Source organism: Raphanus sativus, chromosome 4 (genome assembly GCF_000801105.2).
Source record: "Raphanus sativus cultivar WK10039 chromosome 4, ASM80110v3, whole genome shotgun sequence".
Classification (NCBI taxonomy): Eukaryota; Viridiplantae; Streptophyta; class Magnoliopsida; order Brassicales; family Brassicaceae; genus Raphanus; species Raphanus sativus.
The window spans coordinates 27,119,392-27,185,399 of NC_079514.1; the positions used below are offsets into that span (position 1 = coordinate 27,119,392).

The window sequence follows — 66,008 nt, forward strand, 5'->3', positions numbered from 1 at the left end:
GTCCTGCTTCATAAAGAAAGAAAAACCTTCGAAAGAACAGTTAACCCGTTTTCTTTTGTAAAATAAAATAACGGATATCAGTCGTAGATAATTTTGCTCCTGATTCCTGCTTTTACTACTCTCGGCTACGCGAAGCAGGAAATGACCCTGCAACCAAGTCCGCACATATTCTACGACGATCCTTTACCAACAACTTCCCTGGCTATATGGCTGCACCTAGCCTCCATGCCAATCCAAAACTACTGAGCGACCGCCGCTCCAACCGCTTAACGGCTAACGGCTAAACAACAATCCACGATTTGTCGTAAAACGCCAAGTGACTATTATGCAAGCAGTTTGTCGTATAACCCAGAATCGGAAATCATACGATGAATTCTTTTTATCGAAACTCAGTCCTAACAACCATATGGTTAACGGAAGATTTAAACTTATCATCAATCGATTAAGTTCTATACGCTCCATAAAACGCAGTATAAAAAGAAACACTCGTAACAAAGCTCCTAGAGCTATACGAGTCATTCTTAAAAATTCAAAAACAAGTTCTGGAAGGCCAACACTTCAAGAAACACGGTGAAGTTAGACGCTTCTCCCTGGTAAATTTACACGACCCTTCGGTCCAAAATCCTCAAAACAATTCGCCAACTACTAAACGACTATGACAACGGATTCAGTATCCACAAAATGATTATCACATCCAGACACATGTCTCCCATCGCTTACACCTAAAAACGCTTGCTAAAAAGTAGCATACGGGCAAAGCGACAAAATCAAAATCCGAAATGACTACTCGGATTCTACCATTTACACTTGACGAAAGTATAATCAAATCATAAGCCAAAGCCCATAATCCTCTTATGGCGTAAAGAAAAATAAAGTCGCAGCACTGCGAGACGTCGCTTCGTGCTCGAATAAACATTTTTCGACCAAAATTTCATACGCCTTCTAAACGGCATCATATCATTGTTGCTGATCACAACAAACGAACTCTAACGTCCTAAACAGACAAGCCACCTAAGGGTAGGCTCTCTTACATCCGACCAGGATACCATAGCGCGCTATACAAGAAAACCGAAATTTCGTTTGAGTGCTTCGTAAAGGAAGTAGCTCCGACTCGTACCCAGACAAACAGGCAAAACGAAAGCCGATTTGTCATCGCAAAGCCTCAGTCCGAAAGTAAACATAGGTCTTGCCCTAAACCCAACCTTGCTGGTACTTAACATCTCACAGACATAGTATCAACACCCGATACGAGATCCCAAAACTTGTCTCTTCACTTAAGTCTATCCGTTTCACGAACCTTCGCATAAATCAGTGAACCGCGAAAAATCTCGCTTTGTACAATCGATGGATACGGTGATCATCGGAGAGGCAGGAATGAGACGACAACTCACACCCTGTCCCTCTAACTTCGATAAACGGAAGTTCTCTCGATTTATAAAAACCACGATTTTATAGATTTGAGCAAAATATTTTTACAGGCCAAACTTGGCCAAAATAAACAGCCTCCGAGGCTACTCTTGCGGCCGACAAAGGTCCAATACGAAATACCATCGACAGCAACATGCTCGAAATAACTAAACGATAAAGTCTCACTGGAAAACAGGTCATAAGAATCTTAACTCCAAGACGAACTACGAATGGCTTGATCCCTTTTGACAAAGGGTACGTAGGCAGTTTTCATCAAGCACAGCCCCAATCTTATAAGATTCCACTCTTCTTAGAATGAACGTACAACTTTCAACACACATTTTCAACCGTTAATTCCGCCTAACTTGACTAACTTGTCTTAACGCACACTAGAACCTCGCATCTACAATACACGGTTCTAACGGGCTGGGAGGCTAACTGTTGGGGTCAAAAACGGTCACAGCGAAATTAACTTTCGAAAATATTCCTCGAAAAAGATAATTCTCGTAAAATTGCTTAAACTAATTTTTACGATAAAATTCTTGAATAGATCTGTCCGCAGCATCGAAACAAGCTCCAAAGGCTCATGTTGACGACGAAGTTAGTATCAAAACATTCGATAAAAATATACGTCTTAAGAATTTCTACGTTTTCAAGGAAAAACTTATACGAAAAACTTGCGGGAAAATCTTGTTTTAAAAAAAACAACGAGTTCTTAAATCAACGATTTAAGAAAATTAACGTTTTATTAAATCAACGATTTCTTAAAATCAGCGATTTCTTAAAATCAACGATTTCTTAAAAATCGTCTCCTTGCAAAAGGTTCCGCGACTAAACAAAGTTCTCGTTAAAACACGATCATCGGAGATAACGAAAGATCGTTAAACCACGAGGATGCGGCTTGGCAATCGCGGAACAACCAAGGGGTCATACGAAGCTCGGTCGCTATAGCGACCGAGCTCGGAAACAAGCTCGGTCGCTATAGCGACCGAGCTAGAGAACAAGCTCGGTCACTATAGCGACTGAGCTAGAGAACAAGCTCCCGAGCTTACCAGACCCGTCTCGGCGAGGGCTTCGATTTGATATCTTGATCGTTTTCTGGGTCCTCACGGTTTGAGAGAACGGCCTCTTTGAAGTTCCAAGGTAGATTCGTTAAAATCTTGTTTTAAGACAACGATTCTTTAAAACGACGATTTCCTAATCAACGATTTAAGAAATCAACGATTTCTTAAAAAACGAAGATTTCTTAATCAACGACTTAAGAAATCAACGATTTAAGAAAGTAACGATTTCTTAAAGTCAAACGGAACTTTGTTATCAAAGGACCAAACCTCCGCAAACAAGCATCCTAAGAGAATCGTAGCTTTGCGATAGGTTCAAACACTTGGATAATGGACCTCAGACCACGGCATAAACCCGATCGCGATGGCAATCAGGTCACGAACGAGAGCTCGGTTGCTATAGCGAACGGATCACGAAACCACGCTCGGTCGCTATAGCGACCGAGCCACGTACACGGCTCGGTCGCTATAGCGATCGAGCTCGGTCGCTATAGCGACCAAGCCACGAGCTCCGAACAGAGCTCGGTCGCTATAGCGGCCGAGCTGCGGATAGATCTCGGTCGCTATAGCGACCGAGCTGCGGACAAAGTTCGGTCGCTATTGCGATCGAGCGTTCGTACATTGATCATTCTCCGAAACGTCCGAAGTCTTCCAAAACGACGGTAGGACGTAAAGCTATGCATTCTCGACTATCCGTATAGCCGTTCTCCGCAACTCACGACTATTCGTTTCTTGATCTCTCGATCAAATAGAATCGTCCGTTTGGTTTACGATAAAACCGCGGAAACTTAACCTTATCGGAGAAATCGTAAAAACGTCTCAAATCAAAAATACGGCCCAAAGGGGTCCTAAACTTGATTCGAGGCCCACTTACGATTTCTTAAAAACCCATAAACGTTATGACGGTTTATGCTTGGAGGATAAGCATCAGTTTCCACGGAAAAAATGGAAACTTTCCGCAGATAATTATGAAGATCGGAAAAAATGGAATATTCCCATTTTTTCGACTATGACGGCTTAAGGACAAAAGGGGGAAGCGTAAACCGACCTTGGAGAGTATATAAGGAGTTCAAGGCGAGAGGCATAGAGGCATCACTTTTTCCAGAGCAAACTAGCACTTAGGGCATTTTAGGCAACTTTTCGTTTTTGTTTTCGAGCTGCGACTCAATTAGGTTTAGCCACCTTCGGGTATTAGAACTAGGATCTCGCCGACAGCTCTCGTAGCCGAAGCACGTTGTCCTGTTGTTGTCACGCTTATACGCAGATTCGGAATAAAACCCTTCTTACTCTCTTTTTACGTTTTATATTTTATTTTTCCGTTGTTATCGTGTTCTGATTGCTTGACGTGTGGTTTCTCAGAAATCCGGGACCTTCTGGGAAATTAGGGTTTTCCTACTTTCCTAAAATATATGAAATATTGACGGTGCGAATTTCGGTTCCCACAGCTGTTCGAAGATCGGCTCCTTACTCTACATATCAACCTGAAAAGGCAACACTTTCGAGACAAAACTCCTTATGTTCTATTAAGATCACCGTGAGCTTCTTGTCACAGGTTTTACTCAGAGAGAACGGACTAGGTATAGAACATGCTAACTTTTATGGTGGAGTTCAAAAGTGTTTAGGGTTTACCAAGAGCGGATGCAGGATATCGCACAAAATGGTTGTGAGAGGACGGCTCCATTGAGGTCCACAGTCCTTACTCATCTCTGCTGATCGGACTGCTCTCCGATAGATCGATCATAGGACTGCTCTGCGCGATTCAACTTCCCCTTCAGAACACTTCACTGAAACCACCATCACTTTCTCAACTTCCCCAGTGGTATGCATCATGGATTCTTCCCCTTCTCGTCACCAGTAAATCAAAGCAAAAGCAAAAACAAAAAAAAAACTTTTTCTTTTCTCTCTCTTTTTTTTTTAATATACTGAATACAAAATGCTGGGGTGACGAGTAAGGAGGTAACAAGTGATGTACATGATGCCACTGGTGATTCATCCCGGTTCGTTCTAGCCATTTACTCCCTTCATTGTTCTCTGTTGTACCGGAACAGGCACTCTGGTTGTTCTCTTGTCTGCACTGATTGTTCCGCCTTCTTCCACTGTGTGAGCATTGATGAGTATGAACTGCGTCGATCCTTTCCTCTCCGACCTTTTTGCACATATCTGCACATAAAGTACTAGAAAAGCAAATGCATTTGGGTGGAACAAAAGGTCAGGGTTCAAGGTGAGAACTAGCTAAAGATGAGCTAGCCACTCAGGAACAGCAAGAGGGATAAAATCGGATAAGAAGTCCTGAGTGTAGTTCTCATTCTACCCTGATCTAGTGCCCATGACAAGAAGAATTAAAGTCCAGATTAGGTTCAGATAAAGTGGAGTTAAGTCTGCCTAGTGTAACCTGATCGGTATAGAATTTCTGGAGTGTCAAATGAGATAAGTCAGGGTGTTCCAGGTCCATGTGTGGGTCTTTCATCACTGCTAAGGTCACTGAATAAGAAGGTTAAAGCACGAGGTGGTTAAAGAGCATCACAAAATAAGGTCCTGATTTCCACAATAGTTTTGACTGACTCGATCCTAAAAAACTGACTCGATAAAAACATGAAAATGACACAAGGACTGACTCAAAAAGCACACAAGCGAATATAGTACAACCGCTCCCCCAGACTTAGTTCACACCATCCCTGGTTGTGAAAATAAATCAGAGGAAGCTAAAAACACCAAACAGAAGCAAATAACATGAAAAATAAATAGTTCAGATGGATAAGACAAAGGGATAGAAATAGTCCTTTCCGAATCAGTCTGAATCGACGCTACCGGAGTGACCAGCTGTCCTCCTGTTCCTCGGCAGTCTCTCTGCTCCAGTGGATGTTCCGGCTTGCTCCTTGCCTGGGCGCCTTGTTCTCTGAGGTGTACGCTCCTCCTGTGCTCCAATGCAGCCGCCTGTGATCGCCCTGAGTATCCTCTTCATGAGGCTGTTGTTCTTCTTCTGGGACTCAACCATCCAGCGTCTGTAGGCGTGATCATCAGTCACATCGATGAAGTCCTCCAGGTCATACTCACCATCAGCCGGTGGAGGCACATGCTCCACATCATCCATGTCATCATCATCGTTCTGCACTGGCGCTCGCGGATCATCGCAGAGGTGCTCTTCACCGAGTGAGAACACAATGTTCTCTAGGGACAAGAAGTCTGTGAACCCATGCATAGGGAGCTTGCAGTACAGAGGGTTCCCTTCTTTGTTTTGGAACTTGTAGGTGTTCTCGTCGTGCAAGATGTGGCATGCGATCAGGTAAGGAGTATCAATGTACTCCATCTCAGAGGAAACCGTGTAGGAGCTGAGGTTGATGTTGAAGCGCTGGAACAAGGGAGTGAGCAGACTGCCGGAACGATCCTTCTTGTCATCAGTCCGAATCAAGGTGTCCTTGCGCTCAGCGAACATGGACATAAGATGGAACCCTTGGTTGGTCTTGACCTCCTGGATCGGGGTGATCTTCTCTCTGCGCATCTCGTCGTCAAGTCTCGTGTAGAGAACCTGGAGCTCTCCATTCGTGATCTTGGAGGTGTACTCCTTCGCGAACAGGACGTTGGAAACGATCTTGGCGATGATCCGCATAGCAGGGTTCCGGATCTGCGACTGGTAGGCCTTGCGAGAGGTGAACTTGTCGGCTGCAATGAGGTCCCAAAAGGTGTCTGTCGGCTTGAACTTCTTTTCCACTGAAACTCCCTTAGGTGTGTCTGCAATCTCAAGTAGCTCGTTCAGATCGTTGAGAGAGATTGAGCAGAACTTGCCATCAGCCATGAAGGAGAAGAAGCAGTTCTCGTATGTAGGCTCATTGGGGTTCAGATAAGTGATCTGGCACGTCGCGAGCACTTGCCTAACAAAATCCGGGTAGAGAACCTGGGCTTGGAAACAGAGAGGCATGAGTCCCATGGCCTGCATCGTGTCAAACACCTCAGTGTCAAGGCCGAGATCGGCTAAGATCTCCTGGTGCGCGAACGCGAACCGCGTGGGCAAGATCTCCGCTAGAAGGAGCCGATTGTATCTTGTCGCTGACTCCTTGTCCCATCCCTCAACATTGTAGTCAAGGAGCATCGAATCATTGAGGTCTATGGGCTCGCCCTCGGTCTTGTTCGGCCATGGGTAACCAGGTGGAGCTCTCACGGCTGGAGAAGTTGTGTTCTTGGCGGCCCTTGCGTTTCTCATCTTTGGAGGCATCTGCAAAACAAAAACAATAGCCCAATATCAGCACAGTTCGTCGGTTGTTCTAGAAACGATGGAACAATCCAATCTTCTTGTTTTACCCAAGTCCATCGATTGCTAGACAACCTACACAAGCCTCAATCTCAACAGTACAAATCGCTAAGACCAAGAATCACAATCAACAAATCGGTTCCTCTTCCGTTCAAAATCAATCATCAATTCAATCTTAGTAGCGAGTATACTATCAAGAGCTACAATCTAGGATGAAATAGCAAAGCATAAAGGAAAAAGAGGATCCAAAAAGTCATTCCCAATTCGCGATTTGCATGCGCAAAAGGGGGAGAGTTATTGGCCGATTACCTTGATTGGAGAGGTGATTCCTGCAAAACAAACCAATCTCTAGAGAACCCAAGAGGTGAGAACCAAAAATAGTGAAGATAGAATCAAAAAGGAGAGAGCTTTGCAATTTAGGGTTCTTGAGAGGGGTGGGTTGATTTGCGGCGAGAGAGAGAGATAGTGGGGAGTGGAATGTTTGGGCTTTAAAAAGGCCAACCAAAACCGCTTCCCCTTCCTTTTTATTTGGTTTTTTTTTTCAATTTTTTACCTTTTTTTTTGTTCGAGAACTTACCTGGGAACAATCGGCGGAACAACCGCTGGAGTGTTCTCCTGAAGTGATCTCGAATTTTCTTGATTTTTCAACCTGCAAGTTAATTCCTAGAATGATAAAGACAAAAAGAAATTAATATTTACACTCACCAGTGGGTTGCCTCCCACCAAGCGCTTGTTTTATGTCACTAGCTTGACTTCAATGAGCCAATTAGGCTTGAGGTGGATCGCTTAAGGGTATCTCTACACCTTCAGCGATTGTTGTGTCAGCAAGATATGGTTTGAGATGCTGACCATTGACAACAAATTCTCCACCTCTTGTGTCGAGCAACACAACAGCTCCATAGGGGCGAACCTCCTTGATGGTGAAAGGTCCAGACCATCTGGACTTAAGCTTTCCAGGGAACAGCTTAACCCGTGAATTGAAGAGTAAGACGTGATCGTTCGGCGCAAAGCTTCTGCTGATGATACGTGGGTCATGGAACGCCTTGGTCTTTTCCTTGTAGATCTTAGAGCTCTCATAGGCCATATGCCTGATCTCCTCCAACTCGTGGATCTGAATGGTTCGCCTCTCCTTGGCGGGTTTGATGTCGAAGTTGAGTAGTTTGATAGCCCAAGCAGCCTTGTATTCTAGCTCAACAGGTAGGTGGCACGCCTTGCCATAGACCAGATGATAGGGAGTGGTCCCTAAAGGGGTCTTGTAGGCTGTTCTGTACGCCCAGAGAGCATCGTCAAGCTTAAGGGACCAGTCCTTGCGGGTGGTGTTGACAGTCTTCTGCAGGATGCTCTTGATCTCTCTGTTGGAAACTTCCACTTGACCACTTGTTTGGGGATGATAGGCGGTTGCAACCTTGTGTTTCACACCATTCTTACTCAGCAATCCTTAGAACAACTTGTTGATAAAGTGAGTTCCACCATCGCTTATAACCACTCTAGGCACTCCAAATCTTGGAAAGATGATGGAGGTGAACATCTTGGTTACAACTCGCGCATCATTGGTTGGACTAGCAATCGCTTCTACCCATTTGGAGACATAGTCCACAGCAACTATGATGTACTCGTTCTTGTGAAAAACTGGGAAGGGTCCCATGAAATCGATCCCCCAGCAGTCGAACACTTCAACTTCCAAGATGTAGTTCTGAGGCATCTCGTTTCTCTTGCTTATACTCCCCATCCTTTGGCATGAATTGCATCGTGATATGAAAGCGTGAGCATCTTTGAACATAGTGGGCCACCAGAAACCGGCTTGGAGGATCTTAGAAACTGTCTTGAAGGTGGCAAAGTGACCAGCATAAGAAGAACCATGACAGTGGTGAAGGATCCCTGGAATATCAGCCTCAGGAACACACCTCCTGAAGATTCCATCTTTGCCTTGCCAATATAGATACGGCTCATCCCAGAAGTAGTGTCTTGCTTCCCTTAGAAATTTCCTCTTCTCATTCCCAGTGAACCTCAAAGGCTCCTTCTCAGCTGCCAAGAAGTTGGCAATCTCAGCAAACCATGGAAGGTTCGGGTACTGCTTCTGGATCACTGCAACGAAGGCTCCTTCTACGCGAGAACAGTCCTTGATGACAGGGGACGACTGTTCCAAGTTGCACAGACCAATCGCGTTGACGTATTCCATCGGTTGTTCCTCGTCAAGAACTGTCTCATCTGACACTTTCATCCTAGAGAGATGATCTGCCACTCTATTATCAACCTCCTTCTTGTCTCTTATCTCCAGATCAAATTCTTGGAGCAATAGAATCCATCTCAAGAGTCGCGGTTTAGCATCCTTCTTCGTGAGTAGGTACTTGAGAGCCGCGTGGTCCGTGTGCACAATCACCTTTGATCCAACCAGATAGGATCTGAACTTCTCAAACGCGAACACGATGGCAAGGAGCTCCTTCTCTGTGGTTGCGTATCGGCACTGAGCTTCATCTAAGGTCCTGCTTGCATAGTATATCACATGAAGCTTCTTGTTTTTACGCTGTCCAAGGACTGCTCTCACTGCAAAATCACTTGCATCTGTCATGATCTCAAAAGGAAGATCCCAGTCTGGAGGTTGGACAACTGGTGCACTGATTAGAGCTCCCTTGATCGTGTGAAATGCGGCTAGGCAGTCGCTGTCAAAGGCAAACTGAGCTTCCTTGCAGAGCAACCGAGTGAGTGGTCTCGCGATTTTAGAGAAGTCTTGGATGAACCTCCTATAGAAACCAGCGTGTCCCAAGAAACTCATGATTCCCTTCACTGAAGTTTGTGGTTGCAGACTCATCATGACCTCGATCTTTGCCTTATCCACCTCAATGCCTCTCTCTGATATCTTGTGTCCCAGAACAATCCCATCTCTAACCATGAAGTGGCATTTCTCCCAGTTCAGCACCAGATGCTTCTCCTCGCATCGCTTCAGCACCCTGCACAAATTTGACAAACAGGCTTGAAAGGAGCTTCCATAGACGCTGAAATCGTCCATGAAAACCTCCATTATGTCTTCGATCAGATCAGTAAAAATTGACATCATGCAGCGTTGGAAGGTCGCTGGAGCATTGCACAAGCCGAAGGGCATTATCCTGTATGCATATGTTCCATAAGGGCATGTGAACGTCGTCTTCTCCTGATCGTCTGGGTGGATGGAAATCTGAAAGAAACCTGAATAACCATCTAAAAAGCAATAGTAAGGGTGGTTAGCCAATCTCTCAAGCATTTGATCAATAAAAGGAAGTGGGAAGTGATCCTTACGAGTCGCAGCATTAAGCTTACGAAAATCAATGCACATGCGATGACCAGTGACTGTTCTAGTAGGGATCAATTCATTCTTTTCATTGGTTACCACAGTGATCCCACCTTTCTTAGGTACTACATGCACAGGACTAACCCACTTACTATCAGAGATCGCATAGATCACACCTGCTTCTAGAAGTTTCATTATCTCTTTCTTTACAACATCTTTTAGATTTGGGTTTAACCTCCTCTGATGTTCTACAGAAGTCATCGATTCATCTTCCAGGTGTATTCTATGCATGCACAGATCAGGTGAAATGCCTGGTATGTCAGCTAGAGAATAACCTAATGCCTTACGATATTTTCTCAGTTCACACAAAAGCAGCGCAGTCTCGGCATTGTTCAGGTCAGCATTCACAATGACAGGATATGTAGAGTTGGGTCCAAGAAATGCATACCTGAGTCCCTTGGGAAGGGATTTGAGCTCTACCTTTGGAGCTTTCAGCTCGCTCCATGAGTCATCGACCTGAGCTGCCGGAATAGACGGGTTCTGAGGCGCGGTTGTTCCAGTCGATTTGCTGGACTCACTGTTTTCCCCCAGACTTAGATTTGCCACCATTCTCTCAATACTCCTGGCTGAATCCAGGAATTTGGCATAGGCATCAGCATCAACACTCTCTAAGCTCTGCTCGGCTTCAGCTCTGACTAAGGCGAGTTCAAGTGGATCCTCGGTGAGAATCTCCTCGATCATTCCCTCATGCGGCTCTAGCGGATCACCATCTTCTTGGACAGTGAAGGTTTGTCCATCCAGCATCGGTTTCTTGAGCATCTGATCCATCTCAAACTTCATCACAATATCTCCAAGGTGGAGATCAATCTTCCCCTGTCGGACATCAATGATAGCTCCAACAGTGCAGAGGAATGGTCTGCCTAGGATCAGCGGATCATTGGAATCTTCCTCGACTTCCAGAACAACGAAATCGGCAGGAACAAGTGTGTTCCCAACCAGAACTTGAAGATCTTCGAGGATTCCAACTGGAGATTTCACAGATCGATCAGCAAACACTAGGGACATCCTGGTAGGCTTGAAGTCCGTGTATCCAAGGCGCTTAGCCACAGTATATGGCATGAGATTTATGCTTGACCCTAGATCGGCCAGAGAAACGCAACGGCGCCAAAACTTGATACACTAAAAATGAATCCTTGCTACCGCCAAGTTAACAGTTGCAATTGTAGTACTTGAGATTCAAATCCAGAGGACCAATCTACACTCTAGTTCTATAAGTTCCGAAATCAAGCTAAGAAGAAGATATGAATTTGGATATAAGGTGACGATATTTAACAAGCAAATAAAACACGAGATTGATTCAATTAAACAAGAGCTAGCCTAGGGTATTTCATTGGGTGTTGAATTGGAGCCAAACAGTTATTCAAGCGCGATGAAGTGCTTTCTAGAACTCGGATCACTCAGCTGGAACACTCCACTGTCGTGGCAGTGATCGCTTTGTAGATCGATCTCACCACCTAACTGTCGTTGGGATGAGGATCGATTGCAAGCTTTAGAGAACAGGTCCGATCAGTTCACTTACCACCCTAATATCTACTTTCGCTGATTAGGGATACTAAGCTCATTCAATACATATCAAGTTATCTCCTAAGCGGTTAACTAGGCGATGAACTAGTGATCTAACATCAAGTGATCAGGTTAATGAAAGCAGTAAGAACAGTATGAATGAAGAACAGTTATGGATCGCTTATCTATGTTTAGCTCATGTATCAACACCCTAAAAACCCTAGGCGAGCAAGGCTACTACTCGATCATGATGCAGAGAATCAAAGACATAAATCCTGAATAAAATTGCATAAGAACAGAGTAGAAAACAATATGGTTCAGATGATCTTCTCTATGAGAGGATGGATTCTTCTCCCTTACAAGTTGCAGATCGCAAATCACAGTGTTCTCTTGTAAAAACTAGCGTAAGAAAATAGTAAAAAGATAGATGGCGTTTTATATGGAGGCGCCAATCAGAAGAAAATAGATTAGGGCAACAGGGCATTAATTCCCGAAATAAGAGTTTCCATATTCGTCGGGAACAATCTCTGGATCACTCCGTCTGCTTGTTCCGCTTGAGAGAGAACAGTCACGGGACTGTTCTACTTGAGTGTTCTCCGTAGGATTGCTCCAAAAGGACATCTTTTCATCAGGCACCTTCTCTTCTCTCTTCTACTAACTCCAGGCCTGTAAAAGGTCAAAAAGGACTAGACTGACACGAATTAGTGACTTGAAACAAATGAAAACATATATACATGATGTGAAAAACACTATATATCACCATCGCATCTAAGAGGTTAGGTCTATTTTGTAGCCTGTTATTAATAAAAATAGCTTGTTTGGTTCATAAGATATCTGGTTAAACAGAATAACCGAAAATCATGTACTTGTTTTAATGATATACGACTGCTCACGTGTCCGAATCACCGTGTGTTCATCTATATTCAGCCGGTCAAAGAGAGCCTCCGCGCCGGACAAGAAACTAACTCGGAGAACCACCATCTCCAAGGAAGCACCGCAGCAGAAACACCCCAAACTTCTGTTACTATAGCTCCAGATCTATCCTGATGACTGACTACAAAACCAGCGAACGAGTCCACCGTCCTCAAATGGACTATAGCGACCTCCAATGAGTAACCAGAAACACCCAAGCATCCTAGGGGCCTACGCTCCATAGACCCATAAACTGACGGAGAAAACGAGAGAACACCACTGGAAACCTTTACATGACTATTCCGTCATAAGATCAATTTCTGAAAAAGAGAGGAGGTTGGAGAGAAATAAAGCCTAAAAAAAAACTACCGATGAAAATAACAGAGAAAACCTTCAAAAAAAATTGGGATGATAGAAAAAGTTATAATTTTGATTCTCTAATATCAATTATGATACGAGATATTTGCATATCTAGGTAAAAGATTTGGTCTTTAAAATCTAGAAGTGATGTTAGATGTGATGTTTCACCTGTACGAGTATCAGTGTAAAAATAACACTCGAATAGTAGACATTTTTACTTTATTGGTATATACCTGAATACTAGTAAATCCATTGCTAGTACTCCTAATTTTCCTTTTTACAAAAATCTTAAAAAATAGATTGGTTCATCTTAATATATATTATATGTTTTATTAAATTAACTATCAAATAAGTTAATAGTGTACAAGAAAATATTTCTTTAAATAAAAATTACAATATTACCTAATATCATTAACATATATATGACAATTAATGATTTTTATAATAAAAATTTGATAACAGTTTTTGTATCATCCATCATTTTGTTTAATTTAATATTATTAAATAATTAAACAATTGCATTAACTATATAATAAAAAATTAAATTTTATGTGTTGTATTTTGATTTATTAAAACGAGTATAAATTATTAACACTATGAAAAGTCATACATTGAAGAGAACATGATAACATGATCTGTTTTGTTGATGGTGCATGAAGAGAATATGATAAGTTCTGAGGACAGGGATGACTCTGTAGAACTATGGGTTCAGATGAAAAAATGATGGGGACAATGAATCTCCGAATAAACTTATATGTTTTACATGTCGAATGTGAAGCTTTGATATGGGTTATAGAGTGGATGAAGATTCTCAACTTTTCAGACGTAGTTTTTGCAATAGACTATTCTCAATTGGTGAAGATGGTGTCATCACCGAAGAACACCCAGATTTTGCTACACACTTGGAGGAGTTCCAGCGCAGTAAGTATTTTTTTTCCTATCTTCAAGATCCGACATATCTCAAGAGCACATAATTTAGTGGCGAATAAGTTTGCACACGGTGCTAGGAGTTCTCTTTCTGCTATATTTTATGTCGATTTCGTGCCTCCGGTTTAGTTCTCTAAACCGGTAGAACAAAGATCATAGTTTGAGTCAGTTGTTGTAAAAAAAACAAGACATAAATGATCATAAAATCATATGAATATATGAGTTTCATTTAATATATATTCAGATATATATATATATATATATATATATATTTATTTATATATTTAATATTTTTAAATTAATTATATACCATATAAAATACATTATATATATATATATATTTATTTATTTATATATTTAATATTTTTAAATTAATTATATACCACATAAAATACATAAATATTTTAATTTGAATTTTCCTTAAAAATATTGAGACCTTAATATTTTAATTTCAAAATTATCATTTTTTAAAAACGATTATATATTATTAAAACAAAAAAATCTCACATAATTTTTTTAAAATTAATGATTTAAATTTATTGTTACAGAAATTTTTTAATAAAATCATTTTTAACAACTATTTTACTTATATAAAATGTAACATTACATATAAAATAAGAAAAGTACAACCAAATGCAAAACTAAAATAAATGATAACATTAAAATATATATAATAGAATTTGAAGAAGCTTTCTTCTGAACTGTTTTAAAAAATCTTTAAAAAATCTTCATGTTTGGATATCGACCATGCGATGAAACTCCAAACTTGCCTTCGTTGTATAACATTAGCCAACTTTCAGTTTGGGTCTACAGATGTTCATCAATTCATTAATGAATCCAATATAATAATTCTCTCGAAAGAAATAAAAATTGGAACGACCAACCTGCAAAGATTCTAAAAAACATCGCCATACAACAAATGAAATATTAATTCTCAATCTCCGACATACTCATTCCATCGTGGTTTCTATGGTAATTGTTTCCAAAGTAAAGCGGTCATGATAAATTTCTTACCACTTAAATCTAAAAATTAACTTGTCATTGAAGTCTACGCTGGAGATGGCAACAACGAATTGGAAGATGAGATAATGAACAACCAATTCATTGTGAGATAACATTGTCTTCTCCATATTATAGACAAGAACAAAAAAATGCAGATTGTCCTGAAACAAAATATCGAGATACATCGTAGAGACTGTGGATAATTACAGAATCATCATCTGCCAGTGAGAATTGCAAGAAGAAGTGATGATTATGACAATCGTCATTGAAATCGACTTAACCGTCCTCTCTTTCTAATTGTGACTGAAAAAAATGTTAATAGAATCATATCAGTAGAAAGCCTTAATTAATAAATATTTATATTAAATATAACATATACTTGTGTAAATGTTATTTAAATTTAGTTTTACACCATACAAAATAAATAAAATATTTTATTTTATTTATATAAAATAAAATTATTATAAATAAAATTATTATAAATAAAAATAGTAATTGTTTTGATTAATGTTCTTACTCCAATTTAATTTTATACATTATAGTTTTTTCTTTTTCAATTATTCAATATATTTCTTATTTGATATTATGTAAATGTACACAAAATAAATAATAATATGTAAAAGCAATTTTAATATATAATAATCATTCCGAGCAAGCCGTATATCTTAAACTATTTTACAATATAATTAGTGCGAAATTATATAAATCCAATTAAACTAAGCATTAGTTACAGAAAAATAGTATGGGGATATATGCATTCTACCAAAAACAAGCTTGCATTCTACCAGGCCCAACCCTAGGCTAATGCTCATAAAAAAACTCTTTGGTATGATCATTTCCTAAAATGTCTTATTTTTATACAGGTGGAGAGTTCGAACAAACTTCCTTTTGTATCCCATTATTAAATCTTCATTTAATAATGATTATAAGTAAATGAGCTCGAACCAGATATGTTTTTTTTTCTTAAATACTCTTGCATATATAAATAAAACGCAACCCATACATGGGTATCAGAACAAAACTTCCGTCTAGCTGTCGGAGAAACAGTAACCCTCGCAAATAGATTAAGATCATCACTAGGATACATGGAAAAGTTAGCCAAAAAAAAGCGGGAGGAAAAAAATCTAGGCTCAAGAGACCGTCACCAATCTCTCATAATCACCATAGATCCGCGGCCAACGACGCTGACTAAACGAAAGTCAAGCCAACCACTGCATCTCACTTCCTTCTCAAAATAGGCGCCAACACACAGCTTTGAGGACCACCTGAGACTCCTTCTTCAACCGGACCAAAACCCAAGTAATCAAAACAGACCATAAGCATTGAGGGGAACCGCCATCTCCAACTATTCCTTTCCTATCACCTAGGCTCTAATCACGGGGAAATTAAAAAAAGTCAGCTCCAAACCCACTAACAAGAATTCTATTCCTCGACAATGAAGCACAATATCCGATAATCGCAGGACATCAAGCGAAACATTACTGCCACTACCAAGCCGTACCAACGGAAATACCATGAGATAGCCCTTCCAATACAACTGAAAAAAACCGGGAACGAGAAGACGGCTGCATTTGATCTGATAAGAGTTTCTATTACCTGCAGGTTGATGATATAGAGAGAACATTACCATGGGTTATCAAGCGAATCCTCACGGTACTGGGAAATTCTTTTTCTTCAACTAGAGTCACCAAAAATGAATAAGAGACAGACTCCTGAAACCACTCCATTCAACCCTAGTCGTCCCATCTAAGAACCGAAGGTCGGAAAATCAATTACTGTCCCAAATTGAACCGGTGACTAACGATCCAAAACAATAGCGCATGAGCTTAGTTAACCCAAGAATCCTGAACATTGCTTCAAATGTTGGATCGAATACACACTAGGAAGAGGTAAGTCAGATGAGAGGGAGGCAGCACATAACACATCGGAGGGGCCATAGACAACGACTGAGATTTGTGTCACAATAAGCTTCCCCAAGCCATCACCGCCGGCTCCGGCACCATGTAGAATCATTTGGCTAGGCAGGTCTTCGAGCAAAGTTAAACTCCAAAGCCCTCAGCCACCGACATACAAGTTGAAGCTCACCATGACACTGTAATTAACCACCAAACCTGCTGCCAAAAAACACCCCATAAGCGACCAAAGAAAGCAGATCTACAGACCCTCCACCTGAATCGAGAACGGTGTCCAACCACCGCATCCACGCGCCGAAGATTCTACAAGAAGAAAAGAAAGAGAAAAATGGTCCTTGTAAAACCCTGAAAAGTCGACTCCTGCCAACAGCGACCATCTCTCTGCCATGCCATGGTTCCAACCGCAAGCAGAGACAAGCCGGCGTCGAGTCTCCCCACGAGCAAGATCTTAATTGGAGCTTCATTTGCGACAAAACCAGAGGCAAGACGGCGAAGAGTGAGAAACCATGGAGAAGCAAAGATCAAAACAAGCTGAGAGGGAGAAGAGATGTGCTTCCGGCACCGGCACATGCGCTAACACGCCGGCCGGTCGCCGGAGCAAAGCAATGGATCTGGTTTGACTCACGAGGATAAGGTGGATGACAAACAAACACTTACCTCTAACAAGATATGATTGTATTTAAAAGAATCTTTATTTATTTTTAGTATATATAACATTAAATATAAAGTATAAAGAGTAAACATATGAAAGTCTAGTATTTGTTCTCCAATGATTTATTGTTCAAAATTGACCATTTTAAAATTATACTAGATTTTGACCCGCACGCCCGTGCGGATGTATTGTTCAAAAATATGTTGCTATTTGTTTTTTATATCAATATTAGGGCTGAATAAAAAATTCAAATCTGAAGAATCGAACTAATCCCGATCCGAAAGAGTAGTACCAAACCCGAATCAAAATTGATTAAATATCCAAATTATTCAAAATTTTGATGATTAGAGAACCAAAACCGAATTCGATCCGAATTGAAATATTTCAGATACCCAGTGGCACAAACTGTAAATATTGAGATGCATTAAGGTTTAATTCAAATTTGTACTTCAGTCTATTTGGATATATTTCGGTTCTTACAAACCTACCCGGAATTTTATAAGTTGTGCAGTTTGTTTTGAAATTTTTATAACTTGTGCATTTTGTTTTCTATGATATTGTACTAATAATTTATTAAAAACTTGATTTTTGTTAATTTATTTTAAAATTTAACAACATTTTTGAAATTTTCATTTAAAAAATAGTTTTATATTAATTATTATTAATTGTAATTTTTTTAAAAATATTGTATCCTCTAACTAATTTTATGTAACTAAACAAAAAATATAAGACTTTATTTACAAAATATTTTTTTTGTTTAATATATAAAATAATTCAGTTTGGTGTTTTAATTTTTACCACAGAAAAAAACACCCATAAAATGCTACACAAAACATAGTTCTTTTTTTGGGTGGTCTACCGTAGCCATTTTTTTTTGCTTTGGTATGTAAATGTATAGAAAAGAAGGATGCGACGTATCTATATATATATATGCTAGTAGATTTCAAAATTAAATAAGATTTACATTTAATACCATAATTAATTAGGCGAGATCATTGGGTATATAAATAAGAATATTTCTTTAACAATATGTGTGAATATCGGTGTATTTGGTTAAGTTTTGTATTTTCCATATTTATGCTCAAGAAAAATTCTTGTGTATCACGATCTAAGATATTTCATTTTTTTTGTCAACACAATATGTAACAAATGACTGGGCCAAGAATTCATTGAAAGCCCAAAAATAAAAAATCGGTGGGTTAGAAAAAAGAAGCAAAATGATGAGTTTAAGTCAATGGCATTGAATTGTAATTTTTGTGCAAAACTAAGGGGACATAGCTAATTGTACTTTAGTCTTAATAGTTTAGATATGTTCTCCATTGTTTATTGGCTGTTGCTGGAACTGATAGCAGTTTTTATGTAATTTAATCTTCTTAATCTTTTGTCATAAATTTTATAATATTTTATAATGTAAACAAGCATAAAATTAGAATAAATTATATTTTTGCTCTTTGAAATTCTCAAGAAAAATACTAAGTTACATTTTATAAATTGGATTCAATTTAAAATGATTTGATTAAATTATAATTATTCTTCAATGTCGACAAATCATGTATATAGAACTTTACTATTTGATAAAAGTTGTAAAGAAAACTGTGAAAAGAGTTGAGATGTTAATTTATCGACAAATCAAGTAGAACTTTACTATTTGATAAAAGTTGTAAAGAAAACTGTGAAAACAGTTGAGATGTTAATTTGTTTTAAAAACGAATGGTTATAATCATACATGAGTGAAACAATTTTGTTCTAATTTTTAGTTTTCTCCAAACTACAATTCAAAAGAAACTATTTACGTTAGAATATTTCGCATAAGTTATTAAGCGCATTATCAGTTTTGTTGATAATATTAATAAAACAAATTTCGATAATATTAATAAATTGTTAAAACACTTGACTATTCAAAAATTTATGTTATGTATGAACTCTGCATCTTCATAAAATATTATAATATCAATCTAAATTGGATTGTTTTCAGGGTTTAGAGATTGATATCATTCTAAATTTGCTCATTTGAAGGAAGAAGGTTGACAAAGAAAAGTGGGGTGGGGTATAGCCGATCCAAAAAAAAAAATTAATTGGTTTCAAAGGAAATACATAGTCGATTTAAAAAGAGTATACCTAAAAAAATTATGATATAGAGGGATTTCATTAACAACTTGCACAGTAAAACCTTAGACTAACTATGTGTTATGGAACTTCTCTATCGTGTATTTTCTTTCATTAGACTGACAAACTTAATAACTTACGATAGTTTAACTTTATAATTTCCAGAATTGGGGTTTTCATCAACTTTTATTTTAAATCATGACTTATTTTAGTTACAAGGGGAGAACGCGTCAACACGAAAATGATATTGAGGAACAACATGAAGACAACACCAGTGTTAAGAACCAGCTAACAATTTGATTGTTCAAACTCATGTTTTTATATCAATACAACTATGATCTCTTTTAGTCTCATTGTTATTTTGATTATGTATGTGTAATTTATCTCTTAAGTTGTAGGGTTTCAATAGTTGTTTACTTGATATGAAATTCTGTTAATGGTTTATCTATTAGTTCTTACATAAACCGCAACTGTAAACACTTAAAGTACTATAATCTCAAATCGTTATTCAAGTGCAAGCATACATGAAGCATAGAACAACTACAAAACACACATATCAATGACTAATGACACAGTAAATTAAAACACCTATAACACAATGAATAAAATCATAATACATACATAAGCCTAAAAGATAATCAAACTGGAAAAAGAATCCAAAATTGCATAGAACTAGAACCAAGTATAGAAAGAAAAGTGAAACTAGGCGTCTTGGTGATGCTGTCTAGTGGTGCTAGTGGTACCATTGACGCCATTAGAGTACTTGTTTGAAATCGGTGCAGCAACTGTGTTTCCTCCACGGTTCTTACGGCGAAGAACGATAAACCAAGTAAGTGGCTCAAGAATCACAACGCAAGCACCAAGAAAAATGAGAATTCCAATATAAGCCCATCGCCATTTATCTTCTGGATCCAAGATATCGAATCCTTTAAAGATGTTAATAATGGATAGGATAATTGTTGTGTATCCCACTGTGTGATGATACACATTCCAGTAGAATCGATACTTGTGGTCTGGTTTAGGCCTTAGAAGAAGAGCAAAGACTTGAAGTGTAGCGAAAGTGAAAAGTGCGATCCCAAGATTACGATGGGTTGAGTATGATGTGCCTGGTGAATCGTTGCCAAGCTTGATTCCGGTGGCCCAACCGGCAACACCAATGGCATAGCCGGAGACTTGGAACACGATGTGGAGGTAGAACCATGTTGGGGCGGTGAAAACTTTCATGTACCGAGCCATCATTGCTCCCATTGGCAGTAGCACTCCCCAGCTTACCGCATTTAGTATCCCGTGTGTCTGTTTTATCAATTAGTTAGTATCAGTTAGTTTTAAAGATAAATTTAATATTTAGGAACTGAAATAAAAATAAGTGAAATAATTGAAAATTACAGATGTCTAGAAAATAAGACATTTTAAAATGTCAATTTATATTTGAATGGCAGAAAGATTTTTCTGATATTATATAAAAATCAATTTTACTGTTCTCTAATTTGTCAATTAAAATAGCTCAGAATGTTCAATGGTTGTCGACAAAGAATAAAAGTTGTTTAAAAGACTCGAGAGAAATAAATAAGGACCCGTAACTGAATTTTCATGAATTCTGGAACGTGGAGATAGATATTTGAGTTTGGTGAAAGTGAAACCCGTGACGAGAGGTCTACTTTTTCAAAAAAAAATCTAGCAAATGCGTCGTTGATATTTGACTAATCACTCAAAAGAAACAAATTAATAATTTAATTTAATGCTTAGCTTAAAAGTATGCCATCATTTCATTATCTTCAGTGATTTTCTTGTTGACAAACACGTCAATGTGTCTTATATAAATATTTATTATTAAACTTAAAATATGTCTCCTCCACTCAAAAAATATTATTTTTAAGCACACTTATCTTATCATATTGGGTATTTTAATAGGCTATTTTAAGAAACATTATATTAACAACAAAAATTGTTTAAAAGTTTACCATCAAAATACTCGTCAGGTATCAAAATTTTTAAAGTTTCTTAAATAACCTTTTTATTGGATGCCTCAAATGACATGTTTTGTAAAAATCATTCAAATTCAGAGAGAAAAAAAAACACAAACGAGTTAAATAATATTGGGTAAAATGTCGAGATTAAACTACTTAATTTGAGGAATCATTTATATATAAAGCCTAAATGTATTGTCATTTAATAACTTTTAGCAAAATGGTTAATACATTTGGAACTAACGCTTATGGGATCTTTTACCGTATGTTGATCAACTTAGGTGTTCTAAAACTATTTTTTGGTATACTCAGATAAACTAACCAATGTTATTTTGGTTCGTTGTTATTTCTTAATAAGCAAACTTGAAAAGTGAAGCCAAACAGAAAAGAAAGTTGAACTTACATTTCTCCTCCTCAGCCTGCTACCAGAACCTCCTCCACTAGCCGATGATTGACCTGTCCTGAAATCGATCCTACCTATCGATCTCATATTATCTCCTGTTCTTTGATGAACCTGAGGAATACCATTAGCGACCGGACCTTCTTGCCAAACCTGGTTGGTCATGACCAAATTGGCCGGTAACTCAAGAGTCGCAAAGATGGTAGCCTCTCCGTTGACGAGAGTCGTGGAAACGAGGCTGACCCCAAAACTAAGGTCTCCACGTGTTAGCTGGGTGCCGTACCCATCGACCGAAGAGGTGTAGGCTTGGAACTGTCCACTAGAATTGGTGAAGGCGACAAGAGCTTGTGTCCCGGACATCTGAGGCCCACTTGGGTTAAGCCCCCAAGCAATCCATGAAGAAGAGGAAGTTCCTGGGTGGCGAAAAGCGATTGAAACGGTGCTGTTTTGTTCGTTGAAGTTCCAGTGAAGGAATGAGCCAAGGGCCGGGAGGGGAGAGCAAGAGGTGAAAGCGATGTTATTGGCGAAGCTGTGGGTATCACAACCTGATTGGCCGTTCACATTTAAGACAAGGAGGATTGTCCAAACAGCAAACAGAGATACCTTTGCAGTCTTTGTTCGGTCCATTTTTTTCTCTCTACGTTCCTGAATTTTGTGTTCTGTTTCGAAAGTTGGATGAGATTTGGGAAGTTTGGGGTTCTTAAGATACTTTATAGAAATGTTTAACGCGGATGCTTTTTTTCAAGTCTACGGAAGTCGGAAGCCGTGTTTTGTTGACTGACAATTACTTTCTCTTCTGTTTACTTTTTTTTTTTCAATTGTGACGTAAGAAAAACATCACAGTTTGGCATAATTTCAGGGTTTTGTTTCTTTTATTTTTGTATCTTTTTATCAAATAATCATGATTGGATGATTTATGCTGATGATTATAGTAGGAGCCTAAATATGAAAATAATAGGTTATTTTGTGCATACAAAAATAATGCTACATAATAGAAAACTAAATGACTTCCCGCGATTTCGAGTGATTATATCATTTAAATAATACTTACGGTAAGTAAATTTTGTATATATTTACAAATTACAATAATTTTGATAAGATGAATTTGCTGATAAAAATTAGTAAAGAGCTTTTAATCGGTTAATAATAAAAGAATAACATTAAATTTTTAAATATTATATTAGTCATTTTACCAACAGGCATTTCATAATTATGAAAAAAAATTAAAATTAAAAAGAGAAACTACCATATATGAGATGTATTTATGTCAAATTCAGAAAACATTAAGTTCGAAAAAATCTATTATATTACTTGGATGTATAATATAAATATATTTTTATATTTTAACAAATATTAATTATTAAGTTAGGCTTCTAATCAAAATTTATCTATAAATTTATATAATTTAAAAAAACTTTATGACATAAAGAGTTACATTTTTTGTAGCTACAGATTCATATTTTGATAAAGATGAAAATCATATAAACTGCAATCAAATATAATATTATTTCATTATAACAAATTATAAATTATATATTTGAATTCTATCACAATCCCTATTTCTACTTATTTTATAAAATTTAAATAGTATTATAAATTTAAACTGATGACCCATCAATCAAAAATCATAAAACATGACAGATAAGCAAATTAACTAAAATATGGGAAAAATATTTGGAATTCCATCAGAATCCTTATTTTGACTTATTTTTATTAAATTCAAATAATAATTTAAATTTTAATTGACGACTCATCAATTAAAATCATATAAACATGTCAAATAAGAAAAATTAACTAAAACTATGGAAACATGACAATAATCAAAATAACTTACTTAAATAATAGTATTAGTTTAAAGTGATGATTCATCAGTCAAAATCATAAGAACATGAAAAATAATTAAAATTACCTAAAACTATGGAACAAAATATTTAGAACGCTATCATAATCCTTATTTCTACTTATTTTATTAGATTCAATATAAATTTAAATTGATGACTCATAAATTTAAATAACATAAAAACATGATAAATAAGAAAAAATACTTAAAATTCTAGTAAACATGACAAATAAAAAAATTCACTTTTCAAATAATGTTATAGATATACACAGTAAGATTAGATAAAATATACATGTTGTTCAATGATTGAACTAAGTTCTTTACAATCTTTCATTCTAATAAACTGTTCAGTATAAATGATCGCAAGAAATAGTTGTTTAAAAAAACATTTGCGTCAAGAAACAAAGTCAATACGAGAGAATATGTAAATGTGAAAAGAATATATTCAAAAAAACTTGCAAATTCTTTTGATGTGTAATCAATAAAAGAATCTCCAATGGTTTGTAATTTTCTCTCAAAATGAGTTTATGATTTACTCCAATAACTTTTATTCTATTTTTTCCCCTCAATTCGTAATAATATTTATTTTTTTAACTTTTTATATATTGCAAATAACATCTTTTATTTGATAGTATTTAAAATTATGTTCAGTTATTTTAAAAGATTAAATTTTAAACTAAAATCTAACATTACTAAAATAAACTATAATTGCACTAATAAAATTATGTAACCAACATACACTAATATGATTTTATTTAAATAATACTATTACTATATTTTCCACGAATAATAAATCAAAGCATTTTCTATACTGTGTTAGGTTTGTATGTGTTTTGTAATTTTATATTAGTTATATGTTTTTAATGTTACTGCTTATTATTGTATTATATCATTGTTAAAGTATAAGTTAAAGAAGTTTAAATAGTGTGTACATATATTAGACAAAAAATTTAAAGATAATGTTTTGTGTAAATATTTTTATGCATAAAATAAAGTTTTATCAAAATTAAAGGATTATTATGCAAATAAAAAGTTTAACATCAAAATGAGTTTGTGAATAGCATTCATTCAAAATTAAAAAATGATGTAAACACTACAAAAATGAGCTTTACTAACGGACGAAATACGCTATCTAACGAAACGATAACGGTTTATGAAGCGCTATATCTTTGTCCGTTAGATAAAAATTTTGGCGTTACTATCTTATTGTCATATAGTATAGCTATTTTCTGTGTGAAATTAATATTTATTAATAGAGTATTATTTATTATTATTTACATTAAAATTATTTATTTTTGTTAATTTTTTAAATTTAAAAACAGAATTAAAAATTTAATCTGGTTTATATATTTAAACTTTTATTATTATTTCAATTGATTTATAATTAAATTGGTTGAGAAAAAAATATGATTTACAAATAAAAAAATACATCTAATTAGAAAAGGTATTAAACCAAATAAACCAAACTAAACCAAGCTTAAACCTAAACTTGTACTAACTAAACGTATAAACCTAATTTTGACAAAGTTTAAAATTTTAAAACTTAGATTTTATGTTGATTTTTGGATGTGTGGTTTAAATATGAAGTTTAGAGTTTAGGGTATATAATTTAGTGAGTTTAGGGTTTGGTATATAGTGTTTAGGGTATAGATATAAGATTTAAGATTATATTGTTAAATAACAAAAACATTAGAGTTTTAGCATTTGTCGTTATAATTTATGGTATATAATTAATTAAATTTTATTTAAATTTTGAAGTTTAATGTTTTAAGGTATAGGTCAAAGTATGTGGTTTAGGGTTTCGGGTTAAAGTTTGGAAATAGATACGGTTTGAAATTAATTTTTGAAAAGATTTATTATAAATTTTTTTTATATTTAATATTTTAGTTTAAATTTTAAAATATTATAAAGATATTAGTGTATTAGAGTTTAAAATATTATAAAGTTTGTGGCTTTTGATTTAATGTTGATCAATGGCCTAATATTCTTACAAAAAGGTTTTTTTAATTTTTTTTAATTTTAATATTTATTTAAGTAATTTTAATTATATTTTTGTCTACTTTTATATATATTTAATTTATTCATTATTATATTTATATAACTAATGATATAAAAATATTAGTGTTTTAAATACTTTTAGTTAGAGTTTAAGCTTTGTTGTTAATTTAGAATATATATATATATATATATATATATATATATATATATAGGTATTGGGGGTATTGATTTAAGATATTAAGTTAAACTTTGAAAGTAAGTTTAAATTTATTTTAAGAATTAGATTTAAGTTTGAAAAGTTTTTATTTATTAGATTTAAAGTTATGAGTTTAGAATAGATGTTTGAGTATAGGGTTAAAGGTTAAAGGTATTAAGATTTGCGATTAACTTTTGAAAACGAAGCAATTTTTAATTTTATTTTTTTAATTTTAAGTTAAATTTAAGATTTGATATTAAAATACTAGAGTTTAAAGTTTTTATTTAGAGTTTAGGTGTGTTTAAAATTTTGTTTAAGATTTTAGGGTTTATGATTTTTGGAGGCTAATAAATGGAGTGTTAGAGAAAGTGAAATAAATGTGAGAAGGAAAATCAATTATTTCCCACTTTAGTTATAGATAACATTTGGAATTAAAAGTGCTATGTATACTATATTCGAGAAAGTGTTTTACAGAATTGATGTAACTTAACATAACATTTGTATTTTCGCAAACGCTATCTAAAAGTTAATGATATTTTAACCATAACACAATCGAAAAAATGCTATTCCAATATGTTATTAAAACTCATTTTTTGTAGTGAAATACTGTTTGCATATTCATTTTCTCCTCAAAATGTGATAAATTTTCTTCGTTTTGATGTACTGTTGTTTTTTTTATTTTTTTCTATTTATTTATTTTACGATTTCTTATGTCCGAGTTGTTGAAATGTATATTAATAAATCTTATATAACACATTTCTGAAAAATCTTCCATAGTAAGAAATATATTGGAGGTTATAGAAAGAATAAACAAGGTTGACGTTTCCTTCGGTTCTCAAAGAAAAGGAACGAAAAGGAGAAATGCTAAACAGTTTTTTCATTAATAAACGAACAGTGGATTAGGTAGATTAGTTGGAAATTATAGGCAAATTTACACCCACGTGCCTCGATTCTGATTTCCTGGAGCATTATTTTATATAAAAAAATCACAAGATATCGTGATGAATTATTTAATTTCTTTATAAGAAAACTATTGCCCGTTTTTTTTTTGGAAAAAAATGATAGTCAAATGTGTCGTAATACTCCACGGCTCAAACGTTCACATGTGGTTTTTTTAATTCTATAGAACATTAAAAAATCAGAAAATTGGATTCCTACACCCAAACTAGCGAGTAATTAGACTTGTGCCCTGTTAATTCCTCCTTCATTTTTTGACAATTTTGTTTTTATATTTTTTTTAAACTAATTGGGATATTAGGCCTGCGAGCTAAACATGTAATCATGTCGGATTTAAAATTCTGAGAGAAGTTATCCGTCATATTTTTTGACAAGCGAGAGAATAGACATAATTGTATAGGATGTTATCAAAGTAAGTGACGGTTCCTTTTCTCCAGTGATACACATTCGTAATATTTTTCTTCGAGAAACACTTTTTTCTTTGCTGAAAACTCACCTTCACAATTATATATTTCTTCACCCTCCCTCTCCTCCAAATTTACAGTCTGTCTGGTGGTTCCTTAAAACTTTTTATTGAGAATGTCGACTCCGGAGTTTCCTCCCAGAATATTCGCCGCCAGTGAAGAACTATCGGATTATAGAGTCAATTCCTACCATAAGATAAAATGCACATAATCGATTCTCGAAGCTATCTCTCCTGATAAACTCGACTTCTTTTAAAAAATCATCATTCACAAAGGTAATTGCCTTAGATGATAATCCTCCTTTCTCCGGTGCCTTCGGATATTTTATTCTTGCTAGGAGATTGAAGACCAGTAAAAAGTACGAGATCTGGGTGTTGTTTGCCGGAACTCCTATTTGGGTATCATTGAGAGAGTTCACCATTGTTACCGGGCTTAATTGTGGGAAGCTTCCCAATTCGAAGAGTCGGAAAAGGAAAAAAACCCTCTAAATGAGAAACCATACTGTAATGAGCTCTTTGGATCCCTCAAGTCTTGTTCAGTGGAGATGATTGTCGATATGCTGAAGAACAAGAAGGTGAAAGACAGTGAGACAGGAATCAAGTTTGCATGTCTTGCTATTGTCACTTCAGTACTGCTACCTTCTTCACACACGCCGACGATCAACACAGAGCATGTGGAGTTGATCCGCAACCTAGACGAATTCATGGCTTACCCCTGGGGGCGTGTGTTTTTTTTCAGTTACTAATGTCATCCCTATTGAAGAATGATGAGATAGCCCTAGCTCATGACTCCTTTGCTCTTAAAGGATATGTAGACTCCATTCAATTAGTGATGATCGCCGCTGTTCCTGCTCTCAAAGAAGAAGTGACTCCGAATGCTCCAGTAATTGTTCAAGAATCGGACAACGAAGGTGAATAGCACAAAAAGGAGAATGATGTGGAGGTTTCTGATCCATCTGGGGTGGAGAAAGCAAACTGCAATGCTAAATTCGTCTTAATTCTAGCGCACGCGAAGGGCACGGATCTTGAGTCCAAGGTAAGTGTGAAATTGTTTTGTAGTTGTTAATTCGGTTGGTCGTGGCTAATCTTAATTTTAACTGCTAAAATCTGTTTTATAATGTATTCTGTTGGTGCGTGGTCGGTCTGTTCTTGATGCACCACACGAGGAGTGGGTACTTGAGGTTGACCTAGGATGCCCCGATGAACTGGAGGACCCTTTGGTCGATTCCTTGGTTGAGCTTGTGGCTAATTGCTATGTCTTCAAAAAGAAGATGTTTAAGGGAGGTTACCGCCACAGACATAGCCGTTTGAGGAGTATGAAGCAGAAGGAGAAAGACTCGAAGGAGAAGAATGACAAGGATAACTCTGGTGATTACAACGAGGCAGACACAGTTGATCAAACGCTAGTACTAACATTGCTAACATGGTGTCGACGCTATTGAAAGATGAGATCAGTGGCATTGTTGATAGGGTGTATACTCGGGTTGACTTGCAGATGAAGAGTATGTTTTTGGGGCTGAACTTTGGCCAAAGGATCTCTCAGTTGAAGATAGCTATCAACCCCATTCTAGGGATGGAGAGCAAGATTGTAAATCGTGTTGTGGATAAGATCTCTATAATGCATGATGCTGTTATCAACTCTGTGTGTGATCGCATTGGAAACCCCGAGCCGATTAACCCATGTAACACCACCCAAATTGATATGGAGGAAGGGACACATCAACCAATCAGGAGGGATCTCAACAAACAAAGTGGAGTGATCACTAGGAAAAAAGATGTAATAGTACGCAACATTGATCATGATGATGCTATCAGGAAGGTTATCAGTGATCTCCAGCCGGTGTCGGACAATACATAGGTAACTGCTAAGATATTTTTTAATCTTTTTATGTACATGACTTGCTAAAATTCACGTTATATGACAGGCGGCTGGACACATCAATTTTACCGGGTGGTGTTTCGGAAAGTCACATCGGAGATGCGAACCCTGTTCAGGTTGTTGTAATGGGTCTTAATGCTTTTTGTATTTGTATCTCAGTAGTGCGTATTTATGATTCGTCTATGGAGTTCTATCTTTATTATGAAACAACATATCTGCTTCTGATTACAGGACAGTGGTATTGAAGACTCAGAGGTGGATGCAGACCATGACGTTCATATACCTCCACAAATTCAGGTAAAACTACAGTCGTTGATGTTGAAAATGTGATACGTCTTTACGATTGTTATCTGAAATTCCATGGAAGGGCTGTTTTACACGCCTAAGTTGTTTCTATGGTTATTGTGGCTTCGGTTGATGCTCCCTCCTTTTCGATTGGCGTCGGGGTTTCCCAGCTGATCCCACCACAGTAGTTTTCAACGCAAAGCCTCTGGAGTATGTTCTTCCATTGCCCAAGCCAGCTAAGGCTCCAATAGAGCCTAGGAAAAGCAAAAGGTCTCGTGTTGCGCCTTCAGAATTGGATGCTTTCAAGTGTGACCCAACCATAGTTGGTGGATGACCTTTATGAGAGACCTGAAACACCACTACTTGGAGGTTCTTGAGCAGGTCACTATGATGGTGTAAGTTATAAATCTAGTTATATACTACATATTTATATATTTGATAATTTTTAGTTTTTCAGCTACGTCTTTCTTAACTGTGTTCAAACCGGCATATCCATCAACATAGGGAGGGGGGGGGGGGAGTATTCCATCAGCACCTTTGATTTCCTAGATATTGCACTTAGGTTAACTCAAATGGCACCAAAGGTAGTTTCTGAATTTTTGCATCCTATTATTTCTCCACTCAGTGTATAATATTGTTTATGTTTATTATGGTCTTGCTAGGTGATGGACTCTCTAATGACATTCATTAACAGCCAACTATCCGAATCGCAGAACCTGATAATTGTAGCAGACTCCACACTTCCGGAAACTCTAATGTCTCATCGTTCTAGGTTTGTCATGACCACAGTGAAGAATCGTCCGAAGTTTAAGTTTAACGGTGACGCGCTGAGCTGCATCAAAGCATGATTTAAAGGGAGGCTATACTTTCTATTTAACATTGACCAGCAGCATTGGGTATAGGCATGCGTAGACTTCAAGGCATGTGTTGTTCATGTGATTGATTGCAACATATCACTGATGAGTGACGGTCTAATGAGGAAGGAGCTGACACATGTAACAAACATGTTGCCATACATACCTTATGCAGCCAGTAAGGGGGAAACAATTGCACCGTTTAAGTCTTTTACGATTTCTAGGTGCAAAGGTATCCCTCAAACCTCCCCCCCAACAGACGCGGGTGTGATGACTGTTCTTCTTATCGAGGCTCACAAGGATGGAGGAGTTGATGCGTGCAAGACGATAATGCCTAGAGTTTTGTCAGGTGCTGCGAAACAGTTAGTAGTGAAGTTTTTCAGGTAACTCAAGTCAAGTGATACGATCGAGTGTGGTAATGGGGAGTGATTAGTATTTGATTCACAAACACATGTTGTGTCTAATCTATGTTGTTGAAGCCACTTTTTATTTTAGAACTTATGTTATTTCAAATACACGTTATTGTATCTCTTGTTTAAACCATGTTAACCGTTAAGTTATTTGTTATCGATACCTAAATATTTAACAATAATTCATTAGAGACTAACAATATAAGGTTCTGTGTAAACAATTAGATATGCAGCCCACGTTCACGGTTCTACCTTATCTATAAATTCAATTATAGAAAAATTTATAAGCTATGAATTGGTTGTCTTAATTTATACAAACAAGTATTCTATGTGATACACTGTTTCAATCATCTTAACATATACTAATAGTCACATTCTATACCCAAACATAAGCTTGGATTAGAAATATATTATATACTAATATAATACGTAACAGCCAACTCATTGTGGAAGTGCTATCATTTTCATTCAACACAACCACTTAATAGGCTCGAGTCTTACATTGGAGTGCAACATTATTCCACCCTCTAGTCGTACTTACATATTTGTCAACTAAAAAACATCTTAGGGGAACATATTTAACATATTACATAGAAAAACAAGATCACCCCCGATCTGACCTTCAAAAGACCATCCTACAATCCGCTGCGACTCCTATTAATTAGAGATACTTGATTAGATAGGCATTTTACAGGTTGCGCGGTTGTGATCATAACCGGCGCACCTGCTACAATTCATGTCCCTCTTCAAAACTCATGTGTTCTGTCGTCAAAAACATATTTAACCGTTAAAACTTGTCTTATCCTGTAATAATAATTTCAATAAGCAAATACTTATCATACCCTGATTTAACCGGCTGATGGGAATCATGCCTTTCTTGGTCTCCCTGTGGGCCTACAGGTGCTTGGAGGGAGAAGCCTCATTCCTGCTTGCACGTCTGTGACAATTGCTGGGTTTACCGGGTTTATGCTCCCTGCATAAGCCAACCTCCAGTAGGCAGTGGTGTACTCCTTAGCTACTAGCCTCTCCACATCATGCTTCCCGTTTACAACAGCGGCCACAGCGTGGGTGCAAGAGATGGCTAACATGTCAAATTTCTTGCAAGAACATTTCATTCTCTCGAGATCAACCTTATGGAAGATCGATCCCCCCGTCATCACGCACTTCATACTCTGCGTTTATAATGTGGCGGATAGCATATCTAGTAGACACTGTGAAGTTCCTAGACACGATAACAGCTACTTTCGGAGTTAACGCGCTACCATTAGTTGTAGCAGTTGTGCGCCTGCTTGAAAACCAACCCATAAGAATTGTTCTAATGTACTCGATCAGAGCCACTATGGGGTACTCCCTTGCTGTTGAGAGGGCGTTATTGAGAGACTCGGCTAAGTTACTGGTCATTATGTTGTACCTTGACCCCTCGAAGTGCGATCTTGCCCAGTGCTCGAAGCCTATCCTGATGAGGTAGTCGGATCATGCAATATCAATCATCTCGTTGAAATGTATGTAGAAGTAACTCCACACGGAAAGCTCTTGCTGCTCTGGCTATAAGGTACCGAAGGTGCTTTTTTTTAAGATGGTTTGCACATTTCTCTTGAGATGCCTGAGGCAAGAAAATATTCAGCAACCACCAGAAAAAAATGTCATGCAAACATATTTATTCCAGACGTTGCTTTGATCTATAACTTTTTATATAGCTGTTATCTATATAAAAATAATATATATTTATAGTCACATCCACGGAATGAAGCACGTAGATGCATTGACTAACAAGTATATCAGTAATGACTAACATATTGAATAAATTTTAAATAATGAAGATAATATATAGTCCTTAAAAATATGTAGTCTAATGCCGGTTAATAACATTAGTAGATGCCACTTGATAAAGTAACACATAATTTCTTATTTTAACGATAATCTCAGATCTTTCACTCTAAGTTGTTTCCATAATTATAGCTCACTAGTTTAAAGGCTTACCCGTCGAATGCCTGAGTAGATGGATGTGTGACGGTCAGATACAAAAACCAAATCGTAGGAGTCAAGGACCACATATTGAAGCTTGGTGAAGAACCAACCCCACAACTGATCATTCTCGGAGTCCACAATCCCAAAGCCGGTTGGGAATATTTGAAAATTCCCGTCCTGTACACTTGCTGTGAGAAGACATCCAGAGTACTTCATCTTTAGGTGTGTGCCGTCGATAGTCACCACCTTTCTCATGTACGGGAAGCCTTGGACGCTTGCGCTGAAAGCGAGAAATAGATATTTGAACCACTGAGCACCATCTGGGGCTGGAACTGTCTCCAACGCCACAGTAAAACATGGGTTTTCAGTTGCAACTTGCTCCAAGTATTATGGCAAAGACAGATAAGCAGGCTCAAAGCTCCCTAGACCTTGATCAATAGAAGATTCTCTGGACTTCTATGCCTTTCAGTAAGAGATGGGAACCCTATGATCAGTATGCATTAGTTCCCTTAGTGCCCCTGGGCATGGACCAGTCCCACTCCCACCCCCGTAGTGCTGCCTCATCATCCCTCCGATCACAGATGCTGTGGCATGATTCCTGAAGGCCCAGCAGTCAGCGACAGAACATGAGTGCTATGATTCAAGGGTCCTTATCTCGAACCTAGGACACCCCCCCCCATTTTTGTTGCGTAAACTCGCCATCCGCACATTTCTCTGACGAATTCAAGCAGTTACCCGGCTCAGATCTTTTTACCAGATACCTGAATTTGTTAGCGATCGCGTATTGGTCATATGGAGCTTGAACGCCTCCTTATTCTCGAATACCTGCATAACCCTTAGATGTTCCTTTGATTCCAAGTCGGATCCTTCTGCAAATTTAATTTATTGCAATTTATTATAATCTTTAACCGTCACGAGTAATCGTATCGATAGAAACTTTGCTACCAAAAAATTAACTTTTTATCTGCTATAAATAAAAGTAGCACATCGCCAATTGCCATACCAATTATCTGGCAGTCATCTGGGTCTCCTTCAAATGGAACTCCTCTGACAAGTGGCGCGGGATATTCATTGGCGTTGATTCCTTGAACTCCTGGGTGAGATTCCTGATAACGCTAAGATCACCCTCTATTTCTTTTGCATTTCCTTTTAAAAAGAGTCTGTTATGGTCACTGTCATGTCATGCGTTACCTGCAATTTTTGATGTTAGCTATTATTGATTAACTTATATGTTTTCTTTACTATGAAAATATACACTTTTAGTACTCAGTATTTATTATAAACCTTACTCACCTAGCATTAAGGCCAATGTCCCCAAGTTTCGGTCCAATGCCACTCTTACAAGAGTCTCCCTCTCCTGGTCCTCCTACATTTCCCAAGATCCCACCACTGTTTTGGGCCATGATCGACTTTCCTTTATCTAACACTGCACCTTCTCCTTTGTTTAAAGTTTCGGTGACATCTTCAAGTCTTATCACGCCCCCTGTAGCTGGTGGATCATCCCCCGTGAATGGCGGTGAAGAGGAGTCTGTTGAAGACCCTGAATCGCTTCCAATGATGAACTCATCATCGTCTTCCAGATCTCGAGTTAGAGCCTCTGAATGCCTTTTTATTTTTGTCAGCTCCTCGGTCGTGCATATCTCCATCAACACCTCCTCGATAGCTAATAAATAACACCTTTCTATTGCCCCTGTTAACATGTAGCGTGTGCGTCATTATATTGGCTTCTTACAAAACTATTTCTCAGTATTATAATTTTTAACCGTAATGAAAATACATATAATCCATTTATCGTATTTGTAGTTTTACCTCGCCAACGTGTTAATGGCTGAAAATCAGGTCTCGGGTTCGCGGTAAGTATCAGGCCCTCTTCCAAAGCTCTTAAACGACGAAAACGGTCAACATCAACATTTCCGTAAGTCACATAAAGCTCTAGCCACACACAGTCAACTCTGACGGCCATGAAACCTCCACGTCCCCGTCGTCTTTGATCTCCAAAGGCGCTGTGGTGTACTGTCTTTGATCTCCAAAGGCGATGTGGTGTACTCACCTGATTCTTTCATCCAGTCGGGTAACTCGTAAGTGAAAAGAGGCTCGGTGGGTAAGAGAAACTGATCAAGCTTATACTTTTCTTTAACGGTAGGCACAAGAGAACCGTAGCTTTCGTTCTCTTTGAGTGGGACATTGTATTTGGACTCAACGTGGTTTGTGTTGAACCTCCACATACCTTGAGCTCCCCTCTCCCAATCACCAACAACCAACCTCACGAGCTGAACCATTTTTACTAAGCTTTCCCATGAATGGCAAATACATGTATTAGGGTTTGTATATGCAGTATGTAGTTTTATCATTTTGCAAAATATTTCCGCATTCGAAATCTCTAAAAGGTTACGCCGTCAGAAATCGAAGCCGTAACTCTTACCTGAGTTTAGAGAGAAAACAATTTCTGTCAACTGAACTCTGATCTTCGGACCTTTAAATCACAGCTCTCGTTCTCTCCCTTTTTTCTGCGAATGTAACCCAAACTGATTATTTCTGATTTCCACTCTACCTATATATTTAAGAGACATCACACAAGTTGTGTTCTCCTTTTACCTTTCCGAAGCAACTCCTTCGATAGCATCCACTTTGTTGCACAATCTCCCGTGTAAACATTTGGTTGAGATCAAAATAGCTGCAGACCTAATATCATTGACATGAGTCTAATAAATCCGAAAGCATATCTTCGGGTGTCAGAGCAGTCTGCATGCCACCGTTTATCGTGACAAGGCTAGGGGCTTTTGGGTCAAAATTAAACCCAAATGGTGGGTAATGGGCTCCTTATATCAATCGTTTAGCAATCTTTTAATTTGGACCTCAAATGGGTATATTCCCCTAAATCACTCTTAAAATATATCATATAGTTAAATTAGAAAAGGATTAGCTAATTGGTTATTTAACAAAAAAAGTCTTTGCAAAACTTTCTAGATAGTCTCGAAATTAATATGAGTAAACCTTTTTAATAAAATATTTTTCCTTTTTTCTAGATTTTCCGTCTACGAAAATTTATATTCCTACAACTGTTGTGTCCTTTCGCAGCTGTTAGAACTCTTGTTTATTTTTATTATGTCATCTTCGTAATTTTTTCTTGTGTTGCGGTAGAGCTGAAAGTTCAGATCAGACGTGTTTGGCGTATATTTATAATGTTATTGACGTTGTTGGTAATATTGAAGGATGTTATGTACTTCTCGCCGTGTTTATCTCTAGTTATATTATAATGTTTTTGTCCATGATTCTTTTCTAGATCTCGACAATTTTATTATCTTTGGCTTTGGAGCGTCTATCTACGTTACCTCCATTCTTTTAATCTGGTATGTGGCTGCTAGAGGCTTAGTCTTTTTGATGAATCTCGGATATGGGTTTCCTGCAACTCCAATTCTCTTGTTTTGGCTTTGGTATTACCAGTGATTTTGGGTACTAACACATGGAAATTATTTGTAGGATGAATTTTTCACCTGTTCTGCTATGGTCTCTGGTAGCCGCACATGGCATTGTGTTTGTCCTGATCTCGTTTTTGGCTGTCGCAGTTTATGTTAGTGGTTCTCTCAACCGTATATAATGTTAAGAGTTTTTTCAATATTTGTGGTGTTCACTTTACTTGGTTTTCTCCTTTTGTTTCTTTGTGGCGATTATTTTCTTACCTAGGACGACCTCATTTGTCTGCTTGGAGATAAACTGACAGTTAAAAATCCAGTTTTCTTTCAGTAGATGTGCTATTTATAGGTCTGTTTGCTCTATACAGGCTCTCTGTTCGATGCAGTTTATGTCCATTTGCTTTCTATATTGGCAGAGGTTGCTCTACAGGTTGTGCTTTTTATAGGTTTGCTTACTTTATACATGCTCTCAGTTCAGTGGATGTGTCTGAGTGTTTTACATGAATGGTTTCAGTTCTTCATACTGTTATTTTAACATCACGAGTTGTGATATCTGAAAAAGGTTTAAGAGAATTAAGTTGACTACCTATATCATTAAAAACACTTACCTTTTCCGGCACATATGTGGTTAAAACTCTAGAGTTAAATGTGCTTGACCTAGAGTAGTGGAATGATGGATGCAAGAAGTGATTCGCGATACTGTGTGAGCGATGCGAACACACGAAAAAGGTCATGTGGTGATTGTAAGCTCAATCAACATAAATTTTAGACTTACAAAAATTAAAACATCGCCCGTCACACATGAGAGAGCCCACATGCCGAATGAGCAGGCATGGACGATCGGGGCATTACATTTATGTTAATGTCAGGTTGGTTAGAAAAATTGTGTGTTTTGATTGTCGAAGTGGTTAGAGTTCGGTTCTCTTCTTGAAATCTATACGAACTGTATGTAAATGCAAGAACTAACCCACACAGTAAAGCACAGAGTACACCAGAGAATATCTCTACAAAGATATGTGTTATTACTAGTATTCTTTTAAAGCGAACTAACAAGTCTCTCTTTAAACAGAACTCAAACAAGATCAAGACCCTTCTTGACTTGTTCACCTAGCCTCACACGTCCTAAGATCGAATACAAGATCTCTCGAACCTCTCCCCCTTAGCCCTTAGTGTTATTCACTCGCTTACGAGCTTAGCGAACTCCACTCTTATGCTAAGAATACAATTCTCTTCACAACCCTAATCCACAGGTTGAGTGTGACTATATATACAATACAGCCAAGTCGGCTATCCACGCTTATCTACCCAATATTTACTATCTACCCAAATAAGGTAAGTTCCCTTAATGCTTCTCCATAGCCTTTAAAAACTTTCCATCGTGAGATCTTCTTTCTCCAAGGTGAATCTCTTCAACCTTACTCCCCAAGATGTCAATGCATTAATTCTGTCTTGGTCCGCAATCCATTCTTCAAGTCGTGATCTTCATCTTGACTTGTTCATCCGCACGTACACTTCTCTGTTGCAGACTCTGCTCCATTCGCTGATGTACTTGCCTCTGTATCAGAACGTCCATCTGATCTTTGCATCTACACCGTATTGTCAAGGTTTGAAGAATTTTTCCTCGTAACTCATGGAAACCATTTAGTCTTCTCAATCCTTACCATTTTTGGTTTAAGCTCGCTTCGTTGGCGTTTCAACTTCTCTTATTTGTTTTAGTGTTAGTGTTGCTGTGAATTAGCATTTTAGTTTAGTTTAGTTTCTATATGTTCGTTAGTAGTAGATTGTAATCTCTATTAAAATTTAAAAAATTCGGTATAATAATTTAATTTATCATAAAGAGCTCTATTTCACAAAATCATTAAGTTCCAGAAACAGTTTTGGTTTGATAAAAGGTGGATTGGGACGGACAGACTTATGGACGCAATTTTGAGAGGTTGGAATCGAACCGTAGAGGACAAAACTTAAAGGTGGTGGATCGTATCCATAATTGTCGACATGAAATCTCGGTTTGGAGAAAAGAGAACCCTCCATATGTAAAAGCTTTGATAAATAATTTAAAAAAACCCTTGAAGAGGTCCAGAACGATCCTCTTAAATCTGAAGAGGAAGTGATGGAGGTATCTCGTAAGTTAAAAGAAGCTTATCGAGACGAGGAAGATTACTGGGAACAAAAAAGTAGGACTAATTGGCGTACATGTAGAGATAGAAATACAAAAAATTTCCATGCTCTTACAAAGCAACGAAGAATCCATAACATGATCATTGGTTTATATAATGAACAAGGTAACTGGGTTAATTCGAAAGATGGGGTGGAAAGTGTTGCTATTCAGTATTTTCAAGATTTTTTTCGATCATTTTCCCCCTCAAACTTTGATGGCTTTCTGGAAGAAGTCCTGAACCTGGTCACAGAGGATCAAAATGGTGGGCTTATGGCCCGGGCATCGGAGGAAGAAGTACGGAAGGTTTTTTCATGATGCATCCAGAGAAAGCTCTGGGACCGGATGAGATGACTGATTTGTTCTATCAACAGTCATGGTCGATTATTAAGGACGATGTGGTTGATATGGTCAATAACTTTATTACATCGGGGATTCTAGATGATCGTTTAAATTTAACCAATATTTGTCTCATACCTAAGACGGCGAGACCAAATCGGATGACAGAACTTAGACCTACTAGTCTTTGTACAGTCGGGTATAAAATAATTTCGAAGGTTTTATGTCAGAGACTTAAAGGATTACTGCCGAATTTAATATCGGAGACTCAGTCAGCTTTTGTTTCAGGTAGACTAATTTCGGATAATATTCTTATAGGTCAGGAGATGTTTCATAGGTTGCGTACTAGTAATTCTTGTAAGGAAAAATTTATGGCGATAAAAACATATATGAATAAGGCATATGATAGAGTAGAGTGGCAGTTCTTACATCGGTTATTGTTAAAGATGGGATTCTCAGGGGCATGGGCCTCCTTGATGATGAAGTGTTTATCCTCGGTTAATTATAAGGTTCTTTTAAATGGACAACCAAAAGGTCTGATTGTTACGGAGCGGGGACTGAGACAGGGAGATCCAATATCCCCCTATCTGTTTTTTTTTGTAAAGCTATAGCGGAAGAATGTAATGTTATTCTGCGATTGCTTAAAGATTATAAGGTTGTTTAGGGCCAACAGATAAATTTCTCGAAATCCTTGATTCAATTTGGGCGGTTGCTGATGTGTTGCGAAATCAGATTCAAAACCAGTTAGGAATTACCAACTTGGGAGGAATGGACACTTATTTGGGTATTCCAGAGAGTTTAAGAGGATCAAAAAAACAAAATTTTGGTTATTTAAATGAAAGAGTAATTCTAGAGTGAATAGCTAGCTGGACCGTACGGTTTCTTACGCGAGGAGGTAAAGAAGTCATGATTAAATCAGTGGCATCTCCAATTCCAAAATCATGTTGTCTTGTTTCAGACTCCCAAAAGGGATAACGGAAAAGATTACTAGCACAGTGGCACATTTTTGGTGGGGAAGAGGGGAAAATAAGAAAGGTATTCATTGGTTCTCATGGGATAAAGTTTGTAAACATAAAGACGAAGGAGGCTTAAGTTTTACGGACCTTCAGGATTTCAACACAACTTTGTTGGCAAAACAATTCTGGTGGTTGATAGCAATCCATTCTGCCTATTCTCAAAGGTTTTTAAAGGCATGTATTTTAGGAATACATATCCTTTGGATCTTCACAAATCTTACTTATCCTCCTTTGTGTAGAGAAGTATTTTTTCAGCTCGATCTCTGGTTAAAAAAAGCTAATCAAAAGAGTAAGATCAGGACAATCTATCTCCTTATGGAGTGACCCCTCGATCCCTACTCCTTGCCCGAGATCAGCACTACCAAAAAATCATCATCAGTTCTTAGACCCGGAGCTCAAGTTTGAGCATTTAATTACCCAGGGTATCTTCTCATGGAATGTGGATTTACTTAATGAGTACTTTCATCTGAAGGATGTTACAATCATTAGAGGTCTGGCGATAAGCAGATACAAGAGGCCATATTCATTATGTTGAAGTTTTACGGAATCAGGAAAGTATACTGTTAAACCAAGATATCAAACGGAAACATTATTCCCAAATGTGGTTACAAGTTTGGTCTCGTACAGTCCAAATATCAAAACCATTGTTTGCTTATATGTGGAAACTAAGGTGCTTACCGAAGTTGAAACATTTTCTTTGACAGATTCTTTCTGGAACTCTTCCAGTAACTAAGAATTTGAAGACTAGGGGGATGGAATGTGATATACGATGTAGCTTGTGTGGAGCAAAGGAAGAAAGTATCAATTATACTCTCTTTGAATGTCCTCCAGCATTACACGTGTGGGCTCTCTCTATGATCACATCTCCTCCAGGAATTTTTCCTTCACCCGCTATCTTTACCAATATGGATATCTCTTTTGGAGACTTCCTAAAGATTATGATTTTAGTTATTTTCCATGGATTCTTTGGTATATTTAGAAAAATAGGAATGACAAGGTGTATAAAAATAGAAATGGGGATCCATAGGAAATTATGCGAATTGCAGTTATAGAAGGGACCTTATGGGCTGAGGCACAGAATCCGATTACCCAGCAGCCAGGGGCTGTTACAACGTCTCTGGATTTACGTAGTTTCAGACGCGCTAGAATCCGTTATGTTGATGGTGCGTAGCGAGAGCAAGATAAATGGACGGGTCAATGATGGTTATGTCGAACCTTTGATTCAACTGAGAAGATGATGGGCGCGATGAATCTCCGAAGAAGCTTGTCACCTTTACATATGCTGAAGGTGAAGCGTTGATTTGGACTATGGAGTGCATGATAACCCTGCAGTTCTCGGATGTAGTTTTTGTAACAGACTGCTCTCAATTGGTGAAGATGGTGTCGACACCTGGAGACTCGCCGTTTTTACTACACATTTGGAGGAATTTCAACGCAGTAAGACTTTCTTCCATGCGTTTTTGATCGTATATATTCTAAGGGCACAAAACATTATGGCGGACAAACTTGCACGGAGTGTAAGAAGTTCTCATTCAGCTACGGTTTATGTCGATTCTTTTCTGCCGGCTTGGTTTGCTGATCTGATAGGGAATTCTTAGTTTATTTATTGTTGTCAGAAAAAAAAAGCTCTATTTCAAAATTTTCAATCCATAATAAATTTTCAAAAATGTTACTTTCCTAAAGACTTTGGGACAAGTGACTAAGCTGAATAAACTTCGCAAAAATGATAGGAGAAATTATCTCGAGGAAGATGGGACGCACTGTCTTACATGGACCAAAGGTAGAGTTAATGATACGACGCCGTCAACACCGTGGCCATGAAGTTACGATGCGCCACCACTTTAAGACCCACCCAAGAAAGTTCTTCTAGAAGGTAAACTTCCTTTGTTACGTTAGACAAAGTAGCATTTCTCTTGTTCCTTTTCTTATTTAATTTTTTACTCAAACTATATGTGTATATAATAACATAAGCCAATTAATAAACTTTTGAATAAAGTGATTTTGAAACCAAGTGGAAACTAACCAATCACCATAGAATTAAGAGTATTTACTCTATATATGTAAATGAACACGTTGATATTAAGAAAACAACAAAACTAGTCCATTTTCTAGTGAACAAAAGTAAATTTCGGCCATTTTAAACGATTTTACCCATTTCGTACACTTCAAGTCTCGCAGAATAAGTTGTTTTTTTTGTTGCTAAAAGTGTTGCAGAATAAGTTGACATACATACTCGTAATTCACTATACAATTTATCTTCACAATACAAAATCGCGTTAAATAAGTTGTGAAGACCTTGACGAGTCGTCAACTCTTCACCAAACTCTTAGTTGTAAAGAAAAGTTATGAAACAGATCGAGGCAAGAAAAGTTCTTCACCTAAAATAAGGATCTATCTTCACACCAAAAAAATATAAACAATGTTTGACAAAAATTACCACAAGATAAAAGTCGTAGAGGTGACTCGACAGAGAGAAATGCACCGTGTCAATCCTGCCGTCTGTCTGCATGCAAGACTTTGTTTTCTTAATTAGTAACTTCTCGACAGGGTTAGGTGAACATGAACTCGAGAAACTTTTAGTTCAATTTTGTCAAAAAAAAAACTTTTAGTTCACGTCAACTTGAAGAACAGATAACACCGTGTGATATTAATTTGCTGCTGCAAGCCTGGTTAACTTTTTTTCCGAAAGATTTAAAAAAGTCTGGTTTATTTGCATCTGTTTTTACGTGAAGTATGTTGTTTTCCATATGGAGCCATATATATATATATATATATATATATTTGCATTTCGATTTCAAATATAGAATGTTTTAAGATTCGATTTTTTTGTCTTGTTTATTCATTTATTCTATTAAATTGGTGTATATGTAATATTTTCATTGTTGAAATAACATAATTAATCAGATGTTAAAAAAAAAATTGATTTTGTTTGATAAACGGGTTTTCATTTTCTAAATTAATTATATATATAAATATATTTTATTTTAAAAAACTCAAGCTTAGCAACGGTATATTCTTACATTACAAGAAAACATATTATTTACCAGGGCGATATTCGTTGTAAAAGGAGGATTACGACGAATTTACCTCGAAACGCGATTCGTTGTTAATCGTCCGTCGTAAAAGAAGATTCGTCGTAAACGCCACGTAACGGTTACGAGTTAATGAATTCGTCGTAAAGGAGAAGGAAAGCATTCGTCGTAATGTCCACGTAAACACTCGTTGTAACTAACTCGTAAAGGTTCGTCGTAAAGGAGTTGTAAAAATTTTGATGTAAAATACACGTAAATGTTCGATGTAAATTCGTTGTAAAATTTACGACGACTTTACATCTCTGTCGTTGTAAACTCGATGTAATAGTTTACATCGTATTTACGAGTACTTCGATGTAAATTCGTTGTAAACTTTACGACGAATTTACATCGTTATTTTATTTATTATATTAATTAATTAATTTCATTTATTATTTTATTTTTATTTATAATAAAATTGGAAATTATAAAAATTAAAATTTCAAATAATAAAAAACAATTGTTTAGAAAATAAATATTCCATAAATAAAATTTAAGTTTTAATATTTTACAAAACAAAATTATAAAAATAAAAATCTACGGGAGTGATACATCATCAAAGTAGCCGGTCCCGCTCGGTTCCTCTCCGCTCGTTCCCGCTGCCACTGGATCGGTAGATTCGGGATCCCGTTGTTGCATCCCGAGAGCTTCTCGTCTGGCCGCCAACGCTCTCTGCATGGTCGGGTTCCCCATCGCCATAATATCCAACAGGTTCTCGAGAGAGTCTAAACGCTCCTGCTGGGTATCCAATCGAGCCTGCATCTGAGAAGTCTCTTGGGCCCGTCTAGAAGAGTAAGACGAAGTCGCCCTTGCGACTTCGTTGACAGAACCGATTCCCACCGTCCGGCCCTTCTTTCTTGGAGCGACCTACAAAAAATAATATTAAATAGTTAATATTGTTGAAATAGTAAAATTAATTTAAACTAAAGCTTTTAAATTTTACCTCCTCGAAGATCATGTCGACCTCTTCCGTCGTCAATTTGACGGGTAATCCATCCGGAGACTGCTGGGTGAGTTGCGTCTCCCGCTCATCAACCCGAGCAGCCACAGTGTTGAAGAGCTTCTCGGAAGCAGGATCAACAAAAGTTCCGTTTGGTTTGGCGTGAGTCATCTTGAAGAGGTCGGACAAAGATGGCATGACTCCGGTCTTCTCAAACTACAAAAACCAATAATAAAATATTAAATATTGAAATTCAAATTTATTAATAAAATAAATATTACAACTAAAACTTACAGCGTCGAGACGGATCCCGGCATGAGATTTTTGCCCGGTGGTATGGAGCATAGGCAAATTCCCGTCTTTATCCTTGGTCCTACGGGAAGCGGAGCAGGAGTTGGCCTTCCGGATTGAGCTGGGTAGCTTCCAAAAGGCGATGAGGCCATCCCATACATCCTTGGTGACCCCAGTGGGCTTCCCGTCATAGCCGTAGATCTCCCACTTATCCTTCCAATCCGAGACCGTGTTGGTAAGGCGAGTCTTCGCCTTTGCCTCAAATTCCTTCTTCACCATTTCGGTGATTCCTAAGGACCAATTCCACCTTTGCTGAAACAAACAAAATTATGAAATTATTAATAATTAATAACTAATAAAAATAATAAAATTAAATATAAAAAAAAAATTGAAAAATTACCGCAAACTGTTTAAACCAAGTGGTCTTGATGTGATCTGGAGTCAAGCTCCAGTTTGGATAAGCTCCGTCTAGGTATCCCTTCATCGTCTTTGAAACGCTCCGGGAAACACGGTTGTTGGCCTCAAACCTGCAAATTGAACCAACTTGTTAATAAAATATATAAAAATGATTTGAAATTTTTAAATTATAAATTTACTTACCAATAAGTACCTGGCGGTCTATCGGGGTCCAAAACGTCCATACCCTCCCGTCCAGGCGCGGAAAGCAAATCCTCCACTGTATATCTTGCGTATGGTGCATGAGGAGGCACCCGCAATCTGGATGAACATCTACTCCTGGAATGGGCTCCTGCGGAGCTGCTGGTGGAGGAGGTGGAGCCATCTGAGCTGCTGGTGGCGGAGGTGGAGCCATGTGAGGTGCGGGAGGAGGACTCCAAACTCTCTGAGATGTCTGAGAGTCCGGAACGGCATCAGAAGATGCTCGGCCGCCGGAAGAAGAAGACGTCCCGGCACCGTCGCCAAACATCTCATCATAAGTCGGTGGTGGTTTTTTCCTAGGAGCCATGATCTACATTATTTTTAAAAAAAATAATTAAAAATCACAACACTATTAATTAATTATTTTTAAAAAAATTCTCTATACTAACCACCTAAACTAATTCCCTAAACTAATTCTCTAAACTAATTCCCTATACTAACCACCTAAACTAATTATAAAAAAAAACTAACTAGAGAGAGAGAGAGGAGTTACCTTAGAGAGAGAGAGAGATTTGTGAGGAATGAACGAGGAAGCCTCGTTCAGAGGCGTTGCATATATAAAGAAAACACGTTCCTCGTAAATTCGTCGTAAATTTACAAGGAATATACCAGGCCCGCGTTTTTGGGTTTACGACGAAAGTACCAGGCCCGCGTTTTTGGGTTTACGAGGAATATACCAGGCCCGTGTTTCAGTTTACGACGAATTTACGAGGACACGTGCTTTCAGGAATTACGACGAATGTACCAGGCCCGCTTTTTTGGTTTACGACGTGTTTACAACGACTCTTTGAAACCACAAATCAAATCCCTAAACTCCGATTCATGGTTTACAACGAAATTACGACGAACCTAAACTTTACGAGGAAAGTACCAGGTCCGCGTTTTTTTTACAACGAAATTACAACGAAATATGTGAAACCCCGAAAATCAAAATCCCTAAACCCCAAACTTACATATCTATACTATCATATATTTTACACATTCAACCTCTTTTTCCAACTGAAACCATAAACTCCAAATTTTTTTTTTAAATGCATATTATATAAAATAGAATTTGATACACATATGAAAATAAGATCTTCTAATAAAAATCAACATTTGTTACATATTTTACATCATGAAGAATCGTTTGAGTTCTCATCAACATCACTACAATGATCATCATCGCTTCTATCGAACTCATCTTCACGTGCTTCATCCGTCACATCTTCGGGAAGATCTTCATATTGACGGTTATCCGGGTCGATCAAAAGAATTTCATCAGTTTGTTGATCAGGTACCTCAACTTCATTGATTGCATCTTCTTCTTGCAAAGGTGGTTCTTCTCCAGCAACAATCCGTCCACGAGGTGTTATTTTGATAGCAGTTAACCAATTTATCCCAGAACTTCGAAGGCGAGGGTATGGAAGGAAGCTAACTTGTTCGGCTTGGGAAGCTAAGATGAAAGGCTCGAATTTGTTATATCTTCTCCCAGAATGGATATCCACAACACCAAATTTGTTAAACCGAACACCACGGTTCTCCACCGGGTCGAACCACTCGCATTTGAAGAGGACACATTTTAGCTTCAACAACCCTGGAAATTCCACTTCAATAATCTCTTGCAAGATCCCGTAAAAGTCTGTTTCACCTTTCACACATATTCCGTAGTTGCTTGTTGCCCGACGTCGCCCATACTCATATGTATGAAAAGTGAAACCTCGTGTGAAGTACATAGATGATGTGGTGACCTTTGCTACTGGACCTTGGATCAAATCATGAAACCATACAGGATAATATGGATCGTCATAATCAACCTACAAATTAATACATCACTGTTAGAATTTTACATTATCAATAATAGTACCAAAGATTACTTAATATGTTAATATTACCTGTCCTTTTAACCACTTGACAAAGTGCTTATCTTTCCTTGCATCCACCTCGGTTCCGGATATTCCTGGTATTGCTTCTTCAACTTGAGATACAAACAAGCTGCAAATTAAACAAATGCATCATATCATATAATTAATTAACATCATATCATATAATACACACGAATATTATTTACCTTTCAAAAGAACGCATCACAGCATCCTCGCAGTTGAGCAGAATATAAGTGTGGGCACTATGCTTATCCTCATCACTGGACCACCATACTTCTCTCAGTTTACCACCAAACCGTCCAATTTGGCAGAAAATGTCAGGAACACCGTCTACTGCATAAGATTGCGGTACTCCACCATCATCATATCTTCTAGGAACTTTTTTCCTCGTACGAACCGTTGAAGCAAAGTAGTATGATGTGAAGTTAGATGTTTCTGCTGTCAAACTTCCAGCCACAATCGAACCTTCCACCTTTGCAAGATTTCTTGCTTTCCCCTTCAAATGTTTCATAGAGCGCTCATATGGATACATCCATCCATTGTGAACAGGTCCGCGAAGTAATGCTTCGTACGGGAGGTGGACAACTAGATGTTCCATGACGTCAAAAAATGATGGAGGAAATATCTTCTCTAGGTTGCACACTATGATCGGGATGTTCTCATGAAGTTGTTCGATGACTTCTTCCTTGAACGTACGTGTGCTAAGGTCTCTGAAGAAAGCTCCGATCGCTGTATATTGCAAATATAACCCAAATTAGTAACATTTCATAATATATATATATATATATATATATATATATATATATATATGTATATTATTAATTAATATTTACCTGCAAGTGCTTCATGTACATTTGTTGGAAGGAGCTCAGCAAAAGCGAATGGAAGTAGTCGTTGCATAAACACATGACAATCATGACTCTTCATTCCTGAGAACTTTTGACCTCGTTCAACACATCTTGACAGATTTGAAACGTAACCATCAGGAAACTTCACTTCTGATGCAACCCAGTCAAACAAAGTTGACTTCGCTTCTGATGACAATCGAAAGATGGGAACATGAACATTTCCATTGCTCTTGATATGTAACTCACTTCTTGAGCAAATATCGGGTAAGTCCATCCTTGACTTTTTGTTATCTTTTGTCTTCCCTGGGACGTTCAGTATTGTATTCATGATGTTGTCAAAAAAGTTCTTCTCTATATGCATCACATCCAGGTTGTGGCGTAAAAGAAGATCTTTCCAGTAAGGTAGCTCCCAAAATATACTTTTCTTATGCCAATTGTGAGATACCCCATACCCATCATGCATACTACCAGGAACATGCCAGTTTCCTCCGTTCTTCACAGTTTTCTGAGCTCCGTAATAATCAATGTCCTCCTCGATCTGCTGGCCTGTGAGATATGGAGGAGGACTGTCTCTGACAACTTTGTTTTTCCTAAACAATGTCTTATTTCTTCTGTAGGGATGGGCAATGGGAAGAAATCGACGATGACAATCAAACCAACAACTCTTTCTACCATTCTTCAGTTGAAAAGCATCCGTAGATCCATGACAATATGGACAAGATAACCTTCCATGAGTTGTCCAGCCAGACAACATTCCATAAGCAGGAAAGTCACTTATCGTCTACAGCAGAACTGCTCGCATCGTAAAATTGGTTTTCGTGGAACAATCATAAGTTCTTACCCCTTCTGACCACAACTCCTTTAGCTCCTGTATCAGTGGTTGAAGAAATACATCCAACGACCGTTTTGGATGCTTCGGCCCAGGGATTAATATGGTCAAGAATAGAAATTCTTGTTCCATGCACATATCCGGCGGCAGGTTGTACGGCGTAAGAATAACTGGCCACAAAGAATACTGTCTCCCAGACATACCAAATGGACTAAATCCATCGGTGCATAACCCAAGATAGACATTCCGAATATTTTCAGCGAAATCTGGGTATACCTTGTTGAAATGTTTCCACGCCCTTGCATCTGATGGGTGAGCGACCTCGCCATCCTTCTGGACATGTTCAGCATGCCACCTCATCCATGCCGCAGTCCTCTCCGATTGGTATAATCTTTTTAACCTGTCTTTAATGGGTAGGTACCACATCCTTTGGTACGGTACCCTATTCCTCCCACGTCCTTGCGGCTTGAATCGTGGTTTTTTGCAGAATCGACACTCTTCTAACTTCTCATCATCCTTCAAGTAGATCATGCAGTTGTCGATGCAAACATCTATCATCTCCGAAGGCAACCCAAGACTATAAACCAATTTCTGAATCTCATAATAAGATTCAGCTGACACGTTGTCTTCTGGCAAATACTCTTTGAACAACTCCGCCCAAGCATCCATGCAATTCTCAGGTAAATTATGATCCGTTTTAATGTTCATCATCCTAGCTGCTAGAGACGATTTAGAGAGACCTTCTCTACAACCAGTGTAGATTGGTTGATTTGCAGCATTTAACATTTCATAAAACCTTTTTGCATCCAAATTAGGTTCTTCTACATTTCCAGTTTCATGAGCTATTGTTGTAGTTGTTTCTAAAAATGCATCAGTAATCATGTCTTGAACCCTATCATGATCTACCATCTCCTCCTCCTGATGATAACTAGATTCATTATGCAAATGATTCGGTTCTTCACTATTACCAGCATCTTCAAAATTATTACTACTACTAGCTTCATTTCCACCATAACTCTCCCCATGTTGATACTAAATATAATATTGTGGTGTAAATCATCTGTTTAGTAAGTGCTTCCATACAGTTTCACTACGAGCAAATTTTGAATTCTTGCATTTCCGACAAGGGCAGAACATCTTACCGCTTTCCTGCGTGATCGGTGTACAGCCCGCCTGGTGCATGAATGTCTCTAGCCCGCTTAGAAATGCATCCGTCACTCTACCGGAATCATCTTTATGCGAATACATCCAACTTCGTAACTCGTAAATATTGAAGCCATCAGCCATTTGTTTTTCTTTTTCTGGTTTTTTTTCTTTGATTTCGTTTGTGTGTTATTTGAATTGAGAAATGATCATATATATAGACGATTTTCGTAAGTCGTAGGTGAAGGTATAACATGGATTTTACAACGAAAAGCTTTATTATGCTTTTACATCGTTTTTACATTTTATTTACAACGAATTTACAACGAAGTTAGTTTATTTTGAACCCCACTATATGCACGTTTTCACCAAAAGTAATGGTTACATGATTCGTCGTAAATGGCTTGTATATTTACAATGAGTTTACGACGAATTGGGCTTTCCACGTAAATCACTCGTAAATTTACAATGATTTTACAACGAAGTTAGTTACTTTAAACCACACTATATGCACGTTTTCACCAAAAGTAACGGTTACATGATTCGTTGTAAATGACTTGTATATTTACAATGAGTTTACGACGAATTGGGCTTTCCACGTAAAAGCCTTGTAAATTTACATTGGGTTTACGACGAATCTATTTCGTTGTAACTTTACAACGAATTTACGACGAATATTTATTTATTCGTAATGTCGTCGTAAATACCATGTAAATTTACGAGGAAATAATTTCCTCGTAACGAGTCGTTGTTATAGACGTGTTTTCTTGTAGCTAATTTACGAGGAAATAATTAGCTCAAATAGCTACGAAATATTTCGTTGTAATAAACATGGCTCTTTTGCCACAAAATCTCTGTGGCAATTTTTTTTTGTTAAGATTTTGGCACGATCTAATTTTGCTATGATCGTATTGCCACTTTTCTGTGGTATTCTGTAGCTAAATCTTTGTATAGCCCCGGAGAAAATTGTGACTACTTTTCTTTTTACTAGTGGATGGTTAGTAGTTAAACCTTTAGTATTTTATCACATTATCTGAGCAACTTGGATTCAGTGGGTTGCGAATAGGAGAGCTCACAAGTTGTAATTCTGTAATAATATATTGCTAACTTGTATTATGTATAGGGGGTTGCGAATAGAGCTCACAAGTTGTAATCCAGTAATATATTGCTAACTCGTATAGTCGTATTAGGTATAGGACTTGACTTAACTACTTATGTATTTCCATTAAAATTTAGGGAAAAACTTGCTCTTTCACTTCCCTGAACAGAAACCAATGTTGTGCTCAAGTCGGTCTATATTGGCATTTGAGACCCTGGTGAGGAGAAACAATAACAGGTTGTTTGATTCAATCGAAAACCTCAATACACACAAGTTGGTTCCTTTAGCTTCTGAAGAAAGCTCAGTGTTTTTTAACCGAAAACTGAAGAGTAATGAGAGAACAGTATATGGGTGGCATATACATGAATACTTCTTTGGGATGAAAACATTACATAGTGAGAAAAAAAATATCAATACAAAATCATAGCTGTTTATTCTTGCTGCATATCTCGTCTTAGCTGCATCATTTAAATCATGGTTTATACTCATAGTGGCAAGAACCATGACCTGTTCCAATCATATCCGGATCAGTCAACTGTTGGTTCACTATAAGCTAAGTTTCAAAGGATTCAATTACAGAGAGAGAGAGAGAGAGAGAGAGAGAGAGAGATAAAATTTACTTGGGTCAAGCTCAGTGATCATGGCAGCGCCTTTGAAGTAACAAGAGCCACCTTTGTGCTTATATGTTTGGTAATAACTGTTAAAGGCAACAGAGGCATGATCCCTGATTGTGTTGGGCAAGAAGCAAGGCTGGTTTTCCTGCTGCATTTTGCTGCAGTCTGCTCCGCCTTTCGAGCAAGCCCAGTCTAAGGCTGCTTGCAACTCATCGTCTGGCGTTTGTTCATCTGCTATGCACCACTGTTCCGACTCTGCCTCTGTGTATATAGATACATCTTTCATAAGGAAAAAGACAGCATATAGGTGCACAAGTTTGAACATTTCAGTGATATTATTACCTGACTGTTGAGGAATTGTCAATGCTAAGACGAGCAAAGAAAGAAGTATCCTCATCAAGAAAGTTGACATATTTTCCAAAGAACGCAATGAGTGGAGCAGAGAGATTCAGATCTGATCTTGTTAGGAAGCCTGAGAGCTAGAAAACAAAATGAGTGCAACTTGTCTCTCCTTTTATAGTAGTTACAGAGAATCACTAGTCCAAGATCTATGATTTTAATTTTTAAATGTGAACATGATGACTTGGGAATATTAGTTTGCTTCAGATGCAATCATGTGCCAGATCTGCGTTTTGAGGAAGATTTTGTTCTGTTTGTGGAAGCTTTACAGAACACAAAGTCATACATACGGTAATATAGCATAAACATATGAAGTTTAAGCATCACGAAAGCATGGAATTGGCAAACTGTGTAGAATATTTAATTCTAATAAACTCATGAATTATCTCATAAGAATGGAAGTGGCAGCTAACTTCCAGCATTTAAAAAGGTTGCAGTATCCCAAAGCTTAAAAAAAGTTGCAGTATACCAAAAAATAAAAATTCTTTTGCCAAGAACATAGAACATCGTATATATTTTGTTATCAGTCCAGATTTCACACAACAAAACTTTACATGCAGATAATACCTTTACTAAGAACTAAGCACAGAGCAAACTTATTCCGAGACCATCTCCGAAACATATTATGGCATTTGATTTGCAGGTCAAGACGCACGTAATTTCTCAGATCATAAATCCAATAAAAGAACAAAAGAACATAAAAGCAAGACCACGTCAAGATGTAATAAATCAAAAGCAACACCAAATAAATTCCAAACTATAAGTCAACAAACTTAAATTCTAAAGAGAAATGTGAAAACCAACAAGCCGAACTGAAACACTAATTAAAACGATTCTCCATCAACCATCATCTTTTTCATCGACAATGGATTCAAAGAATCAATGGCGGACCCAGAGAAATTTTTTATGGGTGTCAAACATAAAAACTAGTGTCAAATTGAAATATATACTGGTTTAAAACTAAAAACACCTATAATTAAAAAAGAAAATCAAAATTAATGGTGTGTCATTTGTACCTCCTTGTGTTCAAGTAGGTCCAACTCTGCAAAGAATGGTAATGTCTCATCATCAACATATTCATCTTCCTCTACAAATATGATCCAAAATGACTTAGTTAATTATAATCAAGACCAAGAAGCAAAATAGTATACATAAATATTTGTTAAGTTTCAAAGCTTTCAAGTTTCAAAGTCTTGTATTCAAATTTTTACTAAGAAGATAATACTTTCGGTTAGACATATGGTAATATGGTCGAGAAAATAATTCAAAAGAAGGAATAAATCACTCACCTGATTGCCAATGTTGAGGGGAATCACTCACCTGTGCAGCAATCAACTGAAAATGTAATTTTACTAAAAGGGAACAAGAAAAGATAGTATATGAAATATTACATCACTGTAAATTCCAGAATGTTTCTGATCTCTTATCTGGATACGGAAATGATTCTTCCATCAGTAGCTCGTGCATTTCTGTGCTCATCTCTATAGATACCATACTCATCTTTTGCTTCCCATTGGAATTGTCTGTTTCCGTTCTGATCATAAGCTCTGGTTCCAAATTCGCATTGACTGTCGGTCGATGGTGGTACCTTCTTGTCGATCGATGTCTTGATGGTATTGGTGATCGATGGCTGTATGCTACTGTCGATTAATGTCTTGATATTGATATCGATCGATGGTTCTGTTCTTTGTTTTTTCTGGCGGTAGAATCATGTACCAGCTCCACAAGCTTCCTCGAATAGATGTGCTGTAACCTTGCGTTGATACTCTGGATCTTGGCGTTGTTGAATGAAGAGGTTGTCAGGTCCATTGGCCATAGCCAAAATTTCTACAACATCTTCTTGTGAAACCTGTAGGATACGTCCATCAATAGCTCGTGTGTGTCATTCTAGATCTCTGAATATCCCAATAGCTCGTGTGTGTCCTTCTGTAGTCACTTCTGCTCTGTATTCTGCTTTTTGTGTAGCATTGAATAGAAAAATCCGCTTAGAGATAGCAATGTTGATTGTGTCTTTGGATACAGTAGTCATTCTCCCAATCGTCTATCGACTCAACTGAATCACTATCGATTGATGTCGCAGGTTGTCTGTTGATCGATATCTGAGAATTTTCTTGTTGATGTCATATGGACTTAGTGCCATCTACACTGTCTTCCCCTAAACCATACTCTGATTTGTAGTTTGTTTTTACCTCGGATGTGAATGGTTGATGAGCGTCGATCGATGCATAGTTGCTTGTGTCGATCGATGTACGGTTATTGATGTCAATCGTTTTGACGGTAGTGTTGTCGATCAATGTCTCTCCCTTTGATGTATGGTGATGATTGGTGATTCTAGCTTCCTCCATGCAAAACTTTCTCTGTAGTGATCATCTGCCCAACTTCCAATCGAGTAGTTACCATCTTTGTCCCTTGTATTATCATTATGATAATTGGATGTTGGTGAAGGTTGAGTGTTTAGGGCGAAACTCGGATATCAGTGGCTGGGTAAGACGAAGTTGTGACCCGTATGGGCACTGTCAGTCGATTCTTCAAGCGTGGTGTCGATCGGTTCTGCTTGAGAAGGGTCGATCGATGTCTGGAGTGGGGTATCAATCGATAAAAAATCGTGATCTTCGATCGATGTCTCAGAATTGTCGCCGACTCCACAGTATCAAGCTACTACCAATCTTGGATTACCTTCAATCTCCAGGTGGGGTGTTTTTGGCTTGACAACTTTGACTGGATCATAGGAGATGTTTGGATCGATGAGTGTCAGGCAGAGCTAGTTGGTCTTCATATCAGAGACAGCTCCTACGGTAGCTAGGAATGATCTCCCAAGTAGCAGAGAAGAATTCATGTTCATCTTGTGTTCCAGAACATTTAAATCTATTGGAATTAGGGCATTGCAAATTTGTACTTGAAGGTCTCTGACGATTCCTCTTGAATTCCTTATAGAGCAATCCACAAAAGTGAATGATTCCTCTGAAGGTTCTACCTTTGGACCTAGTTGGTCTGCCATAACCTTGGGTAGTATGCTGACTGAAGAACCGGTATCGCAGAGTGCACCTGGGAATTCAATTCCTTGTAACAGACATGGTACTGCGAACTTGCCAAAAACGCGAGCGACTTAGGTGAGTCGCTCTGGTTGGTCGCTCTGGTTGGGAGCTACCTTAGGGGGTCGCTCCGGAAGGTCACTTTGCGATTCTCGACCAGGATGGATATGCCTCTAGTAAATTGATCGTAACTTCTCCAATACATCTCCAAATGACTTGAAACCACTTCCATTAGAAAGCTAACTCAATTTCCTGTGTCTCCACAAAATCTTAGCAACAGAAGATTTCTCTAAGGCCTCCATCCATGCTCATCTTTCACCCCCTTTTTGATCACATTGCTTCCAAATGTCTCTAAGAACTCCATGTGGTGTTCCAATACCTGATAGAGACATATGTATGCTAAATGCAACCTAAACATGTCTAAATCCTAATCTATATGATGCAAATGCTTATGAATGAATGGTTAAAAACAATGCAAATATGCAAGACATCAACTCCCCCACACTAGTCATTTACTTCTCCACAAGTAAACTTTCAAGAACCAAGGAGAAGAGGTTTGAAGGTGGGGACTCATAACCAAAAGAAACTCTTCTTAGTTCTCAACCTAACAACCTTGCATAATCATACCAAATAGCAAGAACAAAGATTTTATCCATCTCTAACTTCTCTAGGCCTATCTCAGCTTATTTGATCTCTACACTCATTAATCATGCATCTACAAACCACAAATCCACATCTCTCTAACATTTATGAAGCAAACTCAATAGACATCTCACAAATGGTCAACTGGTCCAAGTCATTTGGTTTGGTGAGACAAAGGCTTTAATGCAAGAGAAATCAGAGGTTCAAAATGATCTTTTAAGGTGGTTTACTCTCAAAACAAAGTAGCTTTGACATTACACATAATATATCTAAGAAAGGGATCAACTCATGCATACAATGCTCAATCTCCATTGTTCAACCCTTTCCCAAACACACAAGATATTCAATTATTCCTCAATGTCAAACCCAACTCACATCTCTCACCAAAAGATCCCAAGAACATTCTTCACATCAGACTCTTTCTTTTTGAAATCAATAAAGGATTTTTCACAATTTTAAAACAAATCTTAGCTCCTAACAACTTTGTTAGCCCCCTTTTTCATACTCTTTTTTTCTTTTCTTTTTTTTTTTATTTTTTTTTATTTTTGGGGGCCAAGACTTTTCACAATAAGAGCTAGATATTTCTCCACTTATCCCATAAAGAATAATCATTTAAGCACAAAGAGTCAAACTTTTCATATTCCCAAATCACAATCACAACACTCACCCCCTTCCTATAGCTAGACAATAGAGTGACTAATCTAGCAAGAATGGAGACTAAGCATTGTCGTTCCCAATACTCTCAATATTATGCACATGTAAAGCTTTCCAAAAAGGCCTCACTCAACAAATAATGATGGTTTAAAAAGGAGGTATGGGTTTTGGGAGTGGAGTACCACTTGAGTTTGTCAAAAAGATTGGTAAAACAGATGGGACAACTCAAGTGTGTATATCCATGACTTAGTACACAGGGGACCATATGCAAGAGACATTAAAACAGGAGCTTGCTTCAAAGAGAGAGTATCAACAGTCAAATGAGTTTCAAGAGGAGCATTCAAGGCGCGAAGTTTACAAGCTTTCTAAAGGGTGCTCAAGCTACTTGTCATGATTACAAAGGTCAACAAATTCAGTACTTAGCATGAGCTCTTTACAAGGTTGAAATCCCCCTAATGCATGAATGCAACCTATATGCTTCTAGACTCAATCCTAAAAATGCAAATGATGCAACTAAATGCTTCTTTTTGTGTTTTTCAAAAAATTTTTTTTTATTTTTTTGGATTTTTCTATGCAAATAAGAATGTAATATGCAATGCATGAGACTCAAAATCATGGAAACAAACATGATCAAATACTTGGTACCTCCCCCACACTTAAATCACACAGTCTCTGTGTGAGTGAGGTACCCAATGAAATTCTAAAATGCAAAGAAAAACTGGGAGAAGGGAGGTTTCCAGTTACCTGAGACGGGAGCGAGGTGGAAGGGTCGCTGCGGCAGGTCGCTCCCAGCTGGAGCGACCTCGTGACGTCGCTGTGGAGACCTCGCTCCATGGTCAGTTTCTGTGTTTCCACTCGCGTGTGACGCGAGCGACCTCGGCATCTCGCTCTAGACATGTCGCTCCCAGGTGGAGCGACCTAGAGGTGTCGCTGCGATGAGATCGCTCTGGTGTCTGACTTTCTGCTCAATACCTGCACACAACTTCACTCTCCCATTGTTTTATGCAATAAAATGATAATGCAAATACTAATGCAATATATACAAGGATACTCATGGGACTTCCTCCCAAGTGAGCTTGTTTTAAGTCTCTAGCTTGACTTTGCCTCCTTTGGATCAGGCTGGAATAGGTGCAGAAAGTGGAGTTGACACCCCCATCTTCCTCAGGTGGTAGCTCATCAAAGTGATCATCAGCAGGAGGAGGATTCATCTCTTCAATGGTGAAGGCTTGTCCAAATACAGTGGGGTTCCTCATCTTCTCCTTGATGTCAAAGTGGAGGATGTTCTCCTTCCCCAAATGGAGGTCAATCTTCCCTTCCTTCACATTCACAATAGCTCCTGCTGTAGCTAAGAATGGCCTTCCAAGAATCAATGGGTCTTGAGCCTCCTCACCCATTTCAAGCACCACAAAATCTGTAGGTATCTCATACCTTCCAATCTTCACAGGGAGGTTCTCTAGGATTCCCACAGGGTACTTCACTGATCGATCAGCCAACACCAGAGAGAGTCTACACTTCTTGTATTGAGTGAATCCAAGCTTCTTTGCCACAGACAAAGGCATCAAGCTGACACTAGCTCCCAAATCGCAGAGACATTTCTCAAATACCATAGGTCCAAGAGCACAAGGTAGTGTGAAGCATCCTGGATCCTCTAGCTTCTCTGGAGCGTCAAGCCTCTGAATGATGGCATTGCACTCATGACTTAGAACCATCATGCCATCCATCTCCTTCTTTTTAGCAGCTACAGTATCTTTCAGGAACTTGCTGTATTGAGGAATCAGCATGAAAGCATCAATGATGGGCATTGTAACCTGAGCTTCACTCATCTGCTTCTCAAACAAAGCCTTGTACTTCTGTAGCAGCTGCTTCTTGAATCTACCAGGGAATGGAAGCTTGGGTTCATAGGGAGGAGGGACAGAAAAGTTCTCACCTGCTGGAGCAGCAGGTTCACCATCTTTTGTTGTTTTCTTCTCTTCTCCAACCTTTCCTTTACCCTTGGCTTTCACAATCTTCTCCAAGATCTCAGCATCTGTCTTCTCATCAACAATGACCACTTCATCATCTAGGTTGATGGCTACCTCATCACCTTGTTTCTCAGCATCCTTGGTGAGGGTTACAGGAGTCAACTGCTTACCACTCCTAAGTGTGACAGCTTTTGCTTCTTTGGGGTTTTGATCTGACTTTCCAGGTAGAGATCCTTGCTGGCGGTTCTGGTTGGAGCTCATGGAAGCAAACTGATTCTCCAAATTCTTGACAGAAGAAGCGAGGTGGGTGAATTTGTTGTTGAGCTCATTGTAGCTCCCATGAATCTTGGAGTTAAGGTTCTTCAGCTCATAGCCCACATGCTTCTCACTTCTAGTCTGAGACTCCAAGATCTGTTTCAGTAAGGCATCAGTGTTGCTCTGTTGAGGGCAGAGGAGCTAGGAGAGGAGGTTTGCTGAGGCGGCTGGTTGTTTCTAGGCTGATAACCACTTTGCTGGTTGTTTGAATAGGGCTTCTGTTGGTAGTTGTTGTACTGAAAGTTGGGTTCCTTCTTGTACCAGCTACCATTACTGTTGATGAAACACAGTTCTTTTTGCCCTTCCAAACCATCAACCTCATTGACAGTAGGAGGTATCTCCTGTTGTGGGTTACCAACAAAGTTCACCTGTGCTTGTGTGGTCTTATCAGCAATGAGTTTGTCAATCTTCTCCTGAAGAGCCTTTATCTCATTCCTTGTTTGATTGTCATCACCTCTGCTGCTTCTGTCATGGTCTCCACTGTAGACTGCATCACTCTTAACCATGTTGTCAACCAGAGCCTCTGCCTCTTCCTCAGTTCTCCCCAAAAAGAACCCATTGCTAGCTGTATCCAGTCTGGCTCTGTACTTAGGAAGAGCACCTCTGTAGAATGTGCTCAGCAAGCTCTCCTTAGAGAATCCATGGTGTGGGCACTGAGCTTGGTAACCATTGAATCTCTCCCAAGCTTCACTGAATCCTTCCAAGTACTTCTGTTGGAAGCTGGAGATCTCATTCCTCAACTTTGCAGTTCTTGAGGTAGAGAAGAACTTCTCCAAGAATGCTCTTTTGCAGTCTTCCCAAGTGGTGATGGAGTCACTTGGTAGAGACTTCTCCCACTGACGTGCCTTATCCCCCAAAGAGAAAGGGATTAGCTTGAGCTTTAAAGTATCCTCTGACACACCATTGGTCTTTGACATACCACAGTAGCTGTCAAACTTATCCAAGTGATCAAATGGGTCATCCACAGCCAGACCATGATACTTGTTGTTCTCTATGCAGTTTAAAAGTCCTGACTTGATCTCAAAGTTGTTAGCAGCCACAGCTGGTGCTCGGATTCCAAGTCTAGGACCATGGATGTTGGGGCGGTCATAAGTGCCAATGGGGCGAGCTGGTCGCTGTTGGGGCCCTTGTGGAGCATTGTTTGCTCCATTGGGGTTCAGAGGATTTTGTTGTTCTTCCATTGCAGCTTTCAGTGGCTGCAGTTGAGCTTGTTGCTCTTCTTCTCTTCTTTTTCTAGCACACTCTCTCTCTAAAGCTCTGATGTCTGCGGCTCTTGGAACAAGGTTTGATGTACCCTTGCTCCTCAAGTTCATACACCTGAAAATCACAAAGAGGTGAAGAAGAGAATCAGTAACTTACAAAAATAAAAATGACTTAGTCTCAAGCAAATGACTAAATCTCAATGTTCAAATCAAACTCAGAATTTGGCAACGGCGCCAATTTGATGTTAGGAGTTTTGAGGCTCCTAAGTCAAATGATAGTAAAGTGGAAGTAAGTTGTCGAACCAGTTCTGAGGGATTCAAATGCAGAGAGAATGCAAGTATTTGCCTAATCTAAGTGCAATCAGTGAATTGGATGGTTTTTAAACTAAAACTAGAATGCAAGTAACAGAAATGATACTTTTAAGCTATTGGAAAGGAGAACTCATGGGTATAGGGATTTCAGACCTTGGGTGATCAAGTTTCGAACTAAGGATGACAAATGAATCAATCAAACTATTAACCTTAAGCCTAGACACAATTCTAAGCAAGCTCTATGTCTAGATGAATGCTCATTTGCTAACATGTCTCAAACATCAAATGTCTTTGGTTGAATAACATGCAAGCAATCATTACTAACAAGTCTATTAGCTATCTTAGCATCTTTAACAACAAATATCTTTGGCAAAGTACACTAAGAGCCTAGGAGAGTTGACTCAGGCATTTCATCAAACACCTTTTGGGTGGGAAATGCCTAGAGATCACCCATTGAGTGGCCTACTCAAATGATGCATTAAGATCACTCTACTAGCAAGGAACAAGTATGATCTACACCTAAAACATCCTAGAACTAGCCTAATCACCCTTAATCACCCTAACCCATGAATCCAAAAGGTGATTACTCACTAATCTCTATGATTCCTCTTAAACCCATGGTGGATTTCAGATGAATCATATAGAGAACTAGAAAAGAAAATCACAAGAACACAAGAACAATCAAATCAAAAGAATAGCTTTTTTGAGAGAGTTTTGTGTATTCAATAGATAAAAGATAGATTGCCAAAAGGTGGCTACATAGTACTTAAACATTAGGTTTTCCAAGTGCAAAAACGTGCACAACAATTGCAAAAAGGTCCTTGAAAAATAATAAAATCGTGCAGCAGATAACGCGGAGCGACCTCAGAGGGTCACTCCAGGAGGTCGCTCTGGGGTTGGGAGCGACCTTGGGGGGTCGCTCTGAGAGGTCGCTCCAGCCTCCATTTTTGTGTCTCCGGGCGATGAAAACGCGAGCGACTTAGGTGGGTCGCTCTGGTTGGTCGCTCTGGTTGGGAGCTACCTTAGGGGGTCGCTCCGGAAGGTCACTCTGCGATTCTCGACCAGGATGGATATGCCTCTAGTAAATTGATCGTAACTTCTCCAATACATCTCCAAATGACTTGAAACCACTTCCATTAGAAAGCTAACTCAATTTCCTGTGTCTCCACAAAATCTTAGCAACAGAAGATTTCTCTAAGGCCTCCATCCATGCTCATCTTTCACCCCCTTTTTGATCACATTGCTTCCAAATGTCTCTAAGAACTCCATGTGGTGTTCCAATACCTGATAGAGACATATGTATGCTAAATGCAACCTAAACATGTATAAATACTAATCTATATGATGCAAATGCTTATGAATGAATGGTTAAAACAATGCAAATATGCAAGACATCAACTTGCCAGGATCATCCTGCTTCTTCAGGGTAATCCTCTTCTTCAGCTTTCTTCTGAACTAATGGAACATTCTCTCAATGTCACACTCATTTTCTTTTGTCTCTCTGAAGAATATCCATAATATGTGTTTAAATTAAGCTTCTTCGGATGGCTTGTCTACTGGTATCCTCAGAACTCTCTTTGTGAAACTGTCCATCTCCTTCTCATTGACCCCCTTTTATAGTGCTTAGGAATCTTTTATTTCCTTTTTCGCAGACTTCTCATCGACTCCCGTTTTATAGTACATGGGTCATATATAGGTGTCTCTGAGTGTTTGGATCGGTTTCTGAAAGCATTAATTCTTGTAACATCTATCTTTGGAAATTTCACTTGGTACGTGAGAGGTGTTCGTCAATCAATGTTGGCTTGCTTATGTCGATCGTCGGTAGAGTCTCTCTGTCGATTGATGTGTGGCTCTGTGTGTCGATTGATATCAGTATTTGAAAGTCGTAAGATGGTGGGTGGGTGTGGGTGTGGAGCTGTGAAATCCTCGTGAGTCAAAATTCGGACTGGTTGGCTCGATGCAACTGACTCTATTGACTTCGTTGATCGATGATAAGTAGGACACGACGATCGATGATCATCATCTAATGTCGATCGATGATCAAGTGTTGGTGTCGGCCGACACCAATGAGAGCTGCCGATACTTATGGCACTCTCGACTTCAAAGTTTCCCTCTTGAAGCTTCTCATGCTTAACCACTTGCCAAAAGTCATCATTTATGATGGCATTCACTTGGTGGTTCATTGAATCATCCTCTCTACCTTTGCTGAAAACTTCTTGCCTCTCGAAGGGTATCTCCTATTTGTAGCACTTGTGTTTCCAGCTTCTTCACATGTGTGTTCAAAGACTCAAACTTTGAATTTAGCTATGTGTAGACCGCATCTATCTTTCCATTGAAGTTCACCATCAACTTCTGCTGACCCTCAAGAACTTGATCTAACATATCTTCTATGTTGCTCTCTCGAGTCTGTGGTGGTGGATTCTAGTAGTAGGAATTTCCATAGGCTCTATTGTTGTTGTTGTTGCTGCTGTAGGGTTTCTAGTACTGACAAGTCTGGTTGTATCCACTCCTCTTTCCTTAGGAGTTTCTGTAGCCACTTTGATTTCCTGATCCTTGGTTCTGAAAACCTGACTACTCATGAAGTTGACATCTTCCTCTTCATCTCTGTCACTGTTGATATCTACAACTTCTATATTCTCAGCAAAGCTAACTTGTTTTTTAAGTTCTTAAAAGCTCATTAACACTATCCAACTTACCTTTAACATCTTCCATCTTCTCCTTCCCAAGGATAGTGGCCGATTTCATTCTCTCAAAATCATTGTTCTTGGTGCTATTGCTGGAACCTTCAGAAGAATCGTTCAATTTTGTGAATTATTCTATAAGGAATTCAGGAGGAATCGTCAGAAACCTCTAAGTACAGATTGATAATGCCTTAATTCCAGTAGATTTCCATGTTCTGGAAAATAAGATGAACAATAATTCTTCTTTACTACTTGGGAGAACGTTTCACTACAAGAAAACAGAAGATTAACGACGGCGGATTTTCTCGTGAATTCGTCGTAAAAGAACTATTACGAGGAGTTAGTGAGGAAAGTGGTTTCGTAGTTTATCGTTTGTCGTAACACATATTTCCTCGCCAATTTCTCGTAAAGTAGTGAGGCTAATATTTCGTCGTAAAGGCGAAGTAAACATTTCGTCGTAAGAACCACGTAAGCTTTCCACGTAAGTACCTCGCTCCATTTCCTCGTAAGTACCACGCAAACACTTCCTCGTAAATTACACGAAAAGACCTCGAAAGTATTTCCTCATAAAGAGCACGTAAAGAACACGAAAATGCTTCCGGTAGTTTACTCGTAAAGCAATTCTCGTCATTTCCTCGTAAATTTTCCACGTAAAGAACTCGTAGATTAGCTACGAATGTACTTCGTTTTGTATTTTACAGAATTTTAAAATATAATTAAAAAAAATAATAAAAATATTTAATTTATTAATAAAATTAAAAATTAAAATAAAAATCAATGCAAAAATATTTTATATATAAATAAGTTTTGGATTTATAATACAACAACCGAAAAAAGAACTAAAGGTCGTTCATCGCCTGGAAGAATTCCTCGCTCCTCCTCGTAGCATCAGCCTCGTCATGTGTGCCGGATAGCTCGCCTGGAATGGGATTTTGTCGTCGCATGTTTCTCAACATGGACTCCCATTCCGGATTTGTGGCCGCTATAACGTCCAAGAAGCCCTCGAGTCCACCCACACGAGCTGCGAATGCACTTTTTGTCGCGGCAAACTCGTTACGCAGCTCAGTGACTTCCTCATCCCGTCTCTCACCATAAGACGATGTCGCTCTTGGAACATCGTTGACGGAACCAATCCCCAACGTACGTCCTTTTTTATTAGGGACAACCTTAAAAACAAAAACAATATATATTGTTAGTAAAATTTTAAAGTCAAATTTACTGAATAATAAAAAAAAAAAATTTTAAAAAAGTTTACCTCTTTGTAATCCTATCCACTTCAACTGTGGATAAGGTAACGGGTAATCCGTCGGTGGACTGCTGGGTCAGCTGGGTCTGGTGCTCGTCAATCCGAGCAACTACGTCGTTGAAGATTTGCTCGGACTTGCCATCTAGAAATTGGCCCGCCTTATTCATGTGGGTCCACTCGTAAAGTTCCTTAAGAGTCGGGAGACGTCCCATCTCTTTGGCCTAAAAACATTTAAGAAATTATATATATATATATATATATATATTAAATATATTTAATTATCATTTTCAAACGGACACCGGCGTGGATTTTTTAGCCCATAGAGTGTTGTATCGGCCCGTGGCCGTGCTCATCTACCGTGTTACGGAAGGCAGAGCAAGCCTGGGCGACTCTCATGGAGTCAGGATCCTTCCAGTAATGGATGAGGTCATTCCAAACATCCGTGGTAAGCTCAGCGGGTTTGCCACGCACATACCCCTTGACGATCCAATCACCCTTCCTAGTTGGAGACCGTGTCCAACAAGCGAACTTTCACCTTCGCATAAAATGCTTTCCTCAGCCTCTCACTGACCCCCAGTGACCAATGATATTTTTTCTGCAACAAAAAAAAATTAATAATTTGTTATTAAAAAAAATAATATAAATAATTAATTATAGTAATAACTTACAGCGTAAATCTTGAACCACGTCTTTCTGATGTAGATCGGCATTTTTTTCCAGTTTGGATGTGCCATGGAGAATTAACCTTTAATTGTCTCGGTTACGTCCGTTGCAAGACAATTGTCAACCCTAAACCTGAAAAAAACAAGTTTAAAGTTTAAATTATTTATTAAAGTTATAAAATAATTAAAAACAAATGTAACATACTACATAGTTCCGCCGGGTCTGTCGAGGTTTATGATTGGTAAACCATCTCTGCCTGGCATACCGAGAGTATCCTCGAAAGTGTACTGCAAGAAAGGAGCACTAGGTGGCACCAACAAATCGGAATGAACCTCGGCAGGCATCTGAGGAGCCATCGGAGGAGGCACAAGAGGAGCCATCGGAGGAGGCATCATCGGAGGAGCCATCGGAGGAAAATACTGAGTCTCGGGGACAGTCTCCGGACCCAAAGAACTGGGAGCTGAAGAAGAAGGCGGGTCTAAAATCAACAGTAATTAAAAAAATCTATAATTAAATTCCCGCTATTAACCATCTAATCAATACTAATGAACATAAAATCCGTAAACCTATCTAAATTTCCTAAACTAACCACCAAATCTACCGTAAACTAATTAGGGAGGAACTAGAGAGACTTACCATTGCTACGAATTGGAGAGGAATTGGAAATGAAATGGAGAGGAAGTTGAGACGAAATGTGCGCTCGCGCGTATATATAAGAATTCATTATCCTCGTAAAGTTACGAGGAATTACAGAGGCCCACGTTTTTTCCTCGTAAAACCCACCATAAATTATGAGGAAATAACAAGGCCCGTGTTTTGGTTTACGAAAAAATAGCAAGGCCTGCATTTTCTAGGTACGTGGTCTTTACTACGATTTCAGCTTACGTGGAATTAACGAGTCCTGCGTAATTTATTTATTAATTCGTCGTTATTTCCTCGTTCTATTACGAGGTATTAACGAGTGTTTTGTCTAAACCCCTAAAATCTGAAACCCCAAACCCCATCTTCCTTATCTTTTACTTCATATATTTCAAACCCATCTTCCCTTTAACCTCAATCTCTTCTTTCCATTCCAAACCTCAAATTCTAAAATCACATTTCCTTTAATTCTAATATCAATCTCTTCTTTCTAATACAAACTTACACAAAATTAAATTATTAATTTATTTTTTTTCTTTTGCAGCAAAAATATCATCTTTTGAAGATTATCTAAAATAACAAATGCATGTGATTTGATGGATTTAATACCGAAAAACTATTTAATGTAAAGGGAGTTTGTATTAGAAATAATATATTGAGATTATAAGTTAAGGAATTGTGGATTTAGAATTTGGGGTTTAGAATAAAAAAAAATAGATTGAGGTTAAAGGGAAGATGGGAAATAACGAGGATTATGTTTAAATCCCTAAAATCCGAAACCCTAAACCCCATCTTCCTTATCTTTTACTTCATATATTCCAAACCCCAAACTCATCTTCCCTTTAACCTCAATCTATTTTTTTCATACTAAACCCCAAATTCTAAAACCACAATTCCTTAACTTATAATCTCAATCTATTATTTCTAATACAAACTCCCATTACATTAAATAGTGTTTCATGATTAAATCTATCAAATCACATGCATTATGCCGGAAAATCAATCATATTAAAAACAAATACATCAATTGGATACATCTACATTCTCGTCATCACTAGAAACATCATTATTTTCATTAAACTTGTCTTCAACACATCTGTGGCATCGTCGGTAAGATCTTCGTACTCATCATTATGTGGATCAATGAGAAGGATGTAATCAATTTTTTTGTTCAGGTTCCTCGACTTCATTTATCTGTTTTTCTTGCAATGGTGGTTCTTCTCCACTGATTTTTCGTCCTTGAGGTTTAACTTTGATCACGGCTAACCAATTTATTCCCGATTCTCTCATCCGAGGGTATGGAAGGTAGCTAACTTGATCTGCTTGTGAAGCTAAGAAGAAAAGCTCGAAT

At 38.0% G+C, this 66,008-nt stretch overlaps 4 protein-coding genes, 1 long non-coding RNA gene and 1 other non-coding gene across 11 annotated transcripts; 2 read left to right on the forward strand and 4 right to left on the reverse strand.

Annotated features, from left to right (window-relative positions):
* Window positions 1–15,692: 15,692 nt before the first annotated feature.
* On the reverse strand, window positions 15,693–17,452 carry LOC130510500 (uncharacterized). The gene is made up of 2 exons (XR_008944175.1): window positions 16,371–17,452; window positions 15,693–16,113 (listed from the first exon to the last, which is right to left on the reverse strand). It is a non-coding gene; the product is annotated as an uncharacterized LOC130510500 (long non-coding RNA).
* Window positions 17,453–19,900: 2,448 nt separating this feature from the next.
* Window positions 19,901–22,488, reverse strand: LOC108828971 (cytochrome b561 and DOMON domain-containing protein At5g35735). The gene is made up of 2 exons (XM_018602617.2): window positions 21,785–22,488; window positions 19,901–20,707 (listed from the first exon to the last, which is right to left on the reverse strand). The coding sequence occupies exons 1-2, from the start codon at window positions 22,406–22,408 to the stop codon at window positions 20,117–20,119; spliced, it is 1,215 nt and encodes a 404-aa protein (XP_018458119.2). The 5' UTR covers window positions 22,409–22,488; the 3' UTR covers window positions 19,901–20,116.
* Window positions 22,489–27,097: 4,609 nt separating this feature from the next.
* LOC108828970 (uncharacterized) lies at window positions 27,098–30,845 on the forward strand. 6 transcript variants are annotated; one of them, XR_008944172.1, is made up of 6 exons: window positions 27,098–29,093; window positions 29,161–29,230; window positions 29,346–29,411; window positions 29,570–29,794; window positions 29,849–29,983; window positions 30,062–30,845. XR_008944172.1 is itself a non-coding variant. In XM_057006867.1 (3 exons), exons 1-3 carry the CDS (start codon window positions 29,730–29,732, stop codon window positions 30,245–30,247), a joined length of 378 nt encoding a protein of 125 aa, XP_056862847.1. In that variant the 5' UTR covers window positions 29,418–29,729; the 3' UTR covers window positions 30,248–30,845. The 6 variants fall into 6 exon arrangements, 1 of the variants encoding a protein (XP_056862847.1); XR_008944171.1 differs by having other exon boundaries at window positions 27,099–29,093; window positions 29,857–29,983; XR_008944173.1 differs by having other exon boundaries at window positions 27,101–29,093; window positions 29,904–29,983.
* Window positions 30,846–45,564: 14,719 nt separating this feature from the next.
* LOC130511251 (uncharacterized) lies at window positions 45,565–48,415 on the reverse strand. The gene is made up of 5 exons (XM_057008160.1): window positions 48,259–48,415; window positions 47,212–47,772; window positions 46,564–47,107; window positions 46,388–46,487; window positions 45,565–46,309 (listed from the first exon to the last, which is right to left on the reverse strand). Exons 1-5 carry the CDS (start codon window positions 48,413–48,415, stop codon window positions 45,629–45,631), a joined length of 2,043 nt encoding a protein of 680 aa, XP_056864140.1. The 3' UTR covers window positions 45,565–45,628.
* Window positions 48,416–50,517: 2,102 nt separating this feature from the next.
* Window positions 50,518–51,413, reverse strand: LOC108828968 (glucan endo-1,3-beta-glucosidase 1). Its single transcript, XM_018602615.2, has 3 exons — window positions 51,254–51,413; window positions 50,918–51,172; window positions 50,518–50,804 (listed from the first exon to the last, which is right to left on the reverse strand). The coding sequence occupies exons 1-3, from the start codon at window positions 51,321–51,323 to the stop codon at window positions 50,770–50,772; spliced, it is 360 nt and encodes a 119-aa protein (XP_018458117.1). The 5' UTR covers window positions 51,324–51,413; the 3' UTR covers window positions 50,518–50,769.
* A 7,137-nt stretch (window positions 51,414–58,550) lies between these two features.
* Window positions 58,551–58,657, forward strand: LOC130512086 (small nucleolar RNA R71). Its single transcript, XR_008945647.1, has one exon. It is a non-coding gene; the product is annotated as a small nucleolar RNA R71 (small nucleolar RNA).
* The last annotated feature ends 7,351 nt before the right edge of the window (window positions 58,658–66,008 follow it).

What these genes read in the sequence shown, in the direction of transcription:
- LOC130511251 (XM_057008160.1), bottom strand. Translation starts at nt 48,415, where the DNA reads ATGAGGTGGCATGCTGAACATGTCCAGAAGGATGGCGAGGTCGCTCAC. An exon ending in CGATGGATTTAGTCCATTTG is followed by an intron (nt 47,773 to 48,258) that starts GTATGTCTGGGA and finishes CATATCTCACAG; the next exon opens with GCCAGCAGATCGAGGAGGAC. An exon ending in TCAAGTGGTTAAAAGGACAG is followed by an intron (nt 46,310 to 46,387) that starts GTAATATTAACA and finishes ATTAATTTGTAG; the next exon opens with GTTGATTATGACGATCCATA.
- LOC108828970 (XM_057006867.1), top strand. Translation starts at nt 29,730, where the DNA reads ATGACCTTTATGAGAGACCTGAAACACCACTACTTGGAGGTTCTTGAG. An exon ending in GAGCAGGTCACTATGATGGT is followed by an intron (nt 29,795 to 29,856) that starts GTAAGTTATAAA and finishes TTAGTTTTTCAG; the next exon opens with CTACGTCTTTCTTAACTGTG. An exon ending in TAACTCAAATGGCACCAAAG is followed by an intron (nt 29,984 to 30,061) that starts GTAGTTTCTGAA and finishes TGGTCTTGCTAG; the next exon opens with GTGATGGACTCTCTAATGAC.
- LOC108828968 (XM_018602615.2), bottom strand. Translation starts at nt 51,323, where the DNA reads ATGTCAACTTTCTTGATGAGGATACTTCTTTCTTTGCTCGTCTTAGCA. An exon ending in GACAATTCCTCAACAGTCAG is followed by an intron (nt 51,173 to 51,253) that starts GTAATAATATCA and finishes CTATATACACAG; the next exon opens with AGGCAGAGTCGGAACAGTGG. An exon ending in GATCACTGAGCTTGACCCAA is followed by an intron (nt 50,805 to 50,917) that starts GTAAATTTTATC and finishes TGATTGGAACAG; the next exon opens with GTCATGGTTCTTGCCACTAT.
- LOC108828971 (XM_018602617.2), bottom strand. Translation starts at nt 22,408, where the DNA reads ATGGACCGAACAAAGACTGCAAAGGTATCTCTGTTTGCTGTTTGGACA. An exon ending in GCAGGCTGAGGAGGAGAAAT is followed by an intron (nt 20,708 to 21,784) that starts GTAAGTTCAACT and finishes TTGATAAAACAG; the next exon opens with ACACACGGGATACTAAATGC.